The 60948-nt window shown below is 46.9% G+C and overlaps 4 protein-coding genes across 6 annotated transcripts in view; 3 read left to right on the top strand and 1 right to left on the bottom strand.

Annotated features, from left to right (window-relative positions):
* The first annotated feature begins 709 nt into the window (after positions 1-709).
* topaz1 (testis and ovary specific TOPAZ 1) lies at positions 710-11354 on the top strand. Of its 3 annotated transcripts, none has more exons than XM_062445866.1 (20): positions 710-1595; positions 3235-5461; positions 5555-5619; positions 5727-5830; positions 5919-5968; positions 6097-6146; positions 6240-6304; positions 6613-6699; positions 7098-7161; positions 7639-7790; positions 8001-8093; positions 8209-8321; positions 8479-8545; positions 8683-8854; positions 8972-9072; positions 9164-9329; positions 9423-9575; positions 9676-9879; positions 10075-10258; positions 10419-11354. In XM_062445866.1, the coding sequence occupies exons 1-20, from the start codon at positions 1253-1255 to the stop codon at positions 10621-10623; spliced, it is 4665 nt and encodes a 1554-aa protein (XP_062301850.1). In that variant the 5' UTR covers positions 710-1252; the 3' UTR covers positions 10624-11354. The 3 variants fall into 3 exon arrangements, with proteins under 3 accessions (XP_062301850.1, XP_062301847.1, XP_062301848.1); XM_062445863.1 differs by having other exon boundaries at positions 710-2237; positions 2641-5461; XM_062445864.1 differs by having other exon boundaries at positions 710-2242; positions 3240-5461.
* Positions 11355-12138: 784 nt separating this feature from the next.
* trim71 (tripartite motif containing 71, E3 ubiquitin protein ligase) lies at positions 12139-36009 on the top strand. Its single transcript, XM_062487267.1, has 7 exons — positions 12139-14095; positions 23722-23889; positions 26449-26583; positions 28748-28990; positions 29250-29747; positions 30058-30198; positions 30413-36009. Exons 1-7 carry the CDS (start codon positions 13376-13378, stop codon positions 30983-30985), a joined length of 2478 nt encoding a protein of 825 aa, XP_062343251.1. The 5' UTR covers positions 12139-13375; the 3' UTR covers positions 30986-36009.
* Positions 36010-49098: 13089 nt separating this feature from the next.
* cckb (cholecystokinin b) lies at positions 49099-51384 on the top strand. The gene is made up of 3 exons (XM_062487115.1): positions 49099-49219; positions 49393-49542; positions 50964-51384. The coding sequence occupies exons 1-3, from the start codon at positions 49099-49101 to the stop codon at positions 51098-51100; spliced, it is 408 nt and encodes a 135-aa protein (XP_062343099.1). The 3' UTR covers positions 51101-51384.
* Positions 51385-54942: 3558 nt separating this feature from the next.
* trak1b (trafficking protein, kinesin binding 1b) overlaps positions 54943-60948 on the bottom strand; it is an 8303-nt gene continuing 2297 nt past the window's right edge. Inside the window, exons 5-15 of the mRNA XM_062446075.1 lie at positions 60567-60697; positions 60321-60395; positions 59934-60071; positions 59737-59813; positions 59397-59639; positions 58813-59075; positions 57062-57180; positions 56789-56975; positions 56589-56694; positions 56367-56492; positions 54943-56191 (exon numbers count right to left, since the gene is read on the bottom strand). Coding sequence (XP_062302059.1) covers positions 55534-56191; positions 56367-56492; positions 56589-56694; positions 56789-56975; positions 57062-57180; positions 58813-59075; positions 59397-59639; positions 59737-59813; positions 59934-60071; positions 60321-60395; positions 60567-60697 — 2123 coding nt within the window. The 3' untranslated portion in view covers positions 54943-55533. The remainder of the gene's footprint in view (positions 56192-56366; positions 56493-56588; positions 56695-56788; positions 56976-57061; positions 57181-58812; positions 59076-59396; positions 59640-59736; positions 59814-59933; positions 60072-60320; positions 60396-60566; positions 60698-60948) is intronic.

The raw sequence follows: 60948 nt of genomic DNA, 5'->3' as shown, positions 1-60948 counted from the left end.
TTCACTTGTTCTCTTTCCACAGCACCCACAGACCTGATCTGCAAAGAGGGAGAGAGAGAAGAGAGAGCTTGGAAGAAGGTACTGCCGAAGAGACATAGACGGAGGACAGTGCGGTGTTAGAGCGCCATCTGCTGGCATGGTAGGGCGAGACAGCTGGTGTTGTGAATCAGGCCGCCACAGTGCAAGGACCGGCTACTTCCCAACACCAGGTTCTCACCCTTACCCCTGACTAAATCCTGAACTTGTTCTCCACTTCTCTCAACAACACCATGCAGTCCAATCTTTCCTTCTGTGTGAGTTATTTACTGAATACAAATCAAATGTTTAACATGGTTTGTTTTATAATTATTTAATTTTTAATGTTAATGTATGTTATTTTGAAACATGCACTTGACAAAATTGACCTTATATTTTTATTGAATGAATTTAATGAATAACTGTTAAAATAACTTAACATCTTGTCACAACTAAACATACACTCACATACATTTCTTATTTTCTCAAAATGATTAATTTGAACGAGCTTGATATATTTTTTAATAAAAACAATATTAAAATCCTGGTGCCGTTGTATTCTGGTCAATAAATTCATTAAATTTGACAGATTCATTATGCTGTTTGGGAACATAAGAATGCTTTGAAAAGAAACTATGTCGAAGAGTTGAATTCCACTCCATACATCGTCTTGATTGGCGGATCTTGCGCACGCTTAGTTTGGTACCGTTTCCAGCGCCTGGAACAGGTGTGATAAAAAAAAAAGGTTTTCAATAAGTGTGAGGCTCAGTTAAGACAAGATAGGCAAACATAACCTCTAGTAATTCAGTCGACGAGTATCAACACGATGCCAGATATATTTTCTTTTGACAACGCATTCGATAAATGTAGGCGAATTATGTTTGTCTTCCAAGACAATCTAGCAGGTGAAGAAAATTAGTCCACCCTCGTTCGCTAGCCTCACTTAATCAAGCTAACTACAATAAGCCTACTTAAAAGTAATACCAAAGTCAGCCCTTGTTACTGAGGTGTTTTATCTATAACTGCTTACGACAAATTACCATTTTCATTTATTTTCTTCAAAATCGCATTTTATTTTACGCCCCATAACAAAATAGACATGCTTCTGTTGTGCTAGTATTGTTGCACACTTTTCCAGTCTTCCACCGCTAGTCAGTTAGCTAAATGTAAATCTGCTGTAAACTACGAATGCACCAGGAATATAAGTATTTGCAGTTTATTTCAATTAGATATCAAGATGATCGCTTCCTCTAGGAAGGTCAAATTAAACCGAAATATGTTCAAAGATGCCAATGGATTGTCAAGTGTGCCAAAACGACGACGGCCCTTTACATCGTATCCTTCAACCGATGTGACTTTTGGTGAAACTCTGGAGTGTAAAAATGACCGCGTGGCGAAGACTGAATCTGTTTTGGAGGACACCGAGGCCTCGAACGAGGAAAAACAATCCCCACGTCAAACTTTGCAAGTCCTGGCCGCTGAGGTTTCCCCAGCATTTATAGAAAGAACTACACCAAGTTCCAGTCCACCTTCACACAAAGATGAGTGGCAAAGGTCGTCACATGTGAGCCAATGTAAAGGTACATTGAAATCCAAAAGAAATGATTTGAAATGCAATAGGGAAAATTGCACTGAGAAAACGTTTGAGGTGAAAGTAGAGGGCCCATACACTAGAAGCAAATACTATAAGTGTAGACGATTTACTAGAAGCATGGGCCCACCTCTGAGGCGTACAGGTTTCTCTTGCAGTCTACAATTTGCAGTTTGCTTCTGCGGTGATTTCAGAAACAAGCAAATAAACACGCAAAAGATTGAACGGACACAAACGAGAGAGTCAAAAGTTTCATACATCCAAAGTAAGCAGACATTTAAGGCTAAAACCAAAAATTCTCGCGACGTGCAACGTAATGCTGAAACTAGACTGAGACGATCATCATCCAACACAAAAAATACAACAGGAATCAGTCAATCACTGTTGCCAGGAAAGGTAGTTAAGACATATCCACTCCGGTCACTGAAAAAGCGTGTCGATTCAGTGTATGGGGTGAGTGCTACGAAAACAGAGGGAGGACACGAAGTTGGTAAGGTTTTATCAACAGTGCCAACTCTAGGGACAGATAGAATAGGCACATTAATCGACTCATGCTGCCTACCAGTGAACCACGCTGGACGGGATGGCCTCTTCATTGAACGGACTAAGTCGTCACATCCCGCGATTTCAAGTAAGGTGGATTTTTGTCATATTCGCAGTTTGACTGTACAATCATAACAACAACATGTAATTCTATGATAGATCCTCAGCCCGTTTCACAGTGGTTAGGTAGTTACACAGTACCTGGTTAGCTAGCCAATTAGCCAGTTAAGTTAGCTAGCCTTTGCAGGCTGTTTATCAAATCATGTCAAAAGGACTCTAAAATTGGAGACCGAGCTAACTTTAGTCCTCGTATAGGTAGCTATTGTACTGACTAGTTTTGTGGCCATGTATTTACTGTATCATAATCAGTCTTGGCTGGAAACGTTTAGATTCTCGAAAGGACTGTCTTGAAAGTTCATGTTATATCATAAGTAAAAAATAATTTCTGATCACAAAATTATAATCATGTATCTGTCCATTTCCACTTGCAGACAAAAGGGCAAGCATTACACAACACTGTCCCAAACACAACTTGCGGGTCCAATCAGGAACTTCCCTAAGGAGAGCAAGCACCCCATCTTGCTGTGCACTGTGTGGAGACATAAAATATACTCCTCCCAAAAGAAGGAACCAGGTTCAGGTCCAGACAAATGATGCAAACGCTGCACCAGAGGAGCCCAAAGTTAGATTTAAGACCAGGAAAACAAACACAAACATTCAGGCCCCTAAGAAATTGATTATATGGGTAGGAAAGTATCCCAAAGTCAAGCTTTGTGACATAGCTAAAGTATTTAAAGGCTCAGTGCAGGATTTTAGATGTGTACTGCCTGACAAACTGACAAGCAAGATGGTGTTCTGTTTCAAACATGAATTAGGGACTGGAGTGTGGTTAGGGCCTTTTTCTAAAGACAGAGATGGACATGGGAGTGAAAAAGATGGTAATCTCAGAGGGAAGGAGTGTGGACACCCTTCCTGCCAGCCTCAGAGACTGACGGTTCACCAGCAAGAACTCAAAGAACGTTGTGCTGCCTCAGTGAGTGGGAAGAGTGAAGGTCCAACCAATCACTCTGTTTCTCTCTTACTAGGTAAGCAGGCGAGCAGGGGGGCAAGTGGGGCTGACATGTTGGACAAAGATACGGAAGAAGACCCTGAAGTAGGAAATGACCTGGTAGCAGCAGAAAAGCAATGTTCTAAAAGAATACGGTTGGGTTATGGTGGCTACGTTGCAACTGTGCTTTTGGGCCAAGAACAAGAAGGTTCTAACGTCAGTAAGCTAGAAATGGCTTGTGGAGGATCCATGAAGGCAAACGGAGAGGTAGCTTTGAAGCCTGTAATTACCAGTGACATCAAGTCTCCTGTAGACTCTCCAATACGTGACACGGATGATTCAGACAACCCTGTAAGAAGACATGACCCTGCAAGGCAAGATGGCATCCAGAGGAGAGACTCTGGAGGACGTGACATCTCCCAGGACTCGTCTGAGGAGGGCCTGTTCTCCCTGAGCCCTGATGAAGCCAGGATGGCGTGTCAGGCAAATGGCGAGCCTTCCGAGCAAGCCTTGTTCAGCTGTCAGAGAGTGATACCCTACGTAAGACGGCCAAAGTTCTCCTGTGCACGCACAGACATGACCTGGCCCTTTCCCGTGCGTAAACCGCCAGCTGTGACATCACACCTCTTTGACACTAGTGAAACTCCCACAATGGATACTGTTCAGTCATCGGCCACCGCTGTCAGCTGTGCCTCAAGGACTGGACACTTACAGGCTTCCACAGAGAACGTTGTCCCTTCTCATGGAATGACAAATCATATTCCAAATGCAAACCAGCGCATGAGAGGAGAGGGGGAAGTAACTGAGCGTGGAGAACAGCTACAACTTCATTGGATAGAGAAATGTCGGGAGAAGCCAGAGTTTTCATCTTCTGGAAGATTAAGGAAGGCAGTGTCTACTTTTCTCCCTGAGCTCAACAAGCCTATGGACCATCTTCCTCTCCAAAAAAACAACCCTGTCTCTCCTTTGGAAGACTTCAGTTGTACAGTCCCCAAAGTCTTCATGCTCAAAGGCGGTTCTGAGACAGACACCACCTTCTCCCCAGACCTAGCCTCTACTCCTTCTCCTATTGGCCTCAGTGACACCGACACAGCCTCTGTCTCCTTTCCCATGCTGTTCCCCTCCACCCCTGATTCCGTATACGGCTTCTCACCCACAGCCTCCTCTAATCCAGCCTCCTTCACCGAAGATGGGGCCAGAAATGTGCGTGCAACTTCCAGCCTAGCGGCCTCATCCTCATGTCCTTCATCAAAAGATATGGATAAGATTGCTGCCGTCCCTGATTTGAATACCTCAGGTGATTTCAGTGAAACAAGCACGGCCTCAAATGAATTATGCTCTCGTTCGCACAATTCCTTCCTTCAGTCACTGAACGACTCCTTTCATTCGTCACAATCGTCCTTTCTTTTAGCCCAAGAAGATGGGGAGATTAAAGAGCCGAAGCAGGGAGGGACTGAAGAAAAAAGGAGTGACGTCTTTTCACACTGTATATTAAGCATCCCTCCACTGAAGGAACAACATGATGACCATCTACTTCTTAGTGACCCAACGGCTGAATGTGAACAAGGGAGTTCATGGCCCCCCGACTCCAGAGACGGAAGCCAGGTGGCAACGGATGACCGTACACCCGACACGCCTCCAGGAGTCTCAACACCTGCAACTCTCTCCATAACGAGCCTGCTCCTTCAAACGCAGAGCGATCTCGATGAGGAGGTGAAGGAAGGAGATATGCTGAATCACGAGGAGGAGTGTGGCGAATCTCAACCTTCACCGACTGGAGATCACACACCAAGGCTTGTTATTGACACTCGGTACTACTCAGATAATGAGAGGGTTGAGGATAAAGAAGGACATGGTTCCTCGGGAGATGAGATGAGGCCGTTTGCTGGTGCAGCTGTTGACACAAATCCCCACCTGTCTCCCAGTGGTGATGAAGATGACGATGGAGAAATGGAATTGGCGGGGCAGAGTTCTGAAGAGGAGGAAGGAGGGGCCCAGCTCCTCGGATCACCCGGAGAGGGAGAGGAGACAGAGTCAGAGAAGTCAGATGGGGGGCCCGGGCCTTTGGACGAGCTTGCTGCCTATAAACAGGATATCCTGGTTGTGGATGTGATCCAGGATGACCCAGATCTGTTTGGAAACCTGCCAGAGAAGAGCCTACTGAATCTGGGTCCCACAAGGAAGGGAGGTGCTTCTGGAGCCAGGGCCACCAGGGTGTTGATAACTCCTCCGTCCAGAGAACCCTCATGGGCTTCTGAGAAAAGGTATATTGGTGCTGGTTCTGACAAAAAGGCAGAAGTGAATAACGTATTTTTAAATTTATTTTTATAATTGTTTTGTGTTTTTCTCCATCACAGTTTGACCTCTGGTGCCATTGCAATCAATGGTGCAAATACCTTTAAAAGACCTGCTACTTTTAAAGGTTTGTATTAGTCATTGTGGACATTGTAATATTGCTTCTAGCCATAGTCAATCCATCTTCAGTTAATGACGTCTCTGCTATGAAGTCCATGGTTTCATGTTTTGCAGACAACGAGACTAGTGGTCGGTCCTGGAGACCCCAGTCGAGCTCCAAACCATCTCTAATTCACAGCAACAGCTGGCCTCCTGGACACATCGGTGCACATCCAGAGGTAAGCCTGGCTACACTGTCACAAGGAAGTGAATGTGGCATGGATCCAATATGTGAAGTTGGTCATTTCTAAATGTGCGTTCTCTCAGGGTCAAAAAGATGGCAATAACATCAGCATAAAGGAACAGGCATCTGAGAGGTACTTTCCCCGGCCACTAGGCCATTGTCTGTTCTCGAACATTGTTCTGCAGGTATCTAGATGCTCTGGATAAGAGCGTCTGCTAAATGACTAAATGTGATGCCTGATGGTGTGTGTGTTTGTTGTAGAATCCAGAATCCAACTCTGAACTCCCTGAAGAAAACCCTAACACTGCATGGTGAGGGCACACAAACTAACACGCGCGCACACACACAATATTCTATCCCCAGCAAGGACATTAATGAGAGTAATCACTTTCTCACTGTCATAGGGCAAGCCTCTCAGATCAAAATAGACAGTGGAGACCTTCGACACACAACACTGAAGTCTGATAAGGTAAGTTTACGCTCTGGATAAGAGCGTCTGCTAAAAAATGACAATGTTTATTATTCACCACAACCACGAGTGGCAGTTTTCTCCCATGGGGGGCCGTGGCTCAGGGTGTAGAGAGAGTCAGAGCCTTGCATGGCAGCTAAGCCCCCATTACTGAGTGAATGGGTGAATGAGAGGCAAATGTAAAGTGCTTTGAGTGTGCTGCTAAATCCGCTGATCTAGGCCTATATAAATGCGGTCCATTTATTGACCATGTGAACTTTATATTGATCATGGGCAAGTTGTTTATAACAACGTGTGTGTTACTGTAGTACTGCAGGTTCTACTTCAAAGATGACACCACCTGTACCTACAAGTCCTGCTGGTACCGGCACTTGCCCATGGAAGGCGATGAGATGGTACGTTCCAAAATACATTAGGATTCTACATAGCTGAGATGGTACATTCCAAAACACATTAGGATTCTACATAGCTGAGATGGTACATTCCAAAACGCATTAGGATTCTACATAGCTGAGAAGTTACATTCCCAAACACATTATTATTCTACATAGCTGAAAACGTACAAAGTGTCCCTGTCAGCTATCTGGGCTGATAGTTTTAAGATGTTGAGTCAAAGTTCAAAGGATATTCACTGGAGATGCTCCCTTTCTGCAACTAGGGCTGTGTGTTTCTGCAACAAGGGCTGTGTGTTTCTCTGTTGATTCTCGAAAAGTTTGACTGTGGCCCAATGTGATGTTAGAGCGCCGTCTCCTGGTGGCAGGGTGCTCATTCATTCTGTGTGTTTCCTTCTCAGTTCTGTGTGCAGAATGTGCTGAGGTTCAGTAACTCTATGAATTTAGTGTGTCTCCAGAAAGCAGGTGAGTCCGTCAAGGTTTTTTTTACGAATGAATGAATTAAGTACTGCTATACAGGGTTTAGAAAATGTGTTGGTTAAGGTGGTAGGGTGGGGTTTGCCGGGGGGGGGGGGGCTTGTTTTTTATTTTATTCATTTTAATGCGTTTTGCAGAGAAGGGAGACTGGCGTTGGTCACGGTGTGACGTTTGACGACGTAGTTAAGGCAGCAGGCGTGTGTTGCTTAGGCAACCGCCTTAGCTGCAAAGTGCTGCGGGAAACCCTGCTATACTCTCAATAAATCTAGATTTGAATTGGGTATTGTGGGTGCTTAAGTATACGGTACTGCTTGTCATCTTCTGTTTAGTTCTCTATATGAATGAATCGAACCACATCTGTCCGATACAGCAGTGTACCTCTTCCATGACCCCAGTCCATCCTCCAATCATCTACTACTCGACCTTTTCCCTCCCAATCTCCCCCTTCCCCCCCGTCCTCTGCAGCTGCTGTGTTTGCGGGCTACTACCAGAGCAGCGCCCCTGGGATCTACCTGACCCCACCTGTGGTCAACTCCTTGTTGTCGGTCCTCCTCAAGGCCGGTCTCGTCTCCGACATCGTCCACGTCCTCAACGTCTGCGCCGCACGCAAGATCCTGGTGAGACCCCGCCCCCCTGGACACCCCCCCTGGACACCTGCTACAACACATCCATGACTGACCGTTTACAGTTTCTGTATACGTTTTCCATCAGCCCTTAATGCATGTGTGAATATGATGCCTATTGAGAATGTTGTTGGCTGTTGGGTAAGAACTCAGAATCAGAATAAACCGAATTCTGATTCTGAACTCTCTCTCCCTCGTCCTCAGCCCAGCCCTGACTTTCTCCTGGCTCTGTTTAACCATGTGAGAGAGAAGGCAGTCCTATCCTTAGTGCCTGAGCTCATGCACCTCACAACCAAGGTACCCTCAGGATCCTGGGCAGACAGGCAGTTTGATTGTCCAATGTGTCTGGCAGGTTTTATTATGTGTGTGTGTGTGTGTGTGTGTGTGTGTGTGTGTGTGTGTGTCTGTAAAGATGGTAGACGCGGGCCTGGCTATCAATATGGGCGACTGTAAGCGCATTCTGTGCAACAATGAGCCGCCTTCACCTCCGATGGACACCCAGATCCCTGCGTCAGCCCTCCACAGGTGTGTCCACCTCTCCTGCCGCCCATCACTCCAGGCTCTTCTGCTGCAATAGCAGGCCCAGCACCGAGGGTGCAGGGTCAGGGCAACCCATGAATACAGATCACAAAAGACCCATGATGAGCAGCTGTAGTTTTTCCTCTGCTTGTTGTGTCTGTAGGCCTCCTACCGGTAAAACGACAATCTCCGACACCAAGTACTTGGCCAACGCCATCCAAGAGGTGGAGGTCAGTCTCTCTCTGTTTCTTCATCCCTCAGGCCAGATAGGTGTGAGAATTTGCTATTGAACTGTCTCATTGCACTCTCTGTCTGTCTGTCTCTCTTTGTATGTCTCTCTCTCCGTGTCTCTCTCTCTGTCTCTCAGCTGTGTGCTCAGCAGGAGGACTGGTGCCGCTTGGGGGCAGTCTTCAGGTCGGTGTGCCTCACCCTAAAAGGCCTGTCTGAATTACAGCACTTCAGCGGCTGCGTCGCCATAGCGTTGCTGACGGAGACCAAAGACAGACTAGCGCTGCCCTTTGCCACCTTTTCTTACACCGGTAAAGCTCCCCCTGGAGGTCAAAACCAACCAGAGGTTGTTTTGTTATCGAGAGTACTTGGAGTTTGTCGCTGTCAAGGAGAGACAGCATGGTGATGCGTCACTTCCTGTTTCTTAGTGTGTCAGGAGAACAGTGGAGATGGTCTGGTGAAGAGCTTCCTAGGACGGATTGGCATCTCGCTGATGTTCAGATACCACAAAAACCAGCAGTGGGCCAAGGTTGGTATAAAACCAAATTCTGATTCTGAGGTAACCAACTGGTGTTGGTATGGAGGGATGCTGAAGGAGGATGTGGTGTGTGTGTGTGTAGGGCCAGAGGTTGGTGGAGGTGCTGACCAGGCTGAAGGTGAACTACTCCACCCTCAAGGGCCTGTTCGGGAACGAGGACGGGGCGTCACGCTGCCGCCTGGTGTCCATGGCAACGGAGCTCTTCCTCCGGAGCGGGAGCGTAGAGGGGGCTCTCAACACGCTTCGAGGTGAACCACGTGACCTCCGTACGTCAACGATTTACGCTTTTCGTACCAGGAGTGGTGTGTAAGTGGTGTTCACTGCGTGCGTGTGTGTGGTAGATAACAAGTGGTTCCTGGGCTCCAGCCTGTGGCCCTGTGAGCCCACTGACGTCATCGAGAGGACCAACGTCTTAGTCTGTCTGGCCAAGAAGACCTCCCACAGAGACACCCTGGAGGTCCTCACCAACCTGCCTGGCCTAAAGGAGCCCACTGGTCAGACACACACACTTGTCTGATTCCCACACAAAATCCCATGTAAGGTGTGTGTGTGTGTATGTGTATGACCCTCTCCCTCCCTCTTCTGTGCTCTCAGACATGGGGAGCATGTCCCAGTACGAAAGCCTGTTCAACTCCCACCTGAGCGTGTGTGTGGAGAGACAGACCCTGCCCGTGGCGGCCGACACCCTGGACTTCATGCTGTCCAAGAGGCTGGCGGTGGAGCCCCCTCTCCTGCACACGCTGCTGCACAAGCTGGGCAAGCAGAACGTCTGGCTGCGGGCGCGGGGCCTCTTCAAATGTGCGTCCCACCCCTGACCCCCCCCCCCCCTTGTCCCATCTCTGGTCTGGTGTCATCACCAGCTGATGCACCAGACTGGATGGTTGAGATGAATGGTCAAGTTAGGCAGGCCTTTTGAGGTCAAGGTTTTTCTCCATGACCTCAGATGCTATGTGTATATGTATTCGCCTAACGGTTGTGTGTCTGTGTTTTTAGGTTCGCTGTGTGGAGGTTACTACCCAGGCGTGTCAGCCCCGCCTGGCTCCCTAGCCCTGACTGTCCCCTGTTCTCTGGGAGAAATCGAGATGGCCCTGGCCTTCGAGATGTTCATCACCCTTAACGCTGCCGCTATATTCAGCACCCCAGACACTCCTGCCTGTCTCAGCATAAGTCTCACAAGGTGAGAATTTTTTCTTTGGGTGTGGTACTGCATGCTTGGGTGCGTGAGTGCCTGTCTTTCGGACAAGTGTGTGTGTAGGAGGTTGGCACTGAATACTTGGAGGTGTGTGTGGTGTCAGATATGCACTCTCTGATGTGTGTGTGTGTGTGATTCTCTGAAGGACACTCGACTGTGAGAGCGGGTATCTGTCTGCGGGTAGCCGTCTCCTCTCTGCCGCCATCATCCCCAACCCCAAGCTCACGGTCCGCTACCGGGCGGTCAACTCTGCCAATGAGCAGGTGTTCCTGCTGGACACGCCCTCAGCCCGCCGCTGGCTCCAACAGAACCACTCCTGGGCCAGTGAAGTGTGGACACAAACCACCTAACAGCTACAGAACAGCCAGGGCCATCCAAACAGCTGGATTACTGTCCTGGGCACACTTGATTCCAGACCCCCCCCCAGTGTGTTCCAGGAATACCAGGAATGTTTCAAATCAGGGGGGAAAATGGGGTCTAAGTGTGTATGTGTGCACTTATGTGAGTGTTCTTATGTGACACTAGCCAATATCAAGTTACTCTTAATTGTAGCCTGAAGCTAATAGCGGTTGAACTCGAATCGAGATCGATGCCATGGAAAGACTGACATCAGAACTTGTATACAATTGTTTGTGTTTTTATGTCCAGAACTGTGTGTTGTTGGGGTGTTAAAAGATCCAAAAAAGCATTTACTTTTCTTGTTTTGAGTTGTTAGTTCTGTAATTTCAGCTTATCTTTAAAAGCACTTTGTTTATTTCTAAGGAAGTTGGATTTGAAATTGGATTCTAGTGTTTTGAAAAGCAAAGTTATTTTGGATCACCCCCGTCAAACTTGATTTGCAACATTAGTTTCAGATCATATTTTTCAAATGACAAATTCTGTGCAGAATTACAGGCTTTGAAAGGTATTTTCTTTCAGTGACCACATGTTTATCCTCATGAACATGGTATTATTATGCTTGTGTGTTCGTCAACAACAACAAAATTACGTATTTTCATTTACAAGTGTACAACGTTACTGTAAAACCGTTGTTCTACCTGAACAAGAGTTAAATCTGTTTTGTATTCCGTTACAAAAGTAAAAAAAACTACAACTTGTGGCCTGTTTGTCATCTTTGAGCTCTTCAGGGTGGATGTCGTTATGTGGGGAAAGAGTCAATGTTGCCCTGGATCCACTAGAGGGTGGGGGTGCCTCAGTAGTCATCATCCTGCAAATGTATCTGGGCAGGCCTGACAGGACCAGGCGGAGCGTGGAGGTTTGCCCCAAGACCGGGTTTGCCTCAGGACCGGGCCGTAGAAGTGAGACGGAGGTGGGAGGACTGATGGTGTGGCTGAACATCAGGGACGGTACGTCAGATGTGGGCACCTGTGACCTGGTCTTATGAGTTCTTGGTCTGACTGGGTCCACGTTTACAAGTTCTACTCATGTCTGCGTTCAGTCAAAGACTAACCCTCCCCTGTTCTCACACCCTTCTCTCATCCCTTTCATTTGTTAATGTGAAGGTTCATCATCCTTTTCTTGTCTGTTCAGCTGTCTTTATGATAAAAGGACAGCCACAGTGCATCAGTTATCATATGATCTGATTAACTGTTCTTTCCCTTAGGCCTGGCCTGGGTTAAGGATGTAGCAGTCGGATAATCTGAACTTCTTGACTCAAGTGAACTTGGTTGCTGCTTATTTGGAGTTGGCACTAGACTGATTCAACCATAGAATAGAAATGGTTTTCTCATAGCATACTGACTCGTGGAGAAACGCCATGGATGGTCTGCTGAATGTAATCATGCATAAATTAACCTCATCCGTGAATGAGTGAAAAGTAGCCTACGGGACTGAGGGCGGTCTATACGCGCTCGGCCATCCCTCCCCCTCTCACCCGGACACTGTCCCCAAGCTCTCCCCTCCCCGTTCACTCGAGCGGAAGTGTGTGTCAATTTTTCTCAGTTGGCTTAGAGCGGCTGGAGGATCTGCACGATCAACACGCGCACAACGGGACCGGCGCATACCTTCATTTTGACGCAGAGAAAAAGACGATTTACACTAAGATTTGCAGACCGATACAATCGTTCAACTACGGGGTTTCCGGTGCAAGGGTGCCATTCTCACGCGATTGGAGGGCTCGAAGGCTTGTACCTTCTCCGGGGCTTCCAGAGACGCGTGGAACAGCCCAGTGCATTCCTCCGCGCAGAGAGGGAGGGAGGGAGAGAGAGAAGGAAAGAAAGTGGCCAGGGGAGTGGTATCGGCTACATACACACTCAGAAATGCATACTTGTCAGTAGATGTGTATCGACTGTGTATTGAGCATTAGTTTGAGCCAAAGGTGACGTGGTTAGTTTGCGGAAAACTGACCCAACGATACGCTAGGAGATCGCGTTGCTTATGAGCAAATGCTTTGATGAATAATTTAAGGTATTTTGGGCCGAGTGTAGAACTGCTACTAATTTCCACTGGCTGCGCCTGACGCCACGGAACGGGCCCCGATGGTGGACTAAAGAATAACGGCAACACGGATAGAATATAGCACACTCGGTATTTCCTTGGTATTGTCCGAATTGGATGCGCTGTGGCCCGGCCCGTAACCATGTTGAGTCGATGAGGGAGGGAAGATGGAGCTTCCAAATCGCCACGGATCCAGTATCTCACTAGTTCCTGGATTATTTTTTAAACCTTGATGATCCTAACGCCAACAAACATTATTCCAGGGGCACGACTGGGTATACCATTTTTAAAATAACCCCCCCGCCCCAAATGTGATAAATATTTTCTCTAATTTGTCTAATTTGAAAGAGTGACCGACATTACCTCTTGACACAAGCCTTAACCAACTAAAATGACTGAGAAACTGCAAACTGAAGAGTAACTAGTTTGTCTTCACTACATTTTGTATTTACTGTCAACTCTTTTTTTCTTGGAGAAGGCGTCTGCCTCTGCCTCTCAAGACATGTAGAATTTCTTCGGAATCGAACAGACTTTTCACTTATCTACCTCAAAACACCAGCTTATTTTACACAGCATAGAAAGGGGAAACGGACGCTTCCCAAATGAATACCTCAGTCTCAATGCAGCACATGTTTTAAGTTGAGCCCGTTTTCTGTAGCGCTGCAGATGGCTTCCTTTCCCGACTCGGACCTGCAGACGTGCCCGCTCTGTAAAGAGCTCTGCGGCTCCAACGCTCCAATTTCCTCCAACTCCTCCACCTCCTCCTCTTCCTCCCACACCTCTTCCTCTTCCTCCATCACCTCCAGGCGGTTGCTAGTCCTCCCCTGCCTCCACGCCTTCTGCAGACAGTGTCTGGAGGGCCAAAGAAGCCCTGGAGACCCCCTGAAGCTCCGATGCCCCACCTGCAACCAGAAAGTGTCCATCTCTGAGGCCGGCATGGACTCTCTGCCCTCCTCCAACTTCTTGTTCAGCAACTTGCTGGACGTGGTGGTGAGCTCCGAGGAGCAGCTCCACAACAAGAACGGCCACCACAGGGGAGTGATCGGAAGTGGCGTCCCGGGCTTCCACCACTCCCACGGGAGCCTGCTGAGGCCCCACTGCCTGGGGAACCCCCAGTGCAGCTCCTGTGACGAGGAGAACCCCGCCAGCTCCCACTGCCTGGACTGCCAAGAGTACCTGTGCGACAACTGCGTGAGGGCCCACCAGAGGGTCCGGCTGACCAAGGACCACTTCATCGAGCTCCTGGGAGACGGCCTCCACCTCGGGCCCCCGACCAACGCCAGCCCTAACCAGGGAGTGTCCCTGGCACAGTCCCTCCAGTCCAACTTCGCCCTGCTTTCCCTCTTCCAGGACCGTATGAGCTTCTGCCAGCACCATGACAACGAGGTGAGCTTCCTTTTTGAATGTTCATTTTCGATCTGGAGAACTGTTATTCGAGTATCTATGTCTTCCGCGCATGCACACATAATGCATATGTTTTTCATTTGCCAACGGACACAGAGTTCACCACATGATGATAAATACAGAGAGTTCCAATGCACTGTCACCCTGCAAACACCCACTGTTGTTCTGGTCAACATGTGGATCCTCTACAGCTGGTCTTCACATGATTCTTGGTCTGCACAACATGGGTTTTGGGCTCTCTCACGTTAGCACGCTGTGAACACACACACACACACACACACACACACACAGAGACGAAGTACTGATGTACCATATAAGTATACATGAGATATGCACACATAAAACCGTGCACATGTGAAAAAGCACAAGTTCACAGTGGCACGTGATGTTTCACCTGTGTATGGACCTCAAAGTGCATACATAAAAATATCATGCAAACCAAACCATTTATGTGGCACCACTGTCACAGGGTTCTGCAGTGCTTTTGTGGTGCTCTGTAATGCTGACTCGTTAGGCGGGCAAACCATACCTGCCTATCCCCTTGGTGACTTTATAATAGCCTTATGTGTGTAGCAACATACACACACTCTGTCGTGTAATAGCATTGTGTGTACAGGACCTTACAGGAGGCCATATGGCCAGAAGTTCAAAGTGAGCCTATTGGCTCTTCACCTAGTTCCCTGGAGACTTCTAGGCACGTGTGTTACATTTAGTCATTTAGCAGACGCTCTTATCCAGAGCGACTTACAGTAAGTACAGGGACATTCCCCCGAGGCAAGTAGGGTGAAGTGCCTTGCCCAAGGACACAACGTCAGTTGGCATGACCGGGAATCGAACGGGCAACCTTCGGATTACTAGCCCGACTCCCTCACCGCTCAGCCAACTGACTCCCATGGACTAGCTCCACGCATACACACACACACACACACACACACACACACACACACACACACACACACACACACACACACACACACACACACACACACACACACACACACACACACACACAGTCCCAGAGAGTCTAGTTAATCTGTACCCTTCCAGCTCCAGAGAGAGGGAGGCCCCTCCAGTTTGACTGCACACATGTTTCTGTGTCTGTTACAGCAGCATGCAGAGAGGGGGAACTCGCAGTACTGGTCTGGTATAGTTTTACCAACAAGAGCTGTCGGCCAGAGGCTTGACCAGAAAAACCACTTAACCGTTGACCAATTGGAATAAGGAGAGAATGTGTGTCAATACAATATCATTTTGATGGGTTGTTTGGGTTTGAGATTTAGGTCAAGCCGAAGTGTGTGCATAGCTTTGCTGGGTCACCTGACAAAATGGCCACCGCTGCTGTGGGAAGGAGTGACTCACTGCTTTTTGCCCAGCCTGGCTGATTCAAGACAGCAGACCTAGAACTATACTTTTTTCCCTGAACTAAACTTGAATAAAGTTCATCTTAATCTAATTACATGGTAATAGGCTTTAACCTATTAAAAGTTGTTACAAAGAACCAACTTGTCATTACAGTGGTCTGAAAGGTTAATTATATGAACTGACATGGCAGCTCTGTGGTCCTCCTCCACATCCCCCTCCCCCCACCTCCTCCTTTGGTCAATGCCAGTAAAACTAGGGTTCACTTTTCCAGTAAGGGCTGTTTTCCAGTAAGCCCCCCCCACCACGTAACCCTGGGGGGAAGGGAGTGACACTGGAGAAGGCAGGCGATCTACACCTGGATGCCAGCAGAGTCTCTCTCATTGTCCTGTGATGGTGTGAGAGGAGCCCTGTAAATCCATCAGCCCTGAAGACTCACTCTGTAAAAGACCCCACACATCCCTCTCTCCCCCCACCCTTAACCATGTCTCTTTCACTGTGGGGAATGATTGTGGGGCATTGGATAGCACCTCCCCCTTTCCTGAAGGGGGGCAGGGGTGGGGGGTTCCAGGCAGGGTGTGTGAAGAGTGTGTGTGTGTTGTCACGTCTTCTCTATGCTAATGACCCAGGCTATTATAATGTGGAAATGTGAGTGGGAGATTTGTAAAGACTAAGGGCCAGCACTAGGCCCTCCCCAGATGGCCCTGTCCCCCCCACCCCTCCCCCTCCAAACAGCGGGGGAGGGGTGGGGGGTGGGCGTTTAGGCGGCATCAGGATCTGGCCTGATGGAGCTTGATCCACCCAGAGCTCATGGGGGAAACAAAAGGTGGTCCTTTTGAGGGGGAAAACGCAACACTTAGTAGGGTTTTAGCTTGTGTGACCGTGACAGACCCCCCTTCCTCTAAACCCGCCACACCCTACCATAAATAACACAAAACAGCTCATCCACTTTTAAGGAGAGTCCAAATAAAGCAGGGACCTTGAATTATATAGTCTGCAATTCAACACGAGGGAGCACACGTAGACACACGCACACAAAGTTCAAGAGGTAGACTTTCCTGGGGCAAAAGTTTCTATTGGTTCCGACCTGTTATGTAATTCTTTCGAGGAACTCTGCCTTGTTCCTGCCCTGGGAGTTTGAGACAGCCTCCTGCCAACTGCCAGCTGTACGAACCATAAATATTGGTTCTCCATTACTTCTGCTGAAGATAGTTGTACATTTAAGGATATTGACGCGCTTTAAAAGGCATTTGACTATTTGGATGACCATCTTAGTTTTCCCTGTCTGTTTATTCGACCATATGAAGGGGAGAGGCTGGGACTGGAGGGAGGCTGGAGGAGGTTTGTTGTGTGTTGTTTGGGGGTGTTGGAGGAAAGATTACGGTAACTTGGAGGGAAGCTTGTGGTGGTAGTTTGTGCGTGCATGTGTCTGTGGAGGGGTACTGGAGGGAAGCTTGTGGTGGTGGTGGTCTTGTTAAAAAGGAATGTGGGAATGTTTGCAACGGGACAGCTCTCAGCTGTGGGAGTGAAAGGCAGAATGACATCCACAGAGACAAACGGACACTCGCTAAAAGGTTCAAAACGGTATCCCACTGCACGTGGACTAGCTAAAACTAGACTACACATACTAAATTAGGTGATGTTGCGCCTGGGACTCACACAGCGCACACACACATGGTAGCGAGGGAAGTGGCTGGTGTGTGTGCTTGGGGAGGGGGGGTGTGTTCGTGATTTCAGCGACTGGATCCAGTTCCTCTCAGACACATTCCTTGTGGAGCCATGAGACACACGCCCCTCGAGGTGCAACCCACCACTCAGCAGCACAGACAGGAGGGGGAGGGGGGGGGGGTGAAGGAAACAAAGAGAGGGGGGTGTTCTCAGATTCCAGTTTATTCCTACTGGTGTTGGTGAAAGCTATGCGGTGAGGTCATATTGTTTTGCAAGAAAAAGGTGGATTGGGATTATATTTTCATGTATTTTGGTTTTGCATGAATTCCCTTTTAAACTAAGTGTGCCTAATCTGACAACATGCTGCCAATTGACCGCTACATCACACTTCATTTGTGTCACTTTTGTAAATTACAATACCAAAAAAATTCACAGGTACTAATTTTTAAAAGCGTCAGATTAGGCAATTGATGGGTGACCATAAGGACAGAGAGAGGTTGGGGAGGAAAGTTCTCCTTCTGGATAGATGGCTGCTGACTGAACGGTTCAGTTGTAAGATAAGACACTTTTGGGGGTGAAAACATCAGTAGCCAGTGTGATAAGAGCGTGTGTGTCCTCCATGTCCGATGTATCTCTCAGGTTCTCTCTTGCCATGCGCTGATGGCAGGAGATGGGAAATGGAAAATTGGATTACATCAAACATTGCCCTCCATTTACTGTGATGTCACCCTCCACTGCGCGCACACACTCATTTGTTCTCACTCACTCTCACACACACACACTTCTTGTTGCACGCCTTGTGGGTTGGGAGGTCCTTGCTAATGATATGGTAATCTCCTTGAATCTGACTCGTCGCCTCAGATTAAGCTCTTGATGTCTCCATGACAACTTTCTTGGGGAAGAGGCACAACCCTCGCCCCCCTCCCCTTCACACACACACACACACTCCAGCTTTTTTCTGGGGGCAAAGGTGAGGGGGGGATTGGTTTAGGCTTAGGTTTAGGGAAAAGGTTGCAGAATATTTTTGAGCATGCACACACACACACACACACACACACACACACACACAGCACTGTAACGATGAGGCCAAAGGCCCAGCTGAACTAATCGGTTTCACAACTCACCCCCTCCCCCCCACACACACCTCCCCTAGGGGACACATTTTACACACGGACCTTTTGTTTTACTAAGAAGAAAGCAGTGTGTGTGTGTTGGTGTAGTAGGGGGCTGCACTAAGATCAGCCTACCATTGTAACCGACTGGAGATGCACTTCCTGTTTCAAACCCATTCTTAATCTTAAGAGAACCACACACACATCGATCGGATAGGTCATCCCATTATAATGTGCTGGACACAGATGGACAGACTGTTACTCACACACACGTAGGAAACCCGACCCAGAGCTGAGACTGATACAAGCTCAGAGGAATGCCCATAACTTGAGTTTATACCTCCTCGGGTTCCCTCAAACACTCTCACGCACACACACATCTGGGATTTCCCCAGTCGTTTCCATCCTCATCCGTTCTCTGCTCTCACTCCATCCCAGACAATGGCTGTTGGACTGTCTAGAGCTGATCAGGATTAAGCAGCTGTTGCCTTGAGTTATTACATTTCAACACTCATATTGTGCAGAATTCTCAGACTGTTCTAGGTTGTTCATTCATGTACACGCATGCGATTTTTGTTCTTTTTGTGTGTGTGTGTGTGTGTGCAGAAGGCATAGACGTTTCTGAATTCAACTCTTGTTGAGCATCTTCCATCTGTAGGTACTTATCTTCTAAAGGTGTGTAAGAGACAGAGAGAGTGTTTGTGTGTTTCCGTGGAGCCAGCAGAGTTAGATTATGTGAATTTGGACTTCCAAAGTTTTAATGCACACCATGTGCCCAATAATTAGAGTGCCCCAATGTTTCCTGTGCCTTGTGTGTGTGCACCCCCCTCTAAAGAAAGGGAAGTGTGTTTGTGTGTGTGTGTTTGTGTGTGTGTGTGTGTGTAAGTAAGCAAGAGAGAGGGAGAGTGGCTCAGAGGAAGTTAATATTGCTTTGATGTAAGTATCTCTTAGGTAAACTTTGGTTTATGGATGGAGGGGGAAGGCATTGGTTATGTTGTCCCTGGTCCACAGCGCTTATCTATCATAGGGTGACTCCGAAAAGCAACACCTGGACACGTGTGTGTGTGTGTGTGTATGTCGGTGTGTGTCTGTGCGTGCATACATGCAGTGTGATACCGTTCACAACACGGGTGTGCATTTCTGCTGAGGTCTCAGTTTGCTTGTGTAAGCGGGATATTGCCTTGTAAGGGTCAACGTCTTTAGACTAACATGCCACACTGGCATGTTAGTCCTTTGGGTTGTGGGTGTGGTGTGGGTGGGATGGCAATTGGGGAGTGAATTGTGTGGGTCACTACTGGAACCAGAGCCGGAAGGCATGGACATTCTTTCTCCACTAAGGGCTGTAGTCAGCGTCACGGCAGCTGTTGTGCTTGGAAATGCATAGAAGCCCGATGGTGAGCCCCAAAAAACGGAGACACTTTTATACTTGGTGTTTTCCGTTTTGTCATTGCCACACAAAATGTCTGTCAGATGACAATGTGTTATGCTTTTCTTTGCTTGTTTAGCCTATTTATAATTTTTGCTAAGTGTAGTAGATTGTAAATGGCAAGGTCTGGCCTGACATTTGAAACGTGTCTGGAGTTAAATGTCCTTGATAGACATGGTGACATATACATGAAGCCACAAAATGGATGTGGGTGACGGTATGGCAGGGCTTGGCCGTGTCGTGGCCCAGTGTAACTGTAGAGCTCTGGGCATGTGCTTCTCTTCCAGGAGAACTGATGGCATCAGTTACCAAAGATAACTGAACCTTAACCTTACACAAATACACACTCACACTTTGTTACATCATACGTCTCATTGCTCATTCAAATGCCATGCTACTCTATTCTTTTCTTTCCTTTCTTTCTTTCTTTCTTTCTTTCTTAACTTCTTGACTTCTTTCTCCTCCTCTCTCTCTCTCTCTCTCTCTCTCTCTCTCTCTCTCTCTCTCTCTCTCTCTCTCTCTCTCTCTCTCTCTCTCTCTCTCTCTCTCTCTCTCTCTCTCTCTCTCTCTCTCTCTCTCTCTCTCTCTCTCTCTCTCTGATCCCTTCTTTTCTATGTAATCGCTGCCTTGCACTTTATTTTATCCTATATCTTCTTTCACTCTATATATCTTCTCAAATTTCCCCCTCTTCTCCCCATTTCTCAACCTCTCTTTTTCAAACACTGCTGCATGCACTCCAAATAACCTCCCGCAAAACCCACACGCTTGCACGCACGCACGGACACGCACACACACACACACACAGACAGACAGACAGACAGACAGACAGAGGGTTCTGTGTCCACACATGGTCACAGTCCCTCACGTGCTCCCTGCCTGTGGAGGCCAGCTGACTCAGTTTTGTTTGCCTTCCCCTTGCTAGAGGATCGGCCAATGAGATCGCTGGCTGGCGGCCACCGCCCCCCTTCGGTAGTATCTGGCCGTGTTTCAAAACATCAGCAGGCGCGTCCGTCTGTGTGTGTGTCCCCGTGGCAACAAGCCAAACAGGGTTGCTAGGAATCGTGGGCGGGGCAGTGGGGGAAGGAAGGAAAGGAGGGATAGAGGAGGGAATGGACGATAAAGACGGTCAAAGAACCAGAAGCAACGAGCAAAGGGTGAAAATGTACATAAAGAAACGAGAGTAGGAAACCAAGAATGGATTATAAATAGAGAGACAGAGACGGACAGAGAAGGAAAGAGATTAGAAGTGTTAAAAACACCCATGTCTTCTGTAAAAGAAGCTTAGATGGGCAGATGGTATAGCCGGGATTGGCTTCGGAGCTGGGGTGTTTTTGGTTGGAGGATCCTATAGATGATCCACTTTGACACAGGGAACTGACTGGGTTTAGCCTGCCTGTGCTGAATGGACAGAAGAAAAGCGTTCTGTCCTTCCCATATTCTTCTGTAATCCTTGTCTCCGTTTCTGTGTTTATCTCTACTCCCTCCTCTCTGTCCGGTCTCTCCGATTCCTTTTATTTTTTATTTAACCGAGGGGCTCCATTGAGATTAAAAATCTATTTTTCAAGGGAGACCTGGCCAAGACAAGCAGCAACATGAGAACACATAGTTACAGACAGAAGAACACAGAATGAGACAAGTAAAAAAAACAAAACTAAAAGAGTCAGTGGATATGAAAGTCTCATAGTTTACATGCAATTTGTACTTTTACAATACTATTGCTTGTGACGTCTAACCTCACAAAGTGACATCAGTCCACAAGAGTGTGTGTGTACACTACTACACAACTGACATTTCCTACATCTGCAGACAAAATAAGATATATTTTGTGTTTGCTGTTTTTTAACAGCAACAGTGAAATTAGACTCCACCGCAGAAGCTGTGCTTTAATTTTTACGTAAAATATAAATAAAAAAAATATGTAAAAGAAAGAAAGTCTATTATTCGGTAGAACCTTTTCCAAGCCTAGGAACAGCAATGAATACTAGATACATGGAAAAAACCTGCAGAACCTTTCTATGTGGCTGTGGCCTTCAAAGAAACCCTTCCACACAAAGCTATGCCAGCTGTCTGCGATTCATGTTTGCTTGTTTGCAGTTCACAGAGAAGGTTCTAGCACCGTGGTGTGATGTTACTTGCAGGTCAGAACCCCTCCCCCAGCATGGGGGTGCGTGTGAGCATGAAACAGCTCCTGCCTACCCACCCCCACCCCCACCTTCACAAGCAGTGTGACTGTCATTTAAACATTTCTCTTGTCCCACCAAAAGATATATAGATCATGATTTTGATGTTGTGCAGTCCTTCTGGGTCGTTCCGTGGGTTCTGTTTGTGTGGTGAAAACCATATGAACGAGGCTTATGTGTGCGTGAGCGGGTGCTGGGGGGAGTGGTAACGTCCGGTGCACTAATGAAATACAATAAGTCACATCCCCCAGCCTGCCTCGGCTGTGAAAGAGGCCTGCTAATGGGTGCCACTGACACACCCCCTCCCCACCAACTACTAATACTGTGTGTGTGTGTGTGTGTGTTTGCGTGCGGGTTTGTCGGTGTGTGCTAGCCTAGGTCATGCATATTTGCATTGAAGGGGAGCTGGCCTTGGTTTATGCCGTTTCTATGGCTGGGTGTGTATGTGAGCAAAGGATTTTCCATGCAGGTCTAGGTGTAGTTCTAGAATGTACTGCGGAGAATTGATGACTTTGTCGTGAACGCACACCTACTCTGTCTGTGCTGTGTCTTGCTTTGAACTCTCACCGTCATGTGTTGGACGGGTCTGGGTCATGGAATGCTGAGTGTATTCTTCAAAGCGTGTGTGTGTGTGTGTGTGTGTGCGTGTGTGTGTGTGTGTGAGGGAGGGTGGGTGGGGTTGTGGGTCTCCGTGCTGTACGTGCATATATGGAGAACGTTGCTCTGTAGGGGGAGTCAATCTTCCTGAGTCTGAATGTGTGTTGTGTTGTGTGTGTGTAGTCTATTCTTGGACGTTGTGAATGGGGACCTCTCAGAGGAAAAGGAACGGCATCCTGTGTGAGTCAATAATATTGACTATTCCAGGAGGCCGGAGTGTTACGTAATCATGGAGAACCCCCAACCCAGTGTGTGTGTGTGTGTGTGTGACCAAGAACTGACACGGTGATTGTTGACACCCGAGAGGAGGAGAGAAGTCTTTCAGTAGTGATTGCCATGTTGACCAATATTGATAACCCTTCCTGTCGTGTTCCTTAATTAGAGTCAGAATCAATGTTGACAACATGGTAGAAGGGTGCAAGAAGAAGGTTGGATGGATTCGCTTTTTCATCCATCCATCTATACCTTCATCCACCCCCTCTGTCCCTCTCCCTCCACCTCCTCTGTCCATCCCTCCAGCCTCCACCTCATCCTTTCCTCCGCCTATTTGTTCTTCCCTGTCCTTGGAATTTGGGAGATGTGAAAGGGAAGGGGGGGGGGGGAGAAGGAGGAGGAGGTGAATGATGGAGAAAGAGCAACAGGAGATGTGGAGTGGAGACGATTGTGGGGAAACAGAAGGGCCTAGAAAAGACCAGAAAAGGGAATTCATAGATTGCTTGTGTGTGTGTGTGTGTGAGCGCGACCGTGTCATTAGATCATTCTTTTCCCTCAGGGGAACAGCCTTTATTGATGGATTGATTTCTGGCCCTTCCCCCTCTGTTCAGCTTTCCTCCCATTGGAGGAAATTGATCTCACGTCTCAGTGGGGTAAGTTAACCCACATTTGGACAGTCTTTCATTAAAACCAATCAACACTTAGAAGGGATTGAGGTTTACAGGACAATCTGTTTTGGATGATGGCTCAGTTATCTTTCTGTTGCCATAGTGTTCCGGAAGCGAATAATATTTGCACTACCCTTTATGCAGATATATGAGGCGCACACGCTTGTGTGTGTGTGTGTGTGTGTGTGTGTGTGTGTGTGTGTGAGAGGACACAAAGCCACCCGATTAATATTATTGTTGCTTACTCATCAAAGTCATATGCGCCCATCTTAAGTATTAGGGTGACTCAATAAGATCCAACCCTCCCCGTCTCTCTCTCCCCCAGGTGTTCCTGTTCTTCTGTGAGACCTGCTCGGTGCCCATCTGTAGAGAGTGCAGCGTGGGCCGCCACATCGGCCACAGCTTCGTGTACCTCCAGGACGCCGTCCAGGACTCCAGGACCATCACCATCCAACTGCTGGCTGACGCACAGCAGGGGCGCCAGGCTGTGCAGGTGTGTGTGTGTGGGGAGAAGGGGCGTGGCAGGGGGGGGGGGGGGGTCTGGAGGCGTTACTTCTTCAGAAATGAACAAATTCTTACAACAGACCCTCTTTCCCTGAATACATTCACACGCACACGCACACACACTGCTTCCCCTCCCTGTCTCCCATCTGAGGTGTCTACGTGACCAGTGGGGGTGGGGGCAGAAGCTTGATTCACTGGGATTGGGCTTTACAGAGGACCGGGGTTAAAGGTGGCCAGCTGGCAAACTGGAGTGAGGGGGCAGGGCTGGGGGTCAGATCGGAGGATCGGAGAAGGTTGAGAAGGTATTTAAGGATTGCAGGCCAAGGAAAAGACCTACCTTTCCCCCTCCCCCAACACCACACAAACCCGTAAGATCCCTCTGTTCATGTGATTGTAGAATTGGTTGATGGGACCAAGCCCCCACACCAGCACACAAGACACACTCACATCTCCAGCTGTGTCCTGGGGGAGGAAGCTAGGCATGTGAAGAGACGAGGAGAGAGAAAGAGAGTCAGAAGACAGACAAGGGGGAGGGGGGGGGTCTGAATTACAAAGGCAGATGGGTGGAGATACCTCTCCTGTGGAGCCACGTGGGTGTTGTTTGTAGACGCAGATCAGGTCAGATGCACTGACGTCCACTTCTCTTAGGGAACAAATCAGGAACAAATAAATAAACTATGTAAAAAATAATAATACATAAAACATGTAGTCATGCTATTTTACTACCCTACCAACATTGTTGACTAAACTTTGAACCAAAAATAGCATGGAGCCTCCTCTCAAGATCTGCTCTGTCTAAGCTTCACTAATGTGGTAGTGACGGAGTTACGTTCATAAACCTCGAAAGGTTTTGGACTGGTTTGAAGTGTTGCTGAATGACATGGCTTGTGCTTTAACCAGGTTTAACCAGAGCTAGCAGGGTAGGGCGTGTTGCGTAACCTTTTCTGGGAGGTTGAGCAATGTGGTGACCTTGGTCAAGACGCAACACAACCTTGTAACACAATCCAGCCAACCACGGTAGGGTTACGTCATGACACATAGTCACTCTTTGACTCAACCTTGACTCGCTTTATCATCCTCCTCCCTTGACATTTGTGTGGTGTGACAGTCACTCTTTGACTCAACCTTGACTCTCTTTATCATCCTCCTCCCTTGACATTTGTGTGGTGTGACTGTAGTGTGTGTGTGTGTGTGTGTGTTTTAAAACCATCCAATTTAGATTATTAATGGAGTATTAAGTTAGAGAAAATGTTGTTCATCTGTAGAGCACTAACATACAAAGCAGTAGCTACTGGTGGTGCTAGTAGGTCAGGAAATGAGTAGAGAGCATGTTTAGGTGTTACAGTAGTCCTCCCAGCATCTCCATGTGTATGTGTGTCCACCTATTCTATCCCAGGTCAGTTCAGTAGAACTTGCTGACACCAGTTTGCACGTAACACACAAACACACTCTCCTATCCCCTGGGGTAGGAAATTTCCGCCCACCCCACACCCATTATCTTCGGCGACCCCTGACCCTGAACTTGTGACCTGCTGCTTAGCAGGAGTCGCCCCGGCAGCCCGGTTGGACTGTTTGACCTCCTTTGTGTTTCAAGCTGCTGCTGCATGCTGCAAGGCCTTACCATGCAGAGAGGGGAAGAGATGGAGAGAACATGGGGGGGGGGGGGGAGGAAGTGAATTACTAGAAGGGACAGCTCTTTCTCTCCACCACCAATTATTTTATACCCCCCCCCCCACTCCCCCATGTCTCTCTTACTCTCTCAGTATTACATTACATATTACATTACTGTATACATAACATCTTTCCCCTCACCCCTGCTCCCGCCCATTTGGGGGGCTTGTTTTAGCTGACCCTTTAGCTGCCTGCACCAAATGGCAGTGGGAAAGAGAAAAGCTGCCTGACTTTATTCCCATTGGGGGTCTTTAGCCAGGGTTCAGGGGGCATGACCTTTGGGGGTATGGCTGATCTCTGTCCCCTGTGGTTGATGTCACAAAGGAGACCCTTTCCATCTTGCCCATGTGCCTGTGAGGTCCAACTCCCCCCACCCAACCTTCCAGAGACGTCAGAGAGGAAAGGGCTGATGAAAGAGAGAGGAAAAAACACTGGTTGGAGGAAAAACAAAGAACAGAAAAAAATCTAATTCTCAAGTTACCACCAGTATTGGTTTGTTAGAAAGAGAACTGACACCACTGCGCTTCACCCCTAGTGTTTGATGGTTTGTGAGGTAATCCAATGGATCTCATCCATTCCTGTTTCCTCTCCCCTGGCTAATTTGTGACTTGGGACAAAAGCAGGCCATTAAAGTGCAGGTGTCCGGTCATCTTACAAAGGAGATGTGATGTGAAATACCCGTAGGTTGCATTTCCTGTCTTCCATAAGGGTTTCCTGTTTGATGTGTCATGGTAACTGAGTGTGGAGAACGTCAAGAAAATGTCGCATCCCTTCCAGATCCCTCTGTATACATGCTCCGCTGGTTTTCTTTGCTCTTCTGAGAATGTTCTGGAGGGGTCGGGTGTCTCGTGACCTCTGGTTTCTTCCGCTCCTCTAGCTGAGTATGGAGAAGGCCCAGGCCATGGCAGAGCAGGTGGAGATCAAAGCCAAAGTGGTTCAGACGGAAGTGAAGGCAATCGTACTGAGGCACAAGAAAGCCCTGGAGGAGAGAGAATGTGAACTACTGTGGAAGGTGAGATTCCTCTGACTCTTGACTGTCTCTCTCTCTCTCTCTCTCTCAAACTGAAGTGTTGTGATGACAGACAGGGGGTTAGACAGAAGTCTCCTAGTAGAAGTTAGGGGGCAAAGGAGACTTCTGTTAACATGTACAGTAGATGCTCATATTCACACACACAGTCCCGTGTGCACGACTCAGGTTCTCAGTTTCAAAGTGTGTGTGTGTGTGTGTGTGTGTCAGAGGTGTGGCCAACCAGGACCTGGTTGCCTCCTCCTTTTTTATGACGGTTTACTCTCCCGTGTTTACTATAAACATGTGTATGCATGTACAGTACATGCCATTGTCTGTGTGTCTTTTCATACTGAGTGACACACACTCGACACTAGAATGTGTTTACCAAGTCACACACAGGAAGAACAGGACCAGGGACACACTCTGAGCACAACCCCAGGACAAGACTGGTGTCTCCAGCTAGGCTTGTTGAGTGACAAACTACACCCACTGTGAAAACAAACTGAAAAAGCATTCAACAATGAGCAAGTGTCCCATAACGTAAAGCACCATACAAACCTGTAGTGGAGTAATCCAATAAAGCCAGATTGGGAAAGCAGTGTGTCGCTATCAGACTAACTCCCAGTCCCCCCCTGGGTCTAGGGTTACCCAGAGAAAGAGAGCCTTTCTTGGGGCAGAGAAGGAGCTTTTACCTCCCCTGTTGTGGCCCCCCGGATATCAACAACTCTCTGTGGAACTTACCTGAACCCACGCTTCTAAGACACTAGACCCTGGAGTTAGGTTGAGGTAGATTGTGCTTTTACCATGTTTGACTTCTACAGGGACTCAAGTCAAAGCTTGAGTGTACATCGGCATTAAACACACACACACACACACACACACACACACACACACACACACAACCCTGCAGCTGTCAGATCTGAAAGCAGGTAGACATGGCACAGTTTTTACGATGTTACCGAGACCGTTCTGATTGGAAGGTTAGGAATAAGGCCTCTCCTTAATGGCAGACTGGCCAAGATCAGGTTAAATTAATGGGTTTCCCCCCTGACAGGTTAAAATGGTGTGTGTGTAAGAGAGAGAGAGAGATTAAGGAGAGGTCAATGTGGCACACAGGAGGTTTTCCCTTACTCGTGTTTTCTCTCTAATGCCCTCGTATAGAACACACTTTATCCCCAGCTTGACTTGACTCGCCTGATAAAGTCATTACAGGAAACCCCAACCCCCCTCAAACAGACACACACACACACTGCTCTGCGTCCCTCGACCCTGTCTTTGAAATGCATCTCCTTGTCTTTGTCCTCAGCGGCCCATAAAGAGAATCACAACTACCACAGATGCAAATTACAGTCCTCCTTGTGCCCGGGGCACACAAAGCCCTTCCTTTAAGGGCTTCCATTGTTTCTTACTAGGCGCTTTACCTATCATAAAAGGTCTTTCTGTAACATAGAGAGGGAGAGCTATTGTCTTGTTTGTTTGGTAAGGCTGACTCCCTCTCCTCATTTCCTGTCTCTGGGTGAATGATCCCGCCTCTTCGGCTGCTGCAGCTGTCTGTCTGCCGTCTCACATTAAACTGGACTGGAGATCCACTGGATTTCCATTCAGTGCCCACGATAGGCATTCCAATCAATCAAGCGTGTGTATTTACATTTGTTGTGGATACGTCTAATTGAGATTGAGGAGCACATTGTGGCCTCCCTTGGATCATGTCAGGTCCGTTTATAACTGGGCTCCTGCTGTCAGTATATCATTTGACTTACACTAGTGCAGTGGCCTTCAGCGGGCACGCTAGTTCAATGCCAGTTGGCGGTGAATGTATGTGTATTTATTCAGGGCTCCATTGCTTAGTGCAGCTAACGCGTTTAAATGTATTCCTCTAAAGATCCAGGGCCCCATCATGTGGTGCACCTCTACATGGCGGCAAATGCTGGTATATTTATTTGTGGTGAACCGCTCATCCAAACGACTTCACACTAGTTTGACGCAGCACATCCTTGGGTCCGTAGCAACGCACCTGGGAAACTTCATTCAGTGTACGGTTCTCTGGAAAATACCACGGACAGACAAACAGAGGTTTCCGGCCTTTTATAGTTGGCTCACCTTTCTCTCCCCCTCCCTCATCCCTCCCCCCTCCCCCTTCACCCATACACACCTGTCTCTTTCCCAGGTGGAGAAGATCCGCCAGTTGAAGGCCAAGTCCCTGTACCTGCAGGTGGAGAAGCTGCACCAGAACCTGACCAAGCTGGACAGCACCATCGCGGCCGTGGGACAGGTGCTGGACGAGGGCCGGCAGCTGGACGTGCTGCTGGCCCGCGAGCGCATGCTCACCCAGATCCAGGAGCTCAAGTCGCTCCGGGGCCTTCTGCAGCCGCAGGAGGACGACCGCTTCATGTTCACGCCCCCGGACCAGGTAGGACCGTCTGCAGCTTTGCAGGCTTCTTAGAGAGTATGTCGGGCTACCCAAAGAGCACAGTAGACTGCATAATGCATAGACGAGGCATGGAAAATGTATACTTTGAATTCATTTATTACATGTAGACTGTGTATTGGTAAGACCCTATGATTAGATTAGATTAAATCTAATCTAATCTATGAAGAGTACATGAGATTTCATGTTTGTCTGAGTGCTCTATTGACGTTCTCTATGTGAATTCCCCCCCCCCTCTCAGGCTCTGTACATAGCCATCCAGTCCATGGGCCTGATCAGCAGTGGTGCCTTCGCTCCCGTCACAAAGGCACACGGCGAGGGCCTCAAAAGCGCCCTGCGCAGCAAGCCCGCCTCCTTCACCGTGAACGGCTACGACCACGACGGTGAGCCGCGCCTGTCGGGAGGAGACGCCGTGTCGGCGGTCGTCATGGCGACGTCCGGCGGGACCCTGTCGGCGGCCGAGGTGACTGACCACCAGAACGGTTCGTACACCATCAGCTACCTGCCCAAGAGCGAGGGTGAACACCTGGTGTCGGTGCTGGTATGCAACCAACACATCCAGGGCAGCCCCTTCAAGGTGATGGTTAAGTCTGGCAGAAGCTACGGTGCCCTGGGGGCAATGGTGTCTGCGTTTGGGGGCGAGGGGGAAGGAGACGGGCAGCTGTGCCGACCCTGGGGCATCAGCGTGGACAAGGAGGGCTACGTGGTCGTGGCTGACCGCAGCAACAACCGCATACAGGTAAGAACCTCGACCAAGTCAACCTATTTAGGTTTGTTCCCCCCCTTAAAAGTTTGGACACATTTTCCCACATTCGGGAAAATGTGTCCAAACTTTTGACTGGTACTGTATATTCTATATCTCTCTCTCTTTCTGCTCCATCTATCCATCTTCTCTCTCTTTCCTTTTTGTCTACATCCTTTCTGTGTCATCTTCGCTCTGACGTCTGCCACCCCAAACTCTTTTCTCTTAACTACCAGCCAAGCTAATTATGGCCAAAGACTGGATAGTTGTGTTTATTTACCCGGTCATCTCCTCCTTTCTTGGCCAGATCTTCAAACCCTGCGGTGCCTACCATCACAAGTTTGGCTCTCTAGGTTCTAGGCCTGGTCAGTTTGACCGGCCAGCGGGCGTGGCATGTGACAGCCAGCGACGCATCATCGTAGCTGACAAGGACAATCACCGTGTGCAGGTACATTGGCACCAGCCAAGGAACGGTTTGGAACATACCAGATGTTATCCAAACCTCCATAGCGGTTTTGTAAAGAAATATCATTCATTATTAAATAACGGGAGCATTACAAACTGCTTATTAGTAGTAAATCAAAGTTCTGGACATTAAATACTAAGTCAGTATAGGTGTGTGTAAGGTTTCTTACCAGTCAACAATGTGTTTTCCACGACAGGTGTTCACATTTGAGGGTCAGTACCTGCTCAAGTTTGGGGAGAAGGGCACCAAAAATGGCCAATTTAATTACCCCTGGGATGTCGCAGTCAATTCCGAGGGAAAGATCCTGGTGTCGGACACAAGGAACCACCGCGTGCAGCTCTTCGGCCCTGACGGCTCCTTCCTCAACAAATACGGCTTTGAGGGAGCCCTCTGGAAACACTTTGATTCCCCCAGGGGCGTGGCCTTCAACCATGAGGACCACCTGGTGGTGACGGACTTCAACAACCATCGTCTCCTGGTTATCCGCCCTGACTGCCAGTCCGCCCGTTTCCTGGGCTCCGAGGGCACGGGGAATGGGCAGTTCCTCCGCCCCCAGGGTGTGGTAGTGGACCAGGAGAATCGCATCATCGTGGCCGACTCCCGCAACCACCGCGTCCAGGTGTTCGAGCCCAATGGGAACTTCTTATGCAAATTCGGCACGCAAGGCAGTGGCTTTGGACAGATGGACCGTCCATCTGGCGTTGGCGTGGCACCCGACGGAGTCATTGTGGTTGTCGACTTTGGGAACAACCGCATCCTTAAGTTCTGAAAAGTCTCAATCAGTGAATCAACAGACACAACCAGGAGGAGAGATGGAAGGGAGGATTCAGAGCAGAGGAACATGATGAAAGGAAAACCGTTTTGCCAAATGTACTTTTTCAGTTTCCTTTAAATTTTTGGGATTATTATTTGAATCATGTGGTGTATGACTATGGGGACCACTAAGAAGATTGATATCAATAGATTACGACTAAGAGCCATTGTTTTCTTTTGTCTCGGCTGCTCTGAACTCTCTCCATCAACTCTCCTCAAGTCGCCATCTCAGGGAATTTCTCACTTGTCTTGAAAACCTCTGCTCCATACCTACCTCATTTAGCTCCCTTTGAATGTACTCATACTCTCTGAGCAGAGATTTAGTCCGTGAAGTTTTACTAAGAAGAAAAGAAAGTCTACCTCAATCCTTTTTTTATTTTATTTAAGAGTTTTTGTTTTCATATTTGCACAGGATTAATTGAATTCTTGCTGTGCAGTCGGAGTATGAGTTAAGAGAACCTCCTGAATGTTGTTGCTGAGACAATACTCAGAGCGCTGTAGACTCTTGTGTGATTAGTTCTGACCAGAAGGCTTACCCCTCTTCAGTAGTGTCATTTGATGTTTGCAGGCTAGTTAGTCAACCTCTTCTTTGTTTGTGCAGCGACCCTGTCTCTCTAAGACTCTGGGACTGGACTGTTGAGTGTTCGGACAGACTGAGTGCTTTATGTGATGCCAAACATGAGACTGAATCAGAGTTTGCTCAGACCAGGAAGGAAGAGACTTGATACTGATGTAGATGAACCTGATCAGTCGTACCCAGGATATCGTCTTAGCTTTACTGGCCCTGTGATTAAAGTGGCTTGACCATGGTCAAAAGAAATGTGATGATTGAGTGGAATCATGGGGTAAGCATTGTAGGGTAGAAAGCCCTCCTTTACCCAAAGTATCTGATTCCTGAATTATCAACCCTCCCATGTTGGGCTTCATTAATTGAGAATCAGATTTGCAACTTGATTAAGTAAAAGGAGCTTGTTCTTCACAGTCCAGCCCAATCTAAAGATTTATATTAATATGCAAGGAAAAGCATTGGTCCTCTTGGATACAGGGACCCACCAAAGGATTTCAGATGAGTTGAGTGAGTTGGCCTATTGTTGATGTTTTCGTCAGAGATTTAATCATGTTTGACAGACACGTCTTTGGGAGCAAGGAAAAACGTAAACAAAGCCTCAAAGCAGACATCCATCTCGTCAAGAGGATGTACCAATCCTTTGGTTTTGGATTGTGATTGAAAGCCACTCTGATTGACTTTTGGGGCCCAGGATTTAATCCAGTCCCTTGCAACGGGTGTGATGTCACTACAAAGCCCCGCCCTATTTATTGTTGTGTGATCGGAGTTCAGAAAGGAATTCCAAAATATGTACATGCAGACCAGTCCTCATAAGATGGAGGTCTAGTAGACCAGCTAGTGAAGTCAACCAAAGGTAGAATTTCTGCACAACAGCTAAGCGTTTGTTTGGCGACTATTGAACACCGACACTTTGTTGATTAATCATTGGTGTTGGGAGGTCAAAAACACTTGCATGTAACCGAACCATACCTTCAAAGCACTGTAACTTCCAGGAGAATATAATACAAACCTATTGGGGTTCCATGGGACAATATCAGTGTCTCAACTTAAGACGAGAACACCAACCATGTGAAGCTCTTGAGTTTGGTTTGAAGGAAGAGCTTTCAGTATGTGGTCTAGGGAAATATGTTGGCCTAGTACATTATGACATTTACCTCCCTTGTGCTAACGACAGTTACACTGCCTTGAGACTCAGAAATTGCATCTCAAATTTTCATTAGCATCCCAACCCAATTACTGTTAAACGCTAATTTAGTTACTAAGAGTAAAACAGAGTCCTGAATAATTACGGTTCATTAGCCACTTCCTTAGCATAGCAAACAACTATTATAGCTCCTTGGCATGTGTTGGCTGTGAATCTTACCTCAAAGAAAGGAGTTAGGCAGCTCATCATCAGGATTGAAATCCTCTGGACTTCTCATGTACCTCAACTGTTGCATACCTCATATCTCTTCATGTACCTCGACTGTTGCATACCTCATATCTCTTAATTTACCTCAGCTGACAGATACCTACTTATCTCATGGAATTTTTAAATACCTCTAGTAGGAACTCTCAGACACCTCAACACATGTACTGTGCAGCTCAAAGTCTGACACATTATGTATAGATTTTTTTTTACATACCTCATTTAACATATACCTCATGCTTTTAATACACCTTTTGTGTTATATGTACCTTACCTGGTGGACCAAAGATTCCAATCATAGTGGCTCTATTTCAGCTGAAACTGCAATTGCATGCAGCCTTCTTGACCACTAGGTGCAGTGGTCACTTTTCAGCTTACTGTTAATTGTTTGGAAAACAATGCCTTTTTGATGTATGGAGAAACCAAATACCGCAGATCTGAGCATTGTGCCAAAAATGGTCGGTGAGGGTTCTGTGCCAAACAGGGTTGGCATTTGGACCATATTGTCACAGAAGAAAAATGTTATTTGGACCATAATATAATATATATACAAATACATATGCATAAGTGTTATCCAAATCTTTAGCCAGAGATAAATCCCTGTGCTCTATTGGATGCATTTAGGAGGGCTGGCCCCCTGTTTCATTACCTCATAATGCAGATAAGCAGGGCTGTAACCTGATTGGCCAACAGTGAGAGAGATTGCAATGTCACTGTTGGCTAAGAGTCTTAGTGATGTCAGAGGCACATGACCACATAGACCCCACATTTCTCTGTCACGCTTTGCTCTTCAAGAGTTTGAGACAGTTGACTGTTTGGGGCACACCAGAATGACCTCATTTTGTTCAGCACAGTTTACCATGATCTTCTCAGTTAGACTCCTAGCAGTGTGGATGTAGAGCAAGTAAGGTGTTAGTTGAGGTGTAATGTAACTTATTGTGATGAGTCTAAACTCAAATTCTATGACAATGCAATCTGTGGTTTATAGGAACACTTAGTGATTATATTGTCCGTCAAGTGTCCAGCAGGCTGCTCAGGATCCGGTATTAAGCGGAGACGCTAGCACATGAAAGGGCAAGTGAGTTTGAGTCCACTGCTTCTTGGAAACCCAACACCTCGCTTCTTCACCAATATGATCTGTCTTTGTCTCAGTATTATTATAAAAATGGCTAATTCAAGTCTGCATCAATCTTGTTTTTGATCTTTGCTCTTAAAGAGAAAAAACATGTATTTTAAGATTATTTTCCCCCCTTTTCTTTAGTTGCATGCTTTAAAAAGTCCTTGTAATGTACCAACGTCTCCCAGACAGGTGTTGAAAACTCAGACGGAAAGTTTATTGGAATTTTGGGATGGTTTTTATCACAATTATTTACCCAAAGATGTGTGTGTGTTTAGAATTGTGTTGGATTGAACATTTGAACCTTTGACCTTTGCGATTGTATTTCCTGTTCTGGAGAGATTCTGCAGAGCCCGATCTGTGCTCGGCCAGCCATGCCTGGGAATCTTGATATGTTGATTAGAGCTGAAAATATGGCCTTATAGCTGGTTAAACAAAGCAAAGCAAATACATATGATCAAGCAGTCTGCAGTGTTATGCAGAGTGGCTGGCATCTTTTCCCGCTCTTTAAAACATCCAGGAAGTACAGTTGTGGCTGCCGAGCATGTGACTGGTTTTCTGTACTATTGGGTGGGTTTTCAACATATTGTTTTTTGGCCTATCAAAAAGAGAAAATGTGAAACAGTGTCACGTAATGTGTGCAAGGTTTTAGACCTCTTTTAATGATTGTATAATCTTTAAACAAAAAAAAAAAAACAAAAAAAAAACTCAGGTAGTTATTGTGGGTCTGCCTTGCGGGTGCCCTCAATGAAACGTGTCCCATAGTAATGGTGTTGTGTTCTTTCTGTTTTGACCTCTGTCTTTTCTCTGTGTGTGTCCATGCCCGTATTATAAAAAAAAAAAACGTTATTTCTCAATCTGGAAAAACAAAATGATAATGTTGCTTTTGGATAATTTTCTTCACATTTCTTCTGATTCTGATTCTTACTCTTTCCTTTTTTTTCTTGAAACAATTATTTGATGAACACAAAAGTTCAAATACTCCCGACCACATGATTCTTGTAAATCCTTTTGGAATGTATTTTTTTGAAGAAAAGGGTTGTCAGGTTTCGTGTTGATTCTCACTCAGTGACCGATAACCCCCACAACATGGGACAGGACAGAGACCCCATATTCCTACCAAGGACCAGTACAGCCAATTCTCCTTACTAAATACAAACACACTAAACACAAACAACACTAATATAACAGTTTAATTTTGATATTCTGTCGAACGGTCTTGGAACATGGATGTCACTATCGCTACCATGTTAAAGTTGTTATAAGCAATTTTTTTACCTCTTTTACTCAGTCATGTTCTGTCCTGTGGGTGGGCGGCTGTGTGTGTGTGTGGGTGTTTGTGCACAGCATCTTTATTGTTATCGAACAGAAATCCACTGAATGTATACTCCTCACAGTCCAAGAGTCAGGGGACAGCAGGGTGGCCAGCTGAGTTTAGATGGGTGCTGCTAGTGCTTCCATGCCCATGCGTCTGTGTGTGTGTGTGTGTGTGTGTGTGTGTGTGTATACATGTACTTGTGTACATGCGCTCAAAAGAAAGAGTGTGTGTTGCCATGCGCTCATGTTTGACAAAGTTGTGTGTATGAAAGTATGATTGTCCCCCATCCCCCACCCCCTGATCCTCATTACACCCCCCCCCCTCCCAGCTACCCCCTCCCAGCTACCCCCTCCCAGCTACCCCCCCCCCCTCCCAGCCCCCCCCTCCCAGCCCCCCACCTCTCCCCACACACACAGGGATGACTGGAGGTGCACATGTCAGGTCTTCAGTCTAGATAAGGCGAAAGAGACTAAAATATATTGGCCACCTGATGCTCTTCCTGTTTTCTTTGGACTTTAAACATTTCCTATGCAGTTTTTTTGTTTACACTTAATAAACTTTTTTGTGATAAAATTTTTCTTTCTGGTTTGCAATTCCTACACAGTAAAAGGATGAAATGTCATTGTTTCTGTTACAGGTATTTCAATGTGTCAATGCACACTATACCTCAATTTAACAAGAAGTTACAAACAGCATTTACCAGAGAATTTCTTACCTTGAGAGGCATTGTGGCTGACCATTGCAGTTGTAATAGCCTGCTGTGTCCACTAGATGACACTGTTGCACCTTCACCCACTCTCCGTGAGACTTTTCTGAGAAAATGTCTTGAGAACGGACAGCATTTCTAAGAACTCCAGATCTTTCTTGAGTGATACTTGCAAAAACATATGGTATCCAACCTTTGTCAAGCATTTGCTCTTCATTTAAACACAGATGAAGTAATTTTTTTAAAACGTTTTGTCAACATTTGATAATGACGGTTGTCTTTATGGATTTCTCAGACACTACATTGCAATAGATGATTATAGCTGTGCAATTTGTACAAGATTTGGCCAACAAGTTTCAGAAATTGTTTCTAACCGTAGACTTCCAAAATCTTATCACTAAATCACCACCTAAATCACCCCCTCATGCCAAACATTGTTTCCTAATCAGTTATTTATTGAAGATGTTTTACTTTATGAGAGAGAGCTTTTTAACTGGGACATGAGGCTCATAGTCTAGTACGATCAGTTGATATTCAGCCACGTCCGTGATGTGTGTGGGTTTGACCTGGGTTTGTCACTGTGCCCTGCTGCCTGTCCCACTTCAGCTACTGTCCCACTTCATCAGCTGCCCTGATAGTTCTAATGACATTTATTCCTGCATTTATTCCAGGCTGTTTAACCCCAATTCAGAGATTGAGGGGTGTGTGTGTGTGCGCGCGCTGGTGCATTTGTGTGTGTGTTGGATCTGCAAACATTCAGTGCAACCTGGTGTTCACACTGAGAGAATGTCAGACAGATAAGACGGATAAAGCATCGGAAGCTGAAGCGAGGGAGGCGTGTGCGCAGAGCTGGCGTAGAGAGGGAGGGAAACGACAGGGTTGTCGGCTGCGAACATGAAAACGAACCCACCGCTTACCACATCTGTTCAAAATGACAGGGTTGAGACGACTCAGTCACACACGAGTCAGTCACACATCTTAAATACACTATAATGGGGGTCAGATGGCTGAGCGGTTAGGGAATCGGGCTATTAATCAGAAGGTTGCCGGATCGATTCCCGGCTGTGCGAAATGACGTTGTGTCCTTGGGCAAGTCACTTCACCCTACTTGCCTCGGGGAGAATGTCCCTGTACTTACTGTAAGTCGCTCTGGATAAGAGCGTCTGCTAAATGACTAAATGTAAATGTAATAATCTTTTAAGATGTGTGATGCTTCTGGGGGTGCTAAGACTAGTCAGACATCCTAAAAGTGTTGAGTGCCCAAATGGTTTGAGACAGTGCCCCCCCCCACACACACTCCCCGACCTTTTCAGAGTTATCTTTGCATCAGTTCTGAGTGACTCAGACAAACCTCCCCCCACCACTACCCCCCCGCCCAACATAGAAGAGAAGCAGTGACGTAGCCCTGACGCGGTAAAAATGGATGGATGGGGGGGGGGGGTGTCGTGCTTCTTCTGAGGTAAGTTCTATGTGTGTGACTGACAGACCTCCTGCTCCCATATCGCAAACAACCATAAAGAAAACATCCCAAAAACAATGTATCTCTAGAACATGAATAAACCTGTATACAAATAGTTACCTTGTGTGGGGGGACATTCATAAGAACCCTTGTTGATCAATTACAATTGTTGGGGACAACAGAATGACTGAGGCTGGCACCTTGTTTTCTTTGAGTTTATTATTCGACTTCATACATAAACTCAACCATTCTAAGTGTCCTACTTTATACCTACCATCTTTGCTAACTATCTACAGACCTAGCCACAGCATCCTTGACACTGAAGCCTTTCTATAACAATGCCCTGCTTGCCTGCTTGTGTGAAAAGGGTGACATGACTCAGGACTGTGGCTGACTCAGGAGTGCTGCCATTTTCATGCCGGTTGTGACAGTGCCATGCCACCCTCTGCGTGCACACAGACAACGTGAATTTATTGTGTCTGTCATCATTGCCAAAGTATTTAACCCTTGTGTTATCTTCGGGTCATTCTGACCCATCAGTCATTGTGACCCACCGTCGTATTGCGACAACTTTACCGCATACAAAAACAAAGTGAAGTATTTTCTTTTAACCGTTGGGCTGTCTCAGACCCCCCACATTGCGAAGGTTAAAAGAAAATTATTTTTTTTGTTTTTGTATTGGGTAAAATTGGGTAAATACAACAATGGTTCGTTATGAACCTTTGGGTCATATGACCCGAAGGCAGCACGAGGGTTAAAAACATTAATACTGATGTGTTTGTGTGAGTTGCAGGGGGGGGGGGTTATAATGATCCAGGAAGCAGATGAGCTGTGAGGCTATGAGATGGGCTCAGTCAGTTCTACCTGCCTGTCGCTTCACCGACGTTCTGTGACTAAACTCACCACAGATCAGATCCATCCGACCTCTTCCTTCCTGTTTTGGAGTCATAGTGACCCTATCATTATGGGATGTTGGGCTAGGTGACGCAGTTGAACCAAAATGGGATGTGTACAAGATGTGCCTGTCATGGTGACCATCACTTTGCTTCTGACGTCCATGCATTGGAGAAGCACAGGCGCGCACACACGAACGCACACACACACACACACACACACGTGATCGTGCATGCATGCACCATCGCACACACAAACACACAGCTGCATGTGCACACATACACACCCCCAAACGCGCATAGACCACCTGACCAGCTATGCGTGACTAACGCACTGAGTTCATCTCAGATTGAGTCGGTGGGGTTCCTTGACCCTTACTCCTGACCCTCGAGGTGCAGTGTCCGCTACCACACATCAGTGTCCACTGTCCAAACACACCAACACTGTGAACTAAACATGACCGACATGGGCCTAGAGTAGACACACACCCCTGTTGAGGGATCAAATGTGTGTGAATAAAAAGCATCACATATTTTGATTATGCATATTTAACCCAGAGTCGGCCAACTCTTTGAGGAACTGTGAATACCGCAATCTGCATCCAATTAGTGGTTTGCCAGGAACAGCATGAGAGCCCCATCCTGGTCCTAATATCATGACTTCAACAGCTTGTAGTTGAAAAAATATTCACATAACTATAAATATTTATCAGGGTTATAGATTTTTTGGAGTGCCTTTCCGTCTACAGGGGGCTGGCCACACAGCTCGGCTGCAGGTTTTGTTCCACCTGTTCCTGAGCAGGCTAGGTAACAAGGTATCGAAGTCTTTCTGTATCCCTAGCCCAGCCAAGTGTGGCCAGATAGCAGATATGCTAATCAAGGCAGTGTCTGATGGAGCGCTCCTTCTTCCATTTCTCCATTCTCCCCATATTGTCTATGTCTCTTTGTCTCTCTCTCTGTCTATGGGGGGTCGGATGGCTGAGCGGTTAGGGAATCGGGCTATTAATCAGAAGGTTGCCGGTTCGATTCCTGGCTGTGAAAATGACGTTGTGTCCTTGGGCAAGGCAGTTCACCCTACTTGCCTCGGGAGAATTGGCGCTGTACTTACTGTAAGTCGCTCTGGATAAGAGCGTCTGCTAAATGTAAATGTAGTATGTAATGTAGTCTATAGCCTGAGGCAGGTTACATCGACCAGGCAAACAGCCAGAAGGACATAAACAGGACTCTTGGCAACAGTAGAGGAAACTCACAGCATGAGCAAAGTGACACCCAGCTCCCAACACTTACAGTAGAGCTATAGACCTAAGTACACGCTCACACACACGCTCACACACACACTCACACACTCACACACACACTCACAGACACTCTACATATACACACACATACAGATAGATTGACAAACTTGCCCATATCCACACACTCACAAAATCCTGACTTTTCTTGGCATCAAACATCAAAGACGACCCCCCCCCCCTCACCTCTTTTTTTTTTTCTTCATCTCTCCATCCCTCATTGTCTAGTCCGTTTAATTCTAAGGACCTTTGTTTACAAAAAAGAGTCAAAAGAGAAAGCAGAGTTAGAGAACAAGTAGAAAGGTATTTTGATTCTTTCTGACCTCAATACTTGGTTACAGTATGTTTTGGCTTCTCTCAGGGTATATTGCCTTTAATGACCAGGAGCGCTGTATGTGCAGGACATAGACAAACATCATGATGAGCTGGCGGATGTGTGTTCAACATTTAAAAGTCATCAGATAGCCAGATAAAGCACATCTCTGGAGTCGTGACATCTGGTAGGATGTAATGATTCAGTCAATATCAATAAAGCAAAGCAAACATGACTTATTGGAGTAACGCAACGTTGATCGATTCAGTTAAATGAAACTGATCCTTTTACTCATTCCCTCAATCAATAAGACGGCTTCGTACACACATTTCAGTCACTCCACATGTTTAATATTCATTATACATGGGTAGTCAATGTGACGATTATTTCAAACTCATATACAATTTTATGGTGTGTGTGCGCATGTGCACTCCAGGACAATGCCTGACTGACGAATCCATTATCTCAGTGACAACATCAAATATTGAAGTAAAGAGCATAAAAAATGTATACGGTTGGCAGTACTGCTCCCTCACGTACAGGCTTTCTATGTAGGACAACACTGGAACATTCTCACCAAAGAATAGCTTTCTTCTTGGACCTCCTGTCTCATTATTTCATGTTGTATTCTATTGGATTTTATAATTGAGATTGACAGCTCTATTCTCTTCCATTGTATAACGGAAGTCCACTGTGTTCTATTATTTTCTATCCTGTAATTGTCCAGTCCAATCCATTCTTTTAGTTTTCCTTCACAAAGAGTCCACAGTTAAGAGCAGTGCCACACCTAAAGCACCCCTATTTCTATAACTAAGCACCAGAGTGCCTTCACAATAGCCACTGACTTCTTTCTGGAGAGCAGGAGTGCATTTGAAGTGTAAATCGGTTTCTATTCTGATGTCTCCCTCAGGTCTCTCTCCCTTTCTTTCTCATTCTCAAACTGTTCCCCCTCTCCCCTTTCTCTCTCTCTCTCTCTCTCTCTCTCTCTCTCTCTCTCTCTCTCTCTCTCTCTCTCTCTCTCTCTCTCTCTCTCTCTCTCTCTCTCTCTCTCTCTCTCTCTCTCTCTCTCTCTTGATCTTTCTGCCACTGAAGTTGTTATATACTCTAATGAAGACGAGAGAGACGGTGTCACGACAGTATAAAGGTCTACACATGAATAAATAAACACACATGGAGATTTCTGAGTGGAGAAAAATAAACTTTAACATTCAAACTCAGACAAAGGTTGTGGAAGCTGAAGACTTTGTTCATGTTGTTAAAGGAAACAGGATTGAACAGAAGGAAGGTAGTACCTACGTTCCAAAAACAGCTCAGTGTGCCTTCAAATCGAAATGGAGGATGCGCCTGAATGACAGTGAGCATTTTGTCAGCACCCTTCAATAACTACTTAGGAATTCCTCCATGCAAACCTTTGCGTTTGAGCAGTGTTGACATGGTGGTTGTCACCTCAAGAGATAACATTATTGTGACAGGTGTGTTGCTATGAGGATTCCCCCTTCAGACCCTTCCACACAGGTACAAGGGTACACACAATCAGACACACGCACCGTAGTACCATTAATGGGCATGGCTCCATCTTAGCTACCTTAGAAGAGGGTAATCTTCCACGACACTACAATCAGACACAGTGAGGGAGGTGCCATCGGGCATGGTGTTAAATATTCACCATGTTTGCGCTGGAATGAAAGGGTAGAGGGGGGGACTCCACCCACGAATCACGACTCTACTACACACACACAGATTTGTGACGAACAAGATGAAGTAAGACAGAGAGAGAGAGTGTGTGTATGTGTGGAAGAGAGAGATAGAACAAGAGAGTTAACACAAGGATCCTATCAGTCCAGTTTCTAATTAACAGCTCCTGCCGCGACCCCTCTGAGGTGATGGAGTCCAGATACACGCCCCACAGCATCAATCTGTACCATCGTGTTTACACAAATCCATAAGAAATGCCCGGGCGTTCCACGTCTCAGAGCTTTCAGACAACAAGCAGTCTGCCCGGAGATTATTACAGGAGTTATTCAAAACTTCCAGACAGGCATGCTGCATAGACAGAGGGGGGGGGATATCTGAACTGCCCAGTAAAGCTCTGCCGACTAAGTAATGATGTTGTGTCCAATCCAGCTGCGATGATGTCTTCCGTGAAACTGTCATACAGTTTTTATGAAAGAAATGGTTCAAAGGAAACATTCTATTTTATTAACAATGTGTCATTCTTTCCATGTTTTCCTCACACACTAAACATGAAATAATCAAACCAGCTGTATCCCATTTGTTTGTTATGACATTGCAGACAGCGCTTTCTGGATTTTTCTGTTAAAATACCTCAGGCCCTCAGGCAAAGACATGGGCTTAAAGGGGCCTGTGTATTCCATTAGCGTCCAGAGCCGCATTAAAACTCGGCAAAGTTCATTCTTCTCTTACGCTGGCATATGATTGCCATTCTCGGATACATGTGCCAATTCCCCAACCATTAGGCTTTATGTGATATGAGTTGCATCAATTTTACGAATGGCCCAAACCCATTCTGCAGCTGAACGCAGCAGAAAATGGGCTCTTCTCTGAATCATGGCGTTCATTACAGTTAAACACTGGGCCATGTACTGCTACAGTTGTAGGTCAATGTGTCAGGACACTTACAGCACAGTTCCCTGAACATGCCCACCCCCCCACCCCACCCCACACACACACACTCACACACACTTACCTCCCCAGATTAACACGCAACACACACACTCACAGCAGGACTGTCTTTAGAAACCTTACTCAGCACTCACACAGAATGATTTTATCCAGGATAGACACACGATGAAATCAACTCTGTGAAAGGACCGAGGGCATGGATTATTTACCTCTCTTTGGTTTGAAACCTGAAAGAACTACGCCCAGGCCAGGTTTATCATAAACATGTCAGCTGGAGCGTATTGAGACAGTTTCTCTGCCTTGATCTTACTGACTGGACGAATACTCAGGTAGAGAGATGCTCGTCAATCAACCTAAACAGGCAGGCAGGCAGGCAGTCAGGCAGGCAGGCAGGCAGGCAGGCAGGCAGGCAGGCAGAGACAGACAGAGACAGACAGAGACAGACAGAGACAGACAGAGAAACCGACAGAAAGACAGAGAGAGAGTTGGAGCTGCTCTGGAGGGTGTGAACATCTCCAGTCCTTGCATGAGAGTGTTGAGGGCACAGGTGCACATAAGAGAGGCACAAGACAGACCATCTGCTCAAGGGTAGGCATGCCAAATGTGAAATATTCATCAAGATACACACACACACATTCATGGGGTACCACGCAACAATTTCTTGGCCATTGGCCCAATACATCCACATGTAGAGGGTATGTAGGTGGTTGAGGTCTAAACCTGTAGTCTAAGTTAGTTTGTGTGTGTGTGTGGTTGTGTGTGACTGGTGTCGTGTCTGTGACTGGGTGGTTATGCCTGAAACAAAAACACAATCCCATCTGTTCTGATTGAGAAGGTCAGTGCTGCACAACACTCCCCCAGAATTACACTTCACACACACACGCACGCAAATGTGCACACGCACACACACACACACACACACACACACACACACACACACACACACACACACACACACACACACATACATACATACACACACACATACATACATACATACATACATACATACATACATACACAAACCCCAAAGGAACTAATAGACAGCCTGTAGAAGCTGTCTGTGTCTGAAGTCTTTTTTGAAGACATCTCATTCCTCTGATGATATACAACAGAACACAGAAAGGATTTGTTTACTATTGTACTGCATAAACAACCGAGCTTGTCATGTAAAACAACACAATCTTGAACCCTGTAGCTTGTCTCTGTTTTCAGAATGGTTTTGGTTGCCTGTATGATGCATTTCATGTTAGGGTCCCTGCTGAATGTAATTGCTACGTTTTTTCACCCTCATTCATACAAACATTGACATTGGTGGGAAGGGAATCTAGGCACGCACACCCCGCTCCCACTTCGTTCTTCTTCCAACGAATTCCATCCGGTTCTTTCTCTCTCAGCATGTCTCCACCTCAGCCCATTTTCACTCACTTTTAACACGTTGCTTCCATTTTCCTGTTATCTTCTCCCCCTTCTCTCTCTCTCTCTCTCTCTCTCTCTCTCTCTCTCTCTCTCTCTCTCTCTCTCTCTCTCTCTCTCTCTCTCTCTCTCTCTCTCTCTCCTCTCTCTCTCTCTCTCTCTCTCTCTCTCTCTCTCTCTCTCTCTCTCTCTCTCTCCTCTCTCTCTCTGTCTCTCTCTCCCCTGTCTCTCTCCTTGTTTCTCCCTCCCTGTCTCTCTCCTGTCTCTCTCTCACCCTCTCTCTCCTTGTCTCTCTCTCCCTGTCTCTCTTCCTTTCTCCCTGTGTCTCAGTGGGCAGGCAGGCTGAGGTGTTGGACAGCGCGGGCCTCGTCTCTGACTCAGATTGGACTCTCCTGGTAATTGCCTGATTCGTGCCACATCAGTGTTCTCAGCTTTCTCGCAGCCCATAGGCTGCCAGGGACTGTTTATGCCTCATGAATTATACATTGCCCCGGAGGGACGGCAGAGATGCAGAGAACGAGAGAGAGAGAGAGTTGGAAATCATTAAATCCACTATGCCTTCTGAATATGACTTCAGATGCAAAAAGTGAAGAAAGTTGACCGACCAACCACAGTGGAGGCCGACAGACAGACAAACATACAGACAGACATACAGACACATGCACAGACACATAGTTCATCATTCATCGTTCATCATTCAGGACTGATGGCTCGGTCTCCCCAGTCGTCCGAAAGTCAGCCAAGATTTTCCAGATGATGGTCTTGTCACACAGAGGACACACAGGGGGTCATCTTCTCCGCCTCCATGTGCCTGGACCACACGCACGCACACTCATACACAGACACAGACGCACCCTTTGTAAAAAAAAGAACCTTTCCCTGCTTTAACTACCCATTCACTGCTTTTTCATCAAAAGCTTTTTTAATTGCCAATAGTTTCAAAACGCAGTGTCATATTCTTACAGCGATCCACTTGGCTTAATTGGGGGAAATTTTCAATGGCGCACCGTCCGTGACGCATTCAACAATCAACAGACTTGCACAGGCGACAAAACAAACCTACAGATAATCACACACACACGGACACATGTTCGTTATCAGCCCATGTGACAGAATGAACACAGTGGGATGGTGGTGGTTGGGGGGGGGGGGGGGGGGGGCTGATCGGGGGGGTCTGCCTGCAACGAACCACGACACACATGCTTTCATTAGCAGATTTTCCGCCTGATCAATGCTATTGATCTCCCTGAGCCCCGAAGAGGGCAAGTTGGGGCAACTGCGGATGTAATTACCAAGTAATTATACCGTCCTATCTTCTCTCCTCCTCTCTCCTCCTCTCTCCTCCTCTCCTCCACTCTCCTCCTCTCTCCACCTCTCTCCTCCTCTCTCCTCCTCTCTCCTCCTCTCTACTCCACTCTCCTCCTCTCTCCTCCACTCTCCTCCTCTCTCCTCCTCTCTCCTCCTCTCTCCACTCTCCTCCTCTCTCCTCCTCTCTCCTCCTCTCTCCTCCACTCTCCTCCTCTCTCCACCTCTCTCCTCCTCTCTCCTCCTCTCTCCTCCTCTCTCCACCTCTCTCCTCCTCTCTCCTCCTCTCTCCACCTCTCTCCTCCTCTCTCCTTCTCTCATCTCCTCACAGATGAGTCACGGCTGCGTGTCAAAGTCCCCTGTGTCCTCTAGAGACTCCAGGTTGGATTTCTCCCTCCATGACATGCTATGACAGACCTCCTCCCAGGCTCTAATAGACACCAGGCTAGCCAGGGCAGAGACCTATTAGCACCAAGTTCCCAGAGAGCACAGTCCTTCCCGTCAATCCCTCTGACGAGCAGATGCCTTTAAACCTTCCCAGGCCCACAGCGCCACATTCGCAAGGGATACGTCGCAGTCGCGGTTTTCAGCATTTGAGTATATGCCACTAAATAGTTTTGGAAGGAGAGGAGAGGGTGGAGGAGAGGACAGGAAAGGAGAGGTAAAGGTTAGGAGAAGAGCAGAGATGAGAGAAGGGTTGAGAAGGGTAGAGAAGAGGAGCAGAGAGGAGAGGACCATCTAATTGAGAACCCATCAAATGGAGATTCTTTAATTAGCATTCCTCCTGCATGACCATTCAGGATATGAAGTGGAAAAAAAGAGAGCATAGCTGGTTATTTACCGATTCACTAATTCCACTTCAAGGTCTTGTGTTTGGTGAGCCACTTCACCACTTCAAATTGAATCCATTCTACCTCAAGGGGTGATGGGCCAGGGGTCTCCTGCAACCACACATCAAAATACGCAACATACACACACAATCGTGCACACACACATTGGTTGTGTGCATAATTGCACAGTGTGCATGTGTGAGCGGATTAGTGTGTGTGTGTGTGTGTGTGTCTGTGGATGTGTGTGCACCGAGTGTGTTTGTGGACTAACAGCACCACCATGTCCTCCTCTGTCTATCGCCAGGCATGAACACTGAGAGGATGCTGGTGTTCTGGTGGAGCTGTAAACCACTTGGCCGGGGGCAGAATTGTCGGCTTCAGCACGGAGAGCCTATTTCCTTGGATGTAAAAAATGACAATATGTTTTTTTACTTATTTAGAATGCATTACAGAGACACAAGCACAAGTGTATGTGTGTGTGAGTGTATCTGCGACTGTTTGTATGTCCAAGGATGTATGTGATGTGTTTGTGTGTGTGTGTGTGTGTGTGTGTGTGTGTGTGTGTGTGTGTGTGTGTGTGTGTAAAGGTGAGACGAGACAGAGGCATTAATAGATCTGTAAATTATTTAGTGTGTTTACTGAGAGCAGCAAGAGTCCTGTATCAAGTCTGTCACCGACTAGCCCTCAGCCAGTGGTCTTTCTCTTCCTCTCCAACTGTTGCTCGGTCGCCCTTTCTCTCTCCTCCTTCCACTTCTCCTCTTTCTCCCTCCAATCCAGCTTTTCAACTCCATCACCTTAATCATTGCCTTCCCCTCCCTCTTCTCTCTATCGCTCTATGAGTCCCCTGTTTATTTGTTTTCTCACATCTCAATCTGTCTCTCCACCAAGTTTCTGCACAAACAAATAGTTCTACTTGTGTCGAGAGCAGGGACAATGGTACATGCACAAGACAGAACACATTCATTTATGACAAGGGTTTACAGGTGGTTGCAAGTGCTCGTCTGTCCAGACACTAACCGTCTTGGCCTGTCAAATACACACACAAACATGCATGCACATACACACACGCACACACGCACACAAAGACACCTCCCACACCACGGTTAATCAATTCTACTTGGACCACGCTTGGCCTCACCTCCCACACCTCTCCTTGTGGCCCGAGTTACATGTTACAGCATTCAGGAAGTGTGAAAACAAGACACACTGGGATGGGATGGCAAACTGAGAGAGAGAGCGAGAGAGAGAGAGAGAGAGAGAGAGAGAGAGAGAGAGAGAGAGAGAGAGAGGGAGGGAGGGAGGGAGGGAGGGAGGGAGGGATGGATGGAGGGATGGAGGGAGGGAGGGAGGGAGGGAGAGAGAGAGATGGATGGATGGCAAGAGAGAGAGAGTGAATGTGAGAGTATGTGAGACAAATCTTACATATATTCTTTTCTAATTTGTTTATTTATTCATTTTTTATTTTGCAGTATTACCAGCCTTTTCCCATGCCCAGTGTGAACTTTGTAGGACAGGTGACACTGGAACTAGGACTGGGACTAGGACTGGGACTAGGATTGTTGACTGTCAGCTAATCCCTGTGACAGATCAGATTGTTGATATCATTTACAAAGAAATGAACCTGCCATAGCTGCTCAATACAACTGAGCAGATGGATCAGGATCATGTCAAGAGAGAGCGAGATTAGATTGCTGTTTGATTAATAATCATATTAATTTTCCTTGTTGTCATTGAAGCTTCTGCCTCTAAGCTGCTGTTAAGCATTTTGGCAACATTTACGTTTAACGTAAACAGTCATGGCATTGAAGCACGTTTAATGAAAGGTAATTACATTGGGAGAGAGAGATACCTAGTGTCTGCATGAAAATAAACGTTCTCATCTTGTCTTCCTCACAGGTATGTCTACCAGGGTCCATGCACAAACAAGTGACATCATCAAATTTATGGAATACCACACACACACACACACACACAGACACACACAAGGGCAAGGACAGCGAGTACAGAAGCTGGATTGACACTCACACACTCACACACACTCTCACTCACTCACTCACTCACACACACACACATACACACACATACACAAGAAGGCTGAGCAGAGTATATAAGGGTCGTCTGTCTCTCTGAGCAGAGAACTCCGCTTGGCTACATCTCTCTCCCATTCTCTCTCTTACACCCCTGTAACACGGAATCCCACACTTTTTGTCGAGGTAAGTACTTCACTTTATCTCTCTTTTTTGTACTATGGGATGTAATGCCTGTGGAGGGGGTTGCTTGTAGATGAGGAGACTTGAATTTGTAGTTTGCTGTTGGCTGGGTTTCAGCTTGGGATCAATCAGCTGAACATGATATAGAATCTCATTAGGATTTAGATGAGAAAGGGTTTCCCCTTTGTGTTTTTTTTTACTTTACCTAAATATGTTTCTGTTGAGAGATGTGTAGAATGTATTCACTCAATTAAAAAGAGAAGAAAGACATGAATCCTTTGAAAAAGTATCTAATGATATTTGAGTGAAATATTAAGCTCTTGACTAGTGATGGGTCCATCAGCTCATTAGATCTGCTAGCCTGCCTAAAAGCTGCACGGCCACTACTCTTTTAAAGGAACTGATCGTTCACAAAGACCTCTAAACAGGTGCTTGCGCAGGTTTAGATTCTGAATGGATTGCAATTTAAAGTCACCCTTCTCCTTATTTCTCTCTCCCCCCCCCCATCTTCCTTCTCTCTCCACTCTCCACTCTCCTCCCCTCGCCTTCATCAACCTAATCCTCCTCTTTCCTTTCTCCCCCTCCAAGATGACCGCTGCGCTGTGTGTGTGTGTTTTGTTGGTGGTCCTCTGCACCAGCTGTTTGGGCCGCCCCCATTCTTCCCATCTCCAGGACGAGAGACGCCCTGCCCTCCTCCCTTCCCCAGAAGGTACTGCATATGATCCCTTAAGATTACACCTGCTTGTCTACAGTGCTTCTAGGGAAATTTACCTGGTGTCATTTATTTATCGTTCATTGATTTGCTACAAAAACATATAGTGCCTCTTTCACCGATGTATTCCGTTCATTGTGTATTGTTATGGACTGTTTAACGTTTATTAGCTCGACTTGAGGCCGAAACCCCCATCCTGTCCGAGTCCCACCTCCGACACACACGCTCCGCTCCTCAGCCCTTCCCACTCTCAGACGAGGGTGAAGACACAAGAGCTAACCTCAGCGAATTACTGGCAAGACTCATCTCATCTAGGAAAGGTGTGTGTGTGTGTTTGTGTGTGTGTGGGGTGTGTCAATTGTGCATAATAAGAACATCCAGAATATGACAATAACATTTCAGTGCTTCCCTCTCTGGTTTCCGGGATAATTGGGTGTGGAGTTGATAAAAAGGACCAGTGGTTTTAGAAAGCTCCAGTGGTTGGACAGAGCACATTACCGTCTCACTCTGTCTGCACGCATACACACTTGATGCACCTTGTCTACCTTGAAACAGGGGGCAGATCTGGGGAGACCCATTGTGTGACTTGAGAAGTGAACTGGCTCACAGGGACTGTGTGTGTGTGTGTGTGTGTGTGTGTGTGTGTGTGTGTGTGTGTGTGTGTGTGTGTGTGTGCTGTTCAGAAGCCTGTCCCAGTGTGGGAGGTGTCACTGACAAACATGTTACAGACAGTCTTTTCTCCACACCAGGGGATAGAAACAGTGTGTGTGTCTGTGTTGCGTGGGAGATCGTGGGAGAGGTGAAAAGCTTCTCTATGGTTACGCCATTGACATTCACGTATTTGATCAATCTTGGTCATGTATACAAGACAGGCAAGAGCACTTCACATACAAGACTTACATAAACAAGATTACAGAGACAAAAGCCCGGGAGCGGGAGGTGTCTTCCATTAGCATAGAAACTAAATCATGAAATAGCATCCCATCCTTACCCAATCCTCCTTCCAACTCATTTCTGTCATGTTACAGTAACTCGACAAAAAGTTAATTGCACGTTGTCACTTCCAAGGCTGGAATATTCCTCTAATTGTGTGTGCGTGTGTGTGTACATGTGTGCCTGTGTGTAGCTGTGTGCCCATGTGGGAATGTGTGTGCACACCTTCATGTGTGTGTAGATGTGTGCATGTGCAATGCTTGTGTGTGCCTGTGTGCCTGTGTGTGTGTGTGTGTGTGTGTGTGTGTGTGTGTGTGTGTGTGTGTCTGTCTGTCTGTCTGTGTGTCTGTCTGTCTGTCTGCCTGGCTGCCTGGCTGCCACCAACAGAGCTTCACACCAGCAGATAGAAGCAAACTGGTGTTATAGCACATAATCACAGTGATTGAGTGGGAGCACTGAGGTCTAATCAGGCAGAAAAAGCCATCCACCCTGCAGTAACAGGAGTGGCACATTAGGCAACTGGGAGATGCAGGAAAGGTCTGGAAGGTCTGGTCACAGCTACATTTTTAGCAGACTACATGTATAGTGCCTGTCTCATGCACTTCTTCACTTTACTTTGTTTTCATAATGCTTTGACTTAGCTAGCTGTGACTAAAACGCTGCCTAACATCCAAACACTCTGTCTCGCTTTCTCTCTCTGTCTGTCCCCCTATCTGCCTCTCTGGTTGTCTGTCTCTTTCTTTCCCTGTCTCTCTTTGTCTCTCTCTGTCTTTCTATAACTCTATCTCTCTGTCTCTCTACCTCCAAGGTTCTGTGCGTAGGAACTCCACGGTGAATAGCAAACCCAGTGGCCTCAGCTCCAGCCACCGGATAAAGGACCGGGACTACTTGGGGTGGATGGATTTTGGACGCCGCAGTGCAGAGGAGTACGAATACTCCTCCTAAAAAATAGAGCTTGTGTATGAGGACATGAGGAAACAACGCAAGCAAGCCGTTCCTCACCGTCCAATAAGAAGTCCAACCATATTTATTATGTCTTTGATGTACATTTGTTTGTAAAACTATATGATGCAATATATACATATGACAAATTTTGCAGAAAATCTATAGTTTAATTCCCTCTTTATCTTCCCTTCATGGTTTGCGGGTTAAACAATTTAGATGTTTTGGTAATTGAGCATATATTATTACTTTATTTTTAAGTAATAATATTATCACCACAAGTAAGTTTCTTGGCTCAAAACAGTTTGGAAAGGCAATGTGTACTGTCCAGATATACGTAGCATAAACTCTGTTAAAATGGCGGATTTGTTTTAAAACACAGGTCGGAGTGTTTGGTAGTTTCTACACTGATATAAAACCATGTCACAATCATGGTTGTCTGAGCACTTCAATTCAACTGCCACGTCCTGAGATGGGGCAAACATTAATTTCCTACCCATCTGTAACTTCTCATCCTATCAAGAAATTATCAATGACATTGTTATCAGTCAATAAATTATCATTATCCAATCAACCAATCACGTTGTCTCATTCCTTCCTGGCTCATCTACCCACCAATAGACAGCATGTCAGCAATGTCAACATGAGGAAGTGAGTCTAAGACGCAACTGAATGATGAAGGAACATCTGTAGAAGGAGGTCCAAATTGTCAGATAGGAATAAGTAAATTTCTTAACCTAGGATTGGTGCCAAACGCAATATATTTGGATATACAAATGAGGAAGACTGAGACTGAAGCACTGACAAGATGGAGCACAGTTTGACATTTTGACATTTTACTCATAGGACAGATAGAATACATAAAACGGTAAAATGTTGAATTTCTTACATGGAAGTGTCAGTTTAGAAGAGCAAAAAATCGAGCAATCTATTTGGGGTAAAGAGATGAAGAGCGAGATGGATAGAGAGATGAAGAGATTGAGAGAGAGATCGATCTATGAGCTTGTGAATTATTCAGAGTGATGGAGTCTTCGGGGGCCATGCTTTAAGTATATGTGCTGTGTGTTAGTGTGTGCTTTTCCCATGTGTGTGTGCAGGTCTGCGCGTGCATCTTGGTGTGTGCACCTGTGTGTGTGTACAGGTCTGCGCGTGCATCTTGGTGTGTGCACCTGTGTGTGTGTACAGGTCTGCGCGTGCATCTTGGTGTGTGCACCTGTGTGTGTGTACAGGTCTGCGCGGGCATCTTGGTGTGTGCACCTGTGTGTGTGTACAGGTCTGCGCGGGCATCTTGGTGTGTGCACCTGTGTGTGTATCGTTTACTTGGGTTCTTGTGTATGAAGTGTGAGCATCACCTATAAATCGTCCTCAAAGAACCTATCCTCTCCAGAGACCTATAACCTTTTGACCTCTCACAAGACCACTCCATCTTCTTAAAAAATAGTGTGGCATCGCCGGATCAATTCCCAGAGGATATTCGTCTCGAACCTTTAAGATCCATCTTTAATTCTCAAGGGGCGTTCTCAACGGGCACAGACCAAAATGCCTCTGGAAGCAACTAGATAGAATTGGAGAAATACAACCAATCAGAGCAATGAAACGTCATCTTGGTTGTTTATGAAAATACCTCAATGGCGCTCCTCTGTACAGTGATCAAATCGAACCCGCCTCATGTTAGAGAAGCGGTTGTGATTGGTCCGGCATAATTCAGGCCGGGTGGAAATCTGTTTGAATGGGAGGGTGCCTGACCTATCTGCCAGAGGAAATAATACTTGAACCAGGTTTGTCTGGTTGATTGTGTATCTACAGCGAAATCTAGAAGGACAAAGAGGTTACTCAAGTTCAGAGATTAGGCAGACATCAGAAGATAATCATGTTTTAAAGAAGGAAGTCTAAAGGCTGTCGCAGAAGAAAACCACTTCTGTGAGTCTCTGTCTCATTGTGTGGCTGCTCAGCATCTTCTCTTGAGCTTCTGTTCAGGGTTGGGAACTCTGGGTGGGTCTGAAAAAGGAATCACTGACCAACATCAGTGCTCAAGGTAGAAATTAAGACTGCGACACACAAACACTCACATGAACACACACACTCACACAAACACTCACACACACACACGCATTGTGCACAGCTGGACAAAGGCCCATAACTACAGATGATGATTGCAGTAAGTGGATTTAGAATGAAATTAAACGAGACAGAAATGCTATTCAAAATTGAACAATTCTTCCACATGTGAGTGACAACCTTGGCATTTGAAATGTAGTTAGCATTTATTCCTATCTAATTGCTCAACAGTAGCATTTATTGAGGCCAGGGGCCTGATGGTTCTCATGAAACATAATTAGGCCCAAGCCTACACCAATTACCTCCTCCTCATCACTCTCAATACCTCTGTGGAGGAAGCAATGGACATGATCAAACCAGAGAGCGATATAGAGAGTGAGAGAGACAGAGAAAGAGAAATAATAAAGACATCAAACATTTCTTATCAGTTGGAAAACTAGTGGTTCAATGACGCCCTCTGCTGGATGTCTGCTGCATCTCCCTGGTGCTGAAGGACTACTGTGCCGCAAACAATGTTACATAATATAAATGAGGTATATATTCACATGGGGTGGACTATGGTTGTAGGAAGACAAATTGATCTTGTGACTTTCTGTTATGAGGCCCAGCCTCATCAAACCTGAGCCGCTTGATCACTCCGTCTCCAGAGATGTAGAAATGAAATGAGAATTAGAAGCACCGTGCAGGATTAGGTTTGACCTAATCCTGCATTTGACCTGGGAAACCTTCAAGGGGATCAGCCCCAAGAAATCCAGTGTACCTGTGCTTGTACTCCTAGGGAGGGTATGGCTCAGTGGTTAGAGCCCTTAACTGCCTATCAAGAGGTTGCAGGTTCAAATGTCCTCTTTACTGCATGCTGCAAAATGAATTTGTTATTCACTCATCACTCATTATTACACTATTGTACTTTTTACAAATGACAATAAACTTGAAACTTCGAATTTCCAGACTTGAGTTCAAGTCGTTTGTGCAGGTGTGCAGGATGCTTCAGTCAGATAGTTCTGTGAGTCACATGTTTTGCTAAACTATCCTGTAAATTCAAATATGGCTCAAATACCAGTACATGCTAAAATGCCAGGTAACTTGAAGAAGTATAGGAGTAGTTCATCGATAGAGAAAAGAGACACAAGGTTGAAAAGCAGATACATTGCTTGGTCTTTTAGGAGAAGGAGAGAGAGAGCAATTTAGCTTGCTATGACAGAAATTAGGTTTCAGGATTTTTATTGGGAAATGTGGCTAATTGCTCAGTGCAATACTTCCTGCTGTTGGTGAATTGCTGAATATTCACTACACAATCTATTTGTGAGACATATTGAGTTCGAATTGAATTTAAACATTCTGTACAGCATGAGGTTACATGAAACATGTACATACATGAAGAGCAATCAGTGCATGAAAAATTGATTTAGCAAATATAACTTAGGTTTTTAATAAATAATCACATCATAAATATCATGAATGCAAAAGGTGTTGACACAATATTCAACTCTGCATTTATACTGTAGTTTAACATATGAACATAAACATGAGCACAATGAATATACACATTGTTGAGGCACTATTGCATCAGTTAATCAATCTCAGAGTGGCTTCAGAAAAAGCTTGTGTGCCACTCTGCCCACTATCACCTCCCTTCAAAAGTTTAACTCCCTCCATCCCTTCGTTCATATTCTTCCCTCTCTACATCATCCCCTCTATCCCTCCCATCAACATACTGGTATTCAGTAATGATCTTTAAGACCTTCTGCGCCCTCTAAGGTCTAGAGCCTGTGTCGTTGTCGCTTCATAAAAATGTGTTTTTAAAGTGACGTTCCATTTAAAGGGGACAGATTGAGAGAGGGAGAGAAAGTGAGACGGAGAGTGAGTGAAAACAAGAGAGAGGGAGAAAAAGATAGAGGGCGAGAGAAAAAAGGAGTGGGGAAAAAAGAGAGAGGGAAGAGGAATGAGAGAAAGATGTAGTGGGAGAGAAAGAGAGAGAACAAGTCTAGAGCAATACAGGATCATTGATTATCTATATACTTCACACACAGTTTTTTGGTAAAAAAAAAAAAAAGTGTGTTTACCCTAAACATTGGTAATGCATGTACCCCAAAACATCTCACAGCTCATTATTACTTAGACAGAAAGGCATGTGTTCCTAGAAATTCTACGCAAGTCACCTAGTGAGATGGGGTGGATACTACATGTAGCCAGTAGAGTCTGGGTCTCCAGAAAGTTACAGTAGGGTAAGTAAAGGGAGTAACAGTTGGTAGCAGCAATATGGGTGTAACCGTTGGGCCATTACACCTAGGTGTACTTTATCAGTAATGGAAGAGAAGCCAGTAACCAGTACCAGATCATAAACAGCAGTTACTAACTGTTGTCTCTTGGCCCTTGCCCTACTTAAGGCTGCTCTGCTTTGGCATCCTAGAGGCTAACAGCAGCTCAGAGTCCTCCTGGGGCCCGGGGCCCTTCATGGCCATACTGGCCCCCACCATGGCCGGGTAGCTCCTGTTCCTCCTCATCCCCTCCCCGAAGGGGGAGCCAGGTCTCCTCAGCCCCCCCAGGGGCCCCATGATGGGACTCGGGATCCCAGCCCTGGCCCCCGGACTCCCACCCACCCCCAGCCGCTTCACCTTGTCAACCAGGTTGAGGTTGTGGACGGTCACGCTCACGTCCGTCTGACTCTCGCAGTCCCTCCCCCTCTGCCGGCTTCGCCTCCCCCCCGTCACCTCTTTCAGGATGGAACGGGCCGGCTTGGACGCCAGGAAGTTGTCATAGGAGGGGCTCTTGAAGTCAAAGCCCAGGGTGGTCTCCGCCGTGCTGCCGGGAGGCAGAGCGGAGCCCCTCTGGCTGGTGGGAGAGTTTGGTGGGGTCGAGGGGCGCACGGGGTTGGGCAGGGGGCCGCGGGGGAAGTTGGGGGCGACGGAGGTGCTGAACAGGCTGCCTTGGCCATGGTCCCATGGTTGTGTCTGATGGTACATGGCTGCAGAGATGCCCCTCTCCTGTAGGAGGCGCACTAACCCCAGAGAGGTGCTGGTTGTGCGTGTAGCATCCCTGGAGAAGAAAGCATTCCACTGAATGACTTTGTGCTAGATTATGAGTTCATATATCCGTGTGTGTGTGTGTGTATGTGTGTGTCTGTGTCTGTATGTTAATGCGAAACAGAGAGGGGGTTCGCATGGTTTCTATGTGTTCGCAGTGGCTGTATGTGTGTGACGTGTGTGTGTACCTGAGGTTAGTGGACGATTCAGAGGGTCTGAGACTGAGCCGGCGAGGGGTGCAGGGCGTGACAGCAGGGGTGGTCAGCAGAGCACTGGTCATCACACAGGATGATGTGGTCAGGCCAGAGTTCAGACTGGGGACGAAGAGAGAGGGGGTGACTGAGACAGCAGCCTCACTACGTGGTAACACGTGTGTGTGTGTTCCACATGTGTGTGTGTGTGTTCCTTACCTGGGAGTGACGCGTGTCAGCTCATCAGTAGGATGAAGGATCCTGCAGGTGGTGAAGGTGTAGGTAGAGCTAGTGTGGGCCATGCACTTCCCAGGATAGTACACCACTGAAACCACACACACGATATTTAGGATATTATACAGTATACAACCTATTCTCAAGCAAGTTCCTTGGGTATGAATGTGTGTACGTTGACTTACCAAGGGGGTCTGTGTTGCTGAGGTGGGGTGAGGGTGAGGATGGGGAGGAGGGTCCTTGGCTGGCAGGTGGGGCAGGGTTGGGGGTGATGGAGGGCAGAGCGGGGGAGGAGGTGGCAGAGGACGTGGGCAGACTCTGGAAGTACTGCTCTCCTGGTTCATCATCCTCAAAGCCCCCCCATGGGTACACCTGCGGACACACGCACACAGAGTCAATGCTAACTTACATACTCATAGACACAGGTACAGTACATGTACGGTAAAACAAACACACACACACACCTGTTCCAGCTCCAGAGGCCTGTAGCCCTTAGGCAGCACCCCTGGCCGGGCGTCCAGGATCACGCCCAGGTGAGGCTGGGCCAACTGCTGCCAGTGGTGGAGGGTGGCAGAGCCTGGACACACACAAACACGCACAGGGACACACATTTCCACACATGCATGCAAAGCCACCCGTACTCATGCATACACACACACACAGACATACAAATACACACACACACACACAAAGAGATATGAGACCCTAAAATGTATGGGTATACAGATTCTATAATAAAAATAGACATGTTTTCGAGTCCTCGACAGTTAACTGGGACCAGCCAGATTCAGAGAGACAGACGGGACACAGATGGCAGCAGACTTACTGATGATGAGTTGTGGAGAAAGTACACAGAGCTAAAGACAGATTGGATGCAAAATGATGAAAGATAGAAATGAATGACAGAAGAGATGGCTTTCATTAATGAAAAAATTAACATTTAATTGAGAGAAGAGTGAAAGAGAAATAACAGAAAAAGTTACAAATAGAAAAGAAAAATGTATAGATTAAAACAAATAAATCAGATAGACATACAATTCACACATGTATCTGTTATAGCCACTGACTAACTGAAATGTTATGCTGCACTGTAGCTGCACTGTAGTATTATTGTAGCTTTGTAGTACACTGTAGCATTATATTGGTCACAGCGCCTGTTAGCTGGGACCTTGTGATGTGTGTAGTAGATACAGACTGTTCTAGTCTGACCACCAACATACTGTAGAACTTGCATTTACATTTAGTCATTTAGCAGACGCTCTTATCCAGAGCGACTTACAGTAAGTGCAGGGACATTCCCCCCAAGGCAAGTAGGGTGAAGTGCCTTACCCAAGGACACAACGTCATTTTCACTGCTGGGAATCGAACCGGCAACCTTCTGATTAATAGCCCAATTCCCTAACCGCTCAGCCATCTGACTCCCTGAACTATAGAAGTTGCTTTGTATAAAAGCATCTGCTACATGAACATAATGTTTTATATGTAAAAAAGATTGGTGTGGATACATATCTAACCCATTAAGGACAAATATATCAAATTACGATTACAAAATCACCTTATTAATTCGACATAAACTAACTAACTAAAAATGACATAAAGTTCCCTCTAAACCCTAATAACGAACAGTTCATAATCTCACCAGCAGATGGAGTTGGTGTGTGTCTTTGTGTGCGTGTGTGGGCATATGTGTGGGTGTGTATGTGTGTTCAGGGTATCTGTAGCCAGCCCCTAGGCTGGGTGTCTCTGTAGTGGGAGTGCTGGAAGCCAAACCCTCCGGACTTGCCATGATGCATGAGTGACCAGAAAGAGTTAAAGAGCATCAGAGAAAAAGGGCGCTCTCCTCTCTCTCTCTCTCCGTCTGTCTTCTTCCTTCCGACTCTTTCATTTGCCCACCTCCTCCCTCGCTCCCTCTCTCTCCTCAACCCACATGTTTTCCTCAAACCCCAACTTAACTCCCCTGTTCCTCCTAGCTCCTCTCTCTCCTCCTCTCTCTCCGCCTCTTCCATGGCCTCCCTCTCCCACAACTTCCTCTCCTGGAAGGTTGATCTTCTCCTCCCGGCCTGGTCCCTCTGTCTGGTCCCTCTCTCTAACCCTCCTTCCATTTTTCCCTCCATCCATCCTTCCTTGCCTCTCTTCATCCCCCCTTCCCTCTTCCCCTCTCTCCGTGTGTCCTTGCCTCTCTCCATCCTTCCATCTCTCCCTCCCTCACCTTCCAGGGGTTTGACGATCTGCAGCTTGTCGGGGAGGTAGGGGCGGGAGGCCCAGAGGTGGAGACCACCCAGGGACATGATGCTGTCTGAGGGGGTCATGGCCCCCCCATGCCCCCCCTCCGGCACGCCTCCCCCTCTCCTCCGCACCCGGTCCTCCTCGAAGAAGCGCCTCTCGCTCAGGTTGTTCTGGCGACGCAGCGACAGCCTGCGCAGGGCCAGCCTGAGGTCCTCCACGCTGGCCTTCTTGTCACGGCCGTCCACACTGTTTGCCAGACCAGGATGTATGCTTAGTTCACAGCTGACCAACCCGGTTCCTGGAGAGCTGCCACCCTGTAGGTTTTCACTTCAACCCTAATACAGCACGCCTGATTCTAAGAATGATCTGGTTTTAATAATGATCTAGTTAACAAGCTAAATCATGTTTCTTGTTCTTACGAATGGGGTTGGAATGAAAACCTTCAGGAGGGTAGATCTCCAGGAGAACGGTTGGCCTGGTTTGGTTGGTATACTCTTATAGATATGATACAGTCTCTATGAGGTAATCAAATATGGTGGAATTAAAGGTGCAGGGCAATATTCTAACCTGTTCTGGGTGGATGACGTTTCCATCAGCATGCTCTGGGTGCGGTTGTCGAGTGCAACGCCGTTGCCGCTGATGTCACCGCCATAAAGGCTGGGCGTGGCCGCGCCGCTGGAATGGGGGGAGGTGCGAGACGACAGCGACTGATTGGACCCTGGGATGTTGGCGTTGGACGGGATTGGTGAACGCTGTCTGACTGTCTGGTTGATGTTCTTCACCGTCTCAAACACACGCTTTCGGTGGACCCTGAACACACACACACACACACACTTGGGGGGTTACAGGACTGTTTCAGGGTAGGTCCAGGTGTGAGTGTGTTTAGGGGGAACTGAAGAGTGAGTACTTCTGCTCCTCGCAGTCCGGATCCTCCATACTCAGTTCCTTCCTCATGGTCCCCTCAATCTCAGCAGCTAGAGAGTCCTGCAGCAATCACACACACACACACATTATAACACACTGTAATACATGTTAACTCTCAATAATACAGGAATATACTGTGTACACACACACACACAATAACACGTGTCAGCGCACACACACCATAGGGTAGAGGCCCAAGGGGTGGAAGCGACGGGGGGTCCCTGCAGGGTAGTTCCTGTTCCTCAGGTTCTTCAGCTCCTCCTGAGCCTCATGAAGCATCTCGATGCACTCTGAGTACTTCTCCTCCAGCTCCTGAAGCTGTAGGGAGGGAGGGAGGAGGGGGGGGGGGGCAAGAGGGGTGGAGACAGAAAGAGAGATGCAGAGGAAGAAAAAGAGGGGAAAGAAAACGGGAGGGAGAAACGTGGAGGGGGAGAGAGAAGGAGAGAGATGGGCCTGAGTCCCAGCTAGTCCCGGTGGGATTAGCTTCCAGAGAACACTGTCAGTCAGTGAGGGTACGTGAGTACTGGTGGAGACCAGTGGGTGAGCTGGTGAGGTGTGGGGTCCCACCTCTGCTGTGAGCTGTCTCTGGGCATCCTTAGCTGCCCCCAGATGCTGAGCAAGCTCCTCATTCTCCACTGCAACCTTGAGACGCACGCACACGCACAGAAATAAAGGGAGTATGTCAGTGGGAGCATATGTTGGGAGGAGCAATTTTACAAATGTACAGGAAAATGTGATCTGTGTTGAGTGCGTGCTTCTGGCCATGCGAATGTTTGTATGAGTTTGTGTGTGTGTGTGTGTGTGTGTGCTCACAGATTTGGCCTTCTTCTGCAGGTCCACAATCTGGGAGAGCAGGTGCGTGACCTCCTCCTGCTGTCTGGCCGCGTCCTCGGTCTTACGAGCCAGCTCCTCCGCTATGACAGAGATCTGGAGACTGGACAACCCTGAGGAGAGGGAGAGAGAGTGGATTAGAAAGAGAGAGAGAGAGAGAGAGAGAGGAGAGAGAGAGAGAGAGAGAGAGAGAGAGAGAGAGAGAAGAGAGAGAGAGAGAGAGAGAGAGAGAGAGAGAGAGAGAGAGAGAGAGATGAGAGAGAGAGAGAGAGAGAGGGGTATAAAGACAGGAGTAAGAAGTCATAACAAATTATAAGAGAGACAGAAAGATACAGAAAGAAAGACAAAAAGAGAGAGGGGGACA

The sequence above is a fragment of the Osmerus eperlanus genome, chromosome 20, assembly GCF_963692335.1.
Source record: "Osmerus eperlanus chromosome 20, fOsmEpe2.1, whole genome shotgun sequence".
Taxonomy (NCBI): domain Eukaryota; kingdom Metazoa; phylum Chordata; class Actinopteri; order Osmeriformes; family Osmeridae; genus Osmerus; species Osmerus eperlanus.
This window is presented reverse-complemented; position numbering and strand designations above follow the sequence as displayed.

Coding starts and splice junctions, on each gene's coding strand:
- topaz1 (XM_062445863.1), top strand. CDS start 1,253: ATGATCGCTTCCTCTAGGAAGGTCAAATTAAACCGAAATATGTTCAAA. Junction 2,238..2,640: donor GTCACATCCCGCGATTTCAA/GTAAGGTGGATT, acceptor TTCCACTTGCAG/ACAAAAGGGCAAGCATTACA. Junction 6,700..7,097: donor CCATGGAAGGCGATGAGATG/GTACGTTCCAAA, acceptor TTTCCTTCTCAG/TTCTGTGTGCAGAATGTGCT.
- trim71 (XM_062487267.1), top strand. CDS start 13,376: ATGGCTTCCTTTCCCGACTCGGACCTGCAGACGTGCCCGCTCTGTAAA. Junction 26,584..28,747: donor AATGTGAACTACTGTGGAAG/GTGAGATTCCTC, acceptor TCTCTTTCCCAG/GTGGAGAAGATCCGCCAGTT. Junction 29,748..30,057: donor GCAGCAACAACCGCATACAG/GTAAGAACCTCG, acceptor TTTCTTGGCCAG/ATCTTCAAACCCTGCGGTGC.
- cckb (XM_062487115.1), top strand. CDS start 49,099: ATGACCGCTGCGCTGTGTGTGTGTGTTTTGTTGGTGGTCCTCTGCACC. Junction 49,220..49,392: donor CCTCCTCCCTTCCCCAGAAG/GTACTGCATATG, acceptor AACGTTTATTAG/CTCGACTTGAGGCCGAAACC. Junction 49,543..50,963: donor ACTCATCTCATCTAGGAAAG/GTGTGTGTGTGT, acceptor TCTACCTCCAAG/GTTCTGTGCGTAGGAACTCC.